This window comes from Gastrolobium bilobum, unplaced genomic scaffold (assembly GCF_033153095.1).
Source record: "Gastrolobium bilobum isolate Gb01-03AN ecotype WA unplaced genomic scaffold, APGP_CSIRO_Gbil_v1 utg1425, whole genome shotgun sequence".
NCBI classification, from domain to species: domain Eukaryota; kingdom Viridiplantae; phylum Streptophyta; class Magnoliopsida; order Fabales; family Fabaceae; genus Gastrolobium; species Gastrolobium bilobum.
Genome location: NW_026898713.1, coordinates 41,460 through 113,548, shown reverse-complemented (window position 1 = coordinate 113,548; position 72,089 = coordinate 41,460). Strand labels below are relative to the sequence as shown.

At 33.3% G+C, this 72,089-nt stretch overlaps 6 protein-coding genes across 9 annotated transcripts; 2 read left to right on the top strand and 4 right to left on the bottom strand.

Moving 5' to 3' along the window:
• Positions 1–3,464: 3,464 nt before the first annotated feature.
• Positions 3,465–5,583, bottom strand: LOC133318653 (F-box/kelch-repeat protein At5g60570). Of its 4 annotated transcripts, none has more exons than XM_061520691.1 (3): positions 5,453–5,583; positions 5,151–5,232; positions 3,465–5,048 (listed from the first exon to the last, which is right to left on the bottom strand). In XM_061520691.1, exon 3 carries the CDS (start codon positions 4,923–4,925, stop codon positions 3,762–3,764), a length of 1,164 nt encoding a protein of 387 aa, XP_061376675.1. In that variant the 5' UTR covers positions 4,926–5,048; positions 5,151–5,232; positions 5,453–5,583; the 3' UTR covers positions 3,465–3,761. The 4 variants fall into 4 exon arrangements, with proteins under 4 accessions (XP_061376675.1, XP_061376676.1, XP_061376677.1 ...); XM_061520692.1 differs by having other exon boundaries at positions 3,465–4,978; XM_061520693.1 differs by having other exon boundaries at positions 3,465–4,889.
• A 15,285-nt stretch (positions 5,584–20,868) lies between these two features.
• On the bottom strand, positions 20,869–26,607 carry LOC133318650 (serine/threonine-protein kinase GRIK1-like). The gene is made up of 13 exons (XM_061520688.1): positions 26,276–26,607; positions 25,875–26,070; positions 25,359–25,752; positions 24,737–24,811; positions 24,609–24,653; positions 24,250–24,324; positions 23,435–23,522; positions 23,166–23,290; positions 22,612–22,707; positions 21,870–21,936; positions 21,657–21,772; positions 21,472–21,550; positions 20,869–21,342 (listed from the first exon to the last, which is right to left on the bottom strand). Exons 3-13 carry the CDS (start codon positions 25,680–25,682, stop codon positions 21,197–21,199), a joined length of 1,236 nt encoding a protein of 411 aa, XP_061376672.1. The 5' UTR covers positions 25,683–25,752; positions 25,875–26,070; positions 26,276–26,607; the 3' UTR covers positions 20,869–21,196.
• Positions 26,608–28,683: 2,076 nt separating this feature from the next.
• LOC133318645 (beta-galactosidase 8-like) lies at positions 28,684–35,743 on the bottom strand. Its single transcript, XM_061520679.1, has 19 exons — positions 35,456–35,743; positions 35,267–35,362; positions 34,931–35,043; positions 34,789–34,855; positions 34,623–34,715; positions 34,297–34,440; positions 34,067–34,155; positions 33,819–33,924; positions 33,474–33,561; positions 33,107–33,225; positions 32,583–32,744; positions 31,848–32,050; positions 31,668–31,762; positions 30,668–30,777; positions 30,394–30,507; positions 29,832–29,933; positions 29,353–29,564; positions 28,928–29,264; positions 28,684–28,845 (listed from the first exon to the last, which is right to left on the bottom strand). The coding sequence occupies exons 1-19, from the start codon at positions 35,618–35,620 to the stop codon at positions 28,738–28,740; spliced, it is 2,523 nt and encodes an 840-aa protein (XP_061376663.1). The 5' UTR covers positions 35,621–35,743; the 3' UTR covers positions 28,684–28,737.
• Positions 35,744–46,198: 10,455 nt separating this feature from the next.
• LOC133318671 (fasciclin-like arabinogalactan protein 12) lies at positions 46,199–46,939 on the top strand. Its single transcript, XM_061520721.1, has one exon. The coding sequence runs from the start codon at positions 46,199–46,201 to the stop codon at positions 46,937–46,939; it is 741 nt and encodes a 246-aa protein (XP_061376705.1).
• Positions 46,940–52,427: 5,488 nt separating this feature from the next.
• LOC133318679 (fasciclin-like arabinogalactan protein 12) lies at positions 52,428–53,243 on the top strand. Its single transcript, XM_061520735.1, has one exon. It carries the CDS (start codon positions 52,428–52,430, stop codon positions 53,241–53,243), a length of 816 nt encoding a protein of 271 aa, XP_061376719.1.
• Positions 53,244–59,848: 6,605 nt separating this feature from the next.
• On the bottom strand, positions 59,849–62,094 carry LOC133318670 (zinc finger protein BALDIBIS-like). Its single transcript, XM_061520720.1, has 3 exons — positions 61,875–62,094; positions 61,311–61,707; positions 59,849–61,026 (listed from the first exon to the last, which is right to left on the bottom strand). Exons 1-3 carry the CDS (start codon positions 62,011–62,013, stop codon positions 60,108–60,110), a joined length of 1,455 nt encoding a protein of 484 aa, XP_061376704.1. The 5' UTR covers positions 62,014–62,094; the 3' UTR covers positions 59,849–60,107.
• Between the last annotated feature and the right edge of the window lie 9,995 nt (positions 62,095–72,089).

Here is a 72,089-nt window from a genome sequence, read left to right as displayed (position 1 = left end):
AAAATATAAATTGTGTCGTTTAAAAGGACAAACGTTGTTTCCTATTTTAATCTTTCACTTTCATTGTTCAGCCACTTCACATTTGGAAGAATATAAATTGTGTCGTTTAAAAGGACAAACGTTATTTCCTATTTTAATCTTTCGCTTTCATTGTTCAGCCACTTCACATTACTCCAAACAAATGAAAGAGTTGTGCATGGTTGCGTGCAAGATTAGATACACATCCTCTTCCTTTTGGTTTTATCATATTTTATTATCATGGTTATTGAAACAGGACATTAAATGGATAAAGTCACATAAACATGCTTCATGAAAAATATCATAACACAAGGGGTGTTCTCATTCATAATAAATAAAATGGTATTAAAGTAAGGGATTTGTATTTGTCATTTAACATGACACAACAAACTTTCTCACATACAAAACATTTTGTGGGGCCCCACTTTTTGAAGAAAAAAGAAAAAGAAAAAATTACAGCAAGCAAAACGAATCTCTATAACATTACACAATCATTTTTCCTACAATATAACTCTTATAAAACCTTTAAAGTAAAAAGCCTACATGCATTTCATATATGAGTTTTATAAGAGTTATGTTGTAGGAAAAATGATTTTATAATGTTATAAAGATTCGTTTTGTGTGCAGTAATTTTTATTTTTTTTTCTCAAAAAATATGAACCTCACAAAATGTTATGTGTAAAAAAGTTTGTTATGTTATGTTAAATGACAAATATAAACCCCTTCGTATATACACACATAAGAAAATGTGAATAACGAAACATAGGAGGAAAGAAAGAAATAAATAAAGCTTTCGAGACAGTGACATATATCCCCAAACCAAAACCTGAAAGATACATAAAAACAACCCAAACATACAAGCATGTATGATAGCATCATACACCCTATAGGCTATAAATCATGCACATAGGACAACAAAAATGCAGAATATGAGTCGGTGCTTGCTTCAGACCAGATAGGGCTTACATTACAAAGAGAAGAAAAAAAAAAAAAAACTTCTCCATGACATGACAAATACCTTTGACAGCCACAGTAAAGAATCTTGAGGTCATCACTTCAAAAATTAATTCAAAGGGTGGGAGTGTTAAAGCTTTATAAACTCCACATTAATTGCACATACAATTAATATGAGACTATATATTTCAACATGTCCCTTTATACCAGAGCCCATTGGGCTTGAAGAATGGACAATGCAACAGGCCCAGCCTACTTGTGCTAAGAAACGCCACGAGAGAAGGCGGGGGGCGGCGAGGCTCTGATACCATATAAAGAATCTTGAGGTCACTACCCAAAAACTAGTTCAAAGAGTGAAAGTGCCCAATACCTTATAAACTCCACATTAATTACACATACAACTAATGCGGGACTATATATCTCAACCGCCACAACAAACATAATAGATGGAATATCTTTTATTGAAATAGAAAGAAGTAGAAACTGACAAACCCCATTACCACATACATACCGGAGGATTCATAAGAATGCATTCGGTATTTAAGGACAAGAAAAATAAATATTATAAAATTTCTATCAGTGCCCTTTAACCAGAAAATAGGTACCCATTCATCTTTACTTTACGGCATGTGCATTTACAAAACAATAAGAAAATATCAAAGCTGGAAAAGTCTTACTTTTCCAATATGATCTTGGATGAACTAGAGGGGTCATTTGCACCAAGAACCCAGCGCAACTACTGAAGATTTGGCATCTCACAGAAATTCTTCATGACATGGAGCTTCACATAGAGCATTAGGATGACTGATTAGGGATCTCTTTGTTTTTGGGCAAAAGATATCACTCTCCAGGATCCTTATGTATTGCGTCCTTCATCTTTTTATTCTTTCTTTTTTCTTTTTTTTTCTTTTTTTGATGTTTTGAAAGAAAAATGGTTGAAGTGGTTTGATCCCCGAACCCGTGGCGGACCCAGAGAAATTTGTTTATGTCCGCATATTTAGTGGCGGGTGTTTGGGGGTTGCGCCTCTGAATTTTTTGTAAAAATCGATGACCCGATCGGTTCAACCGGTGACCCGGCCCGGTCTATAAAAAAGCAACTAATTTATTTTCATAAATTAATATATATAGTTTTTTACTCTCAAACACAAATGGTTTGTTTTCTTTTGGAATATTTAAGTGATTCGTAACTTATTAACTTACGTAGATTATGTACCTACAACACTAATTTATCTTGATTATGCAATATGCAGAGAATTTTGATTTGATTTACAGTTAGAGATGTCTTTTACTGAATCTGAAACACTAGTATCACAAATATTATATGTTTGATTGATCTTTTGTTAACAATGATGTGTAATTAATTATTTTCATATTAAAATATTTGAAATTGGTATATTTTTTTACAAGTATTTAAGTATATTTATAATTTTTTAATATAAATTGTAGATTTACATATACTTATCGAGTCATGCGATTGAATCAGTGACCCACCGGTTAAACCGGTGATCCAGTACTTTGACCGGGTCAATAACCGAGTCGGATTTAACATTATTTAAAATGGTAGTTACTCCTAATATATATATATAAAACTAAGAGACAAACAAAAATATGCAATCAAGAAAAAGAAAGAAAAAATCGAAATTATAAATTTTATGACCGCACTTGGGGTCCGCCAGTACCCCGAACAATAGGAGAAAAGTGTTAGGACTATGAGGGTGAGAAATCTGTGTGCCCTTCTCATTTTTCCTGCTCATTTTCTAGACAAAAATCGCTCAGCTTGCAATTTTAGATCAGTTTTGTGGGTCAACTCTTTGATGCTCTGCCCTTTCTTTCACCTTTCCTTGGGCCATGTTTGGTATAAAGAATAGGATAAGGTCTGATAGTATAAGACCTGATTGTATAAGACCTAATTAAATTTTAATATTATCCAGTATGGTGTTGTATAAGATAATATCCTCCAATATTTTAAAAATTAATATATTAAAAAAATTTATTTTAATATATAAATATTGAAATGATACATTAGTTCTTGGAAATTGTACTTGTAAGCAATATTAATACATCACCCCTAATCCACCACTCTTATGCCGAATTAAGTTATACATCATTTTGATGGTAAAGGAATCCTGCTGTATAAACTTATACTATACGATGGTCACACCAAATAACTGAAAATGTCATAACGTATAGTATAAACTTATACTATCAGACCTTATACATCACACCAAACAAGTCCAAATTCTTATTAATCTTGTGTAACTTTCTGTCTTATTCACTTGACTACCCGAGGCTTCCTCTTTTTTTATTTTGTAAATTTTTGAATACGCAGGACTGCTTGGACTGTGCACTTATCAGAGACATGTATGGCTCATCAGTTGTCGTTATCTCCTTCTTCTTCTTTTTTTCAATTCATTTCTTTTTCTCTTTCTTTTTTTTCTTTTTTATGGAACAAGAAAAAAAATATAAAAAAATAAGAATAGTGAATAGGTAGGACAAAATATGGTGTTTACATATTGGTTTACATAATTGGCTATGAAAAAGATAACAGAACATATCTGTGTAAGCCTACTCAGTATTCTTAAAAGCAATTTAAAATTATGGACCATGAGGGTGAGGAGTACATCCAAGTAAACCATGTTAAAAGAAAGAAACCAACCAAATTCTCAGCTTGGGAAAGCTATCCCAGCAACAATTAGAATTAACTCAGTAAATGATGAGGTGACTGAACACAGAAGCATACTTCAAGGCTAAGTCAGATTGTCTTCTCTTTGAGTCAATCTAAAATTATCTCAACAAGCCATTACAGCACAATTGTACACAAACACCCCCACATGCTCCCTCACACCAAGTACCTGCCAATCTATGGTGCCATTCGTGATCCCTGACTTAGGACACCATGAATTCAGCACAATAGCTTCACCTTCTGGACCCCTTTGTCCACCCACAACCAAAAGTTGATCTCCACAAGCCTTGAAAGCCAGACCCCATCCATTAGAAGAATCAGCCCGGACCGGAAGCCTTCCCAAATCATTCCAGCTGTTCTTTTCCTTGTCATATTTCTTTACCATGTTAGTTAGATGCTCAACTGCGTATAACTGATTATCCACAACTGCCACAAGTGGAGGTGCCTGAGCACCTATGCTAACAAATGGATACATACCCTCTATTTTCCGCCAATTTCTTGTCTTAAGATCATATTCCTCCCCACAAGTTAATGAAACAGTTGGACTTGACATTCCACCAATCACGTAGAATTTGTCATCCATAAAAAAACCAGAGCATAACCTACGTGGTGTGTGCATGTTTGGTAAAAGTTCCCATGTACCTGATGAAGAGTCATACAACTCGGCCGATTTTAGAACATTTCCATACTTATCACTTCCACCAGCTACAATAGCAATTGAACCAAGACAACTAGATCCAAACAAACAGCGAGATTGGTTCATCTCCTTACACTTCACCCAACCACCACAAATCAAGCTATACTTCCAAATAGCAAACTCCATCAATTCTCGACCAAAAACCAACATTTCACAGCCCACGGCCAAGGACTCCTTGTCTGCATGGTTAAAACACTCGTCACAAGGTATCTTAGGTAATGCCATCCATCTATTAATCTTGGGGTCAAATGCCACCCATCCTCTTGGATCACAAACCAAATAGACCAAATGCTCCACAGCTCTCAACTGTTTCCTCAACCCATATAGATACCCACTATTAATCAACTTTTTGTACTTTTTATTAATACAAGATAGCGAAGCATAATTGGATCCACCAACCCAAGAAAGACAATACAGCGCAACATCATCAATAAGACCAGGGAGCAGCGAATCATTTGGTCCAGTTCTAGAAAAACCATCATTCACTCCTTCCATCTTATCCATTTTCAGAAAATTACTCACTTCCTTTTCATCATCCTGCAATGAACAATCCAAACGTAATTTCTTTGTCATGCCCAGGAATCTTCAGTGCACCCCAACAAAACCATAACAGAGGGAGAAGCAACCTTAAAAGGAAGAAGCAAAATCTTTATCTATTTATTCTTTCCATCAATTAGTTAGAATCCTGTAAATTGCCTAATACATAAAAATCACCCCTTTAATGGACTTATCCCAAATTCTACATAAACTGGATAACCATAATCTCTGATGAAAAAGAGAGAGAGATAAGTACAATACCAAATTAATCACGGGCAAGATTTGAAACTCTCCCAGCAAACTTGCTTGTCTGATTTTCAGCTATCAAGACTCACAGAACCATCTGAAAACTCGCGAGAATGAGAAATGAAACAAGTTTGCTTGAAACGGTAAAAGTATAAAACAAAAATCAAATTTTGAGCAAAAGGGGTTTGCTGTGATCCAATTCAAGGAGCAGTAACCGGATTTGGATCAAAATCAAACAATTTTTAACAAAAAAAAAAAAAAAAAAGAGTGGTTGATTTAAGAAGAAGGGTGAGTGGAAAAATAAATGTGGAGGGTACCTGAAAGTGGAGAGAAGGAACAGATCTCAGAAATGAAGCGGCGGCATGATTGAACGGAAATGATGTAGCATATTGCCGGAAACAGGCAAAGAGTGAAAGACAAAGCAGGCTTGCATAACTTGCAATTTTGGACATTGAGGTACTATGTAACTCAAGAGTTGCAACTTACTTATAAACAAAAACTCCTACAATTTTCTTACTTTGCTCTTATACCCCTACTTTTTGCTGTAATTTCATTTTATACTTCTGCTTCTTTCTTTAACTTTTTTTTCTCAATTGTTTTTCCTGCTTTTTCTTGTGTCGTTGAGAAAGACACAAATTTAAAAAAAAAAAAACTGAACTCCTGCATATATTATAAGGAGTCTCTCCACAGTCAAATTATGTCTTTCTCCCATGACACTTCATATTTTAAAGAAAATTTAAAAATATATATATAAACCCATTTTTATAGAGTAAATTTTTTTTTTATTTTTTTATTTTGGCTGCTTCTAATGTGCAAAAATTATTGTTTTACAATAGACAAAAATATGCTTAATATTTGAATACTTTTATCCTTTTTCAATTTATCAAATGAACATGCAAAATGAAAAATATTAAATTAAAATTGCACAATATTCTATTTGAAATTGTTTAGAATATATAATGTAAAATTTTTCACATGCATAACTATTATTACAGTTTCATGTAAGCGAAATTTAACAGCTAAAGAAATATACATTATGCAAATGTCATTATGTTAGGACTTCACAAGGTTTTCTCACATCTTTTAGGTGTAAAATTAATTTTTTGCACTTGACGTATATAAGCTACACTTGTCACTAAAGTACTTTCTTGCTGGTTCAGACCTTAAAATTAATTTTAAATAATTTTCAACCGTCGAGTTCAAATTTACTTATTATTTGAGTTACTCATTATAAATCAAGCAAATGTCATGTAAAAATTTTCTACCAAAAAAATGTCATGTAAACATTAGCATTCGCTATCAATGTCTAATATATAAAATTAAAGGAGCCTTTGACAAAAATTAAAATCTACTCACATTTAGTTAAGTTAAGGAGATGCGTTGTACCAAAAAAGGAAAAAAAAAAAAAGTTATGGAGATGTATAACGAATTTAAAAAAATCACATTATTATTTCCAAAAAAAATCTATTTCCAAAAAAAAAAAAGTATTGCATTATGTAAAATAGAATTTGTTTTATCAATATATACAATTATATAAGTACGTAGTGTATCACATTGAGTCATTTAAATATGATCTTTCTTTAGCAAAAAGATAGTGTATAAAGATTTTACTTTCGAATTGATTTTTTTTTTCAATAAGGATATGTTCACATCCGGTTTCGTGTTACCTAAGATTAAATCAAATGTAAGTTTACGTTCATAAAGTGCAATTAATTTTATTAACGACTTTGATTGATTCTTCTTGTTTATCAATTTTGTATATTTTTTATGTTAAAATAAATAAATAATATTGAAGAGTATTTAAAGTGAACTATGATTATATAGTGATGCGTTTAAAAAATTAAAAAAGATTATAATTGTAGAGTAATAATTTTTAATAATTTCCACTTTTTTAATATTTATCTTTAAAGTATTTAGATTAATAATTAAAAAAAACTCAATACCAAAATAGAAAAGTTTTTCTATATATAACAGTAAAGAAGTGGTTTGAAATTAAGTAATTGGGATTGAGTTAAAGATGTGATATATATGTAATTTACAATATTTAGTGTACTTAAACCTACGTTATATTATATATGTAGTCAAATTCACTTTATAAATTAAAATTGAAGTGGACGGTTTTTAAAAACCGAATATGGTTGACGAATTTTGCCGATTTGACTGATATTGTCTAATTTTGACCCGGTTAACTTTGTAAAGTAGCTAGAAAAGTTGACCGGTTCAATAGTTGAAGTTAACTTTGAGGGTTTGAACTTTGAATCAATTTTCAAAAACATGTGTTTGATGAATAACATCTGGGTGGTTACATGTACCAAAGTTGGTAGGACAGCGTACAAGTAAACCAACGCACTAATAATGTAACTCAATATTGTTAGGTCAGTTATCATATTAATATTACGGCAATTAATGATACGCAGTATTTGGTACGGGAGAAATTTTTTATTACCGGTAACAAAAAATTATCTGAAATGTGATGGAAATAATTTTTGATTGGATAAGTTGCAAAAAAGTGTTTCGTAGGCATCAATTTTGTCAGAAAAGTTAGGTTCTTTTTAGTAATACTATGTTTTGTTGGTGATAAAATATTGATAGAAATGCGTCATGAAATTATATTTTTACCCATTATGTTAAAATACATGGGCAGAAAACAAAAAAGAGATAAATATACTTTGAACATAGCACTACCACGTCTGGAACAGTGGCCAAAGTGCCACTCTTGCTAAAAAAAATACCAAAATGCTACGTTAACAATAATTTTTGTCAAAATATCACGTGGCATATTTCGCTACATTATGTAGCGAAATATGTGTGCAAATAATTCGCTATAGCGAAATATGCCACGTCAGAACCAAAAATGGCACGTGTCAAACAAGAAGAATTTCGCTACACAGTGTAGCGAAATTCTCCCTGTCTAACACGTGACATTTTTGGTTCTGTGCATTCTGATGCGACATATTTCGTTACACCTTGAAGCAAATTATTTGCACATTTATTTTACTATACAGTGTAGTAAAATATACCACGTGGCATTTTGACAAATTTACTATTAACGTGTTACTTTGACCACTCTTCCACGACGTCTAAATGGAGGAGTCCAATATTTAAGACTATAAGAACAGTAGTACACCACAAGTAATCGTGTCCGACAAACACAAATAACAGAAGTTGTATTAGAAAGTTGCTTTTTCGTCTTAAAATTTGCAAAACGGTATCTCAATGCACGGCTAAAGCACCATTTTAAATTTTTTGAGCAAAAGAATTACTCAGTTAAAGTTGATTGGATAAGTTTTTTCAAAGTAATGTAGTTAAACATGTCACATATGCTGACGGGACTAGTCCCGTCACTGACACTGACGGGACTCGTGCCACGTCAGCGTCATGTAGCAGTCTCATTATCGTAAAACTTCAGAAGGTCATAACTTGTGACTCGGGTATCCAAATCAGATGATTTTTTTTTGATTTCACATAAATTTTCGAGATCTACGCAATGACATCTAATTTGACATATTTTATCTCCCACAAACATAGTTTGAAGATCTTCTGAATTTAAACGCGTGATTGTGGTACAATTGTTACCAATTCAAATTATGTTTGTGAGAGATAAAATATGTTAAATGAGATGTCATTGCGTAGATCTCGAAAAGTTATGTGAAATCAAAAAAAAAATCATCTGATTTGGATACCCGAGTCACAAGTTATGGTCTTCTAAAGTTTTGTGGTAACATAACTGCCTACGTGGCGCTGACGTGGCAGGAGTCCCGTCAGTGTCAGTGACGAGACTAGTCCCGTCAGCATATGTGACATGTTTGACTGCATTACTTTGGAAAAACTTATCCAATCAACTTTAACTGGGTAATTCTTTTGCTCAAAAATTTTAAAATGGTGTTTTTTCCCTCAATGCATGGATAAAATTAATACCACGAATCAGATTGCATTTATTTGTGCCATCCTTTAGTGCAAAAATATTTTGTCGGTCAATTTATTATACCAGTTATTTTGATCTTCACCACTTATCAAACATGTAAAAATTCTTTACTTATATCACTTTTCCATGATTTCCAACGGAAGCTACATAGCAAACAGTAGGAGTGTTCATCAACTGATCAAAACCGATTCAAATCGCAGTGACCGAACCGAAAAATCGATAACCGAACAAACGGAAAATCGAAAAATTGCAAACCGAAAAAAAACCGCAACTTTTAATTGGATTGGATCAGTTTTCGGATTGCTTAATGAAAACCGATTCAATCCAAACCGATCCAATATATTAATTTTCCTCTTCTTACTTTGGTCTTTCTCCAATCACAATTCAAAAATTTATAAACTCGAAACCCATTAACCCATCAACTAAACCTAAGAAAAAATCTAGTCACATCTCATCAACAAAGTTTCATCTGCATAGAGCTTCATATCTCATTGTCCCCCAAAAAAAAGAAACTATATTATGTTTACTAATGCTTTTGTATTTCAAATTTTTTTTTACAAAGCCAATATATATACAAAAGATGTTATCTGCATGAAATAAATTTTAGGATTTTCAAAAAACCGAAAATCGATCCAATCCAAACCGAAAAAAATTGGATTGGATTGGATCGGATCGGATTTGAATAAAATTCCAAACCGAATGGATGATTACATGGTCAAACCGAAAGGATTGGATCTGATGATTTTTGTTTTCAAAACCGATGCAACCCAGACTGCGAACACCTCTACCAAACAGCCTTAGGAAAATATAAATATCATATCACATGACATAATTTTTTATTTTACATATTTAAAAAAATGTGGAATACACTTTAATTTTTTAGATCTCTTTTTTTTTAATGAAATTCATAATATTTATGTGTCTATGACCTAACAGAAGAAATGTTATCAACATTATATTGATAAAACCCTTAATATTAACATTGTGTACATTAAGAATTGTGAACGGACCAATTTTGGTCTCACCTACTAAGAAGATTTATCATTTTCTTAACTTAATTGGTGTTGGATTCAAATTGATTTCTACTCAAGTGTCAATGCTACGTGTTGAGTTCCCTAGTGCGCGGATTGTGGGTGATGTAAAATATACTAGAATACTTAAATCAAAAAGTGTACGAGATAAAAAGAAATATATGAGATACCAGTTGGTTCATTTTCCTTCTGAATTGTGCTAACATAGCAAAATTAATCTCAATATAGTTGAATCAAGCAATAAAAAAGCATTGGTTCGAATTTTATTATTTCTACTTATATGGCATGCTGCCAAAAGTATAATCAGATACCTTTCAACTTGTGGTAATTTTTTTACTTAACTATATTAAAAGGCATAAAAAATTACCAAATTATGTGATTTTTTTTAAAATAAGATAAATTAGCTCCGGTTTTGCATAATATTTGGAAGTACCAAACTAGCAATAGAATTTACTTAACTAGGGTATAACATACGGGATTCACGTTAAAAAAAGGACCTCTTTGATAAGTAAGGAAAAGAAGCTAGCTAGGATTGGATCGTATTAATGTTAAGAAAATGATTAAGAATGAAAATTGACAAATTCAATCCAATCTAATCGGCACAATAGTTTTGACTAGTCGACGCCTATCACTTGCCACCCCAAATCTGTATCCAAAGAGTCTTTTTCCAAATCTCATTTCCTTTTCGAGAAGTGGAAAACCTAATATGTTTAGATCTTCTTGAAATCAGCCCCAAGTTGCCACGTTTTTCAATAAAATCAATAAACTTTAGTAAGTAGGAATTGGCTAATGGAGGCGACTACATATATAATTTGATGTATTGCAATAAATTTGAAATATAATTTTGTTAACTTATTAGTTTAGATTATCAGAAAGTTTTTTTATTTTTTTATCAACAATTTTTTTGTTAAACTAGGGGTTTGAACTTAAACTAGGCAAAAAGAATATTAACTTATTTCAAATAGTTTAGCACTAAACAAAAAGATCTATAGCCATGAACATAAAGATGAATTAATTAAGGGAAATTGAAAAGTTATGTCACAGGAATATAATTTTTTTTCCTACCGATAGATAAATAACAACGCCAACCCTTTTCTTTTTCTTTTTTTCAAAAAAGTTACTGTGGACCCCACAGGCATTGTGTCCGCAGGAAATTAGAGGTTTTGTTTTGTTACATTACATGCATAAACCCCATTAATTAATATGTCTGCAAACTAATCTAAACACTGCCGAAATGCAAAACTATCGTAAAAATCAATTCAATCCAAAAATGTAAGTTGGTGGGTGAGGGTGCTTTTTTAATGATTTATAATATTTTCTAACACACTCTCTCACACAAGAGCTCACTGAGCTTGAAAGATAGACAATGTACAATCCCACTTACCTGTACTAAGAAAATTCCACAAGAGAAAGTGGGGGCAGTGAAAATCGAACCCGGACACCGATGCTCTAAAATCATGTAAAGAACCAATTTAACTCAAAAACTTAAGCTAGTATGTGAGGACTTTTTTAACGATTTATAGTATTCTCTAACGAAATGAATAAAAAAAATACATACAAATAGTTGCTCACCTTATACTAAAAAAACTCCATGATATTTATTTTTAATCAAATTAACAAGTAAAACATTAATAAATATTTTTCGATATTAAATACACTCCATTTTCTTTTTCTAAGAATCCCATTTTATAAGAAAATACAATTTAACAGCATATTGATAGAATAGATTCAAAATATATACTTCATGGAAACCCTTTATGATTTAGTAACTTTTAATTTTTAAAGATGTCTTTGTTTTAATGAGGGTTAGTATTTCACACTTAAATCGATAATAATGGTGATCGCATAAACTTTATCGTAAGAATAAAAATATTGTTTAACTTAAAAAAAACGTCATCCACTCAATACTAAAAAAAAACGTCATCCACTCATCCAATCAAGTAAGAGGAAGCGTGAAATGTTAGATTTTCCGTTGGGCGCCTTCGATCGTTAATATAAATTGCGATTGTATTTGAAATATTGTGGGTAATTTGAAGATGGGTTTTATAATTCTCAATTAACATTGAGAATTACAATGTTCCTACACATTCTTTGATTTTTGTGCTGACATGAGTCTTATATATAATTTTTTTTAACACATGAGTTTCACATGTTTTTTATCTCTACAATATGAGATTTAATTCTCCTTCAACATGAGAATTATAAAATCCTTTGAAGATAGATTCTGACCGCTAGAGAAAACGAGTATGAAATGAAAGTTGAAAATAATTAAGCTTAAAAAATAAATGACAGTTATTAAGTTGAAATTGAAGAAAATAATATGAGTTTAATGTTTCTATGGTAAATGTAAATAAATTATTTCTCAAAATGATCTCATTTTAGGTTAAAAAATTATAAGGTGAAAATTATTATAACTCTGAAATAAATTATAATTATAAAAATACCTTGATTTTAGCTCAAAACGACATCGTTTTAGACTCAATGTAGATAACTTATCTATATTGACTGCAGAAAAAATAAACCCAAAAAATATTTATCATTTTAAAGACACAATTTTTTTTTATTTAAAATAAAATGACTAATCACATTAGATAAATATTTTCTATCTCTTCAAAAACGTTAATTAAATACGTAGTGTATGAGTCAGTAATAAATTTTTTTGATAGTAAAAATATCCTGCTTCTATATTTATTCACCTTTTAAATTCTTTTTCCTCCACAAAATAAGGAGAAGTGAGAGAGAAAGTAGTGTGATTGAACTATATAATATAATTTTTAAAAGATTTTAATAAATATCTCAAAAAGGTGAGATTTATAATATCAAGTTATGAACAATCATTTTCGAGGTTTATTTTTTTATAAATTTTTTTTATTTGGTGCAATCACAACACAAATATCTAAATTTATGGTTTTAATTTATTTGATATTATCGCACCCTCGTTAGTTTATAATGTTATAAATCTAAGCAAAACTAAGGAGACGTTTGGTATAAGAAAAATTTTTTATTCAGGAAATAATTATTATCAGAATGTAATGAGAAATATATTTTACTGAAATGTTAATAAAAAGCTGTTTGATAGACCCATATTTTCCAGAAAAAATAAAGTTAATTTTATTGAATTTATGTTTGGTTGGTTATGAAATATTAGTGAAAATATGAGGTTATTTTACCAAAATATTCCCACTTTTACATTTTTTTTATTCAAACATGTGTTTGTATATCCCGAGACTCCATTGGCAGATCAGAAACATATGTCTAATCAAATAGTATTGGATAACAATCACACGGCAATGACACAATACAATTATTAGGGTTATTTTGGATAAATTTTTCTCAATTTTTGTGCGTCTTACACTGAAAAGGAAGAAATCCAACTAATCTGTAGTATTATGTGTTGGTTGTTTGTCTTTTATTTTACACAACAAGTCGAATTCTAGGAGTGAAAATTTTTCAAGAAAAACTTTATTACCAAACATTGCATTCTTTTTTATCCAACCTCACTTTCTCAAGTTTTTACAAATAAATCTTCTATCAAACAGCACATAAAAGGATAAGAAAAAGTTTTCAAATATTTTGAGCCAATGATATTGAAAAAGTTGACCAACACAACTTATATTTGAGTGAATAAATCACAAAATTTAACTTTCTTTAAAAAGTAAACCTTTTCAATAATCTTTACCCCTGCCAAAAGAAATATATTTTCAACAATGTACTCTTAGTTAGCCGCTTTTACTATTTTTGAGCAGTTCAACAGTTAAATTAGTTTTTTTTTTTTAAAAAAAACTGAATATGTTTAAAGGGAAAAATATTTTTGCAGTTAATGCAGATAAGTTATCTGTATTTATTCTCAAAATGACGTCGTTTTGGTATTGAAATTTTAAAAAATTATAAATATAAAGACTATTATAACTCTGAAATAAAGTAAAATTACAAAAACATCATAATTTTCGCTCAAAATGACATCGTATTAGACTTACTGCAGATAATTTATCTACAGCAAGAAAAAGTGAATCCATGTTTAAATGGATGCGGTTAACAGTATAACTTTTTGAATGGTAATATGTTCCTATGTAATTAGAATATAAAATCCGTAAAAGACTAGAAGAAAGGTCCAGAACCATATAACCAATAATTATGCGTAGCAAGCATATATACGAAACTTTCTGATTGGAGAATCAATTGTATCTCTATCTCTCCCCCTAAAGTTGAATTCATCAACATGTCTTCATACAACAACTAACCACTTACTTTTTCCATCTTATCTACTGTATAATTCTTTGCTTTCATCATAAATAAATGAGTCCACGTGTCGATCAGGTGTAACCTCATCTGCTAGTATATAAACTAATAAACTAAGCATAAACGGCAGAAATTCTCTATTTGATGTTGTGATGATAATGCATAAATATAAAGAGAGGAATTGATAATACTAACAGCAACATGAGAAGGTGGAAGAGAATCTAATACCTTTTCTTTATTCGAATAGAGAGACAGGTGAATCTGAAAATCCCCACCCAATAAATTAAATAAAATTAGGAAACAGGATTCATCATGCCACTTGTCGACCCTCAAAATCCTTGTAGCTTTTTTGTAGTACCACTACCCGAGGCGGAAAATGCAGGTGAGACAATCAAATCACGCTATAAACCTCTTTATAAATATACAAATACAAGTATTTATGGCCCCTCTCCATTTTTAAAGGACAATAGAACATTTCATTTCACTCGCGCGCATATATATATATATATATATATATATATATATATATATATTCTCTTCGGTCATTTCAATTGATATGGAGACAGAAAAAAAATAACTTTTTCATATTATAACTATATACTTCCAATAGTACATATTACATAGTATAAAAAAAAAAAAAGACACAACTTGTGTCCTTAAAAGGACACACACTTAACTCATGTGTGTACCCGTAGTATATAGTTAAAAGAGGTAACACACACTTAACTCATGTGTGTACCCGTAGTATATAGTTAAAAGAGCTAACTGGAGATAAGTTTATCTTAAGTAGCTGGAGAACTACATATATATAGAGATAAGATCCTTTGACACCTCATCTGATAGTCATTAGATCAAAAAATATCAACGACTCTAATTTGTAAGCATATGACATCATTGATCTTTTTTTATCTAATGACTATCAGATGAGGTGTCAAAGGATACTACCTCATATATATATAGGTAAAATCATTTCTGCAGCCACTTTACATACAACAACGACAGATGTATGGTTATGATTGTCCGCAATTAATGCTTTCATCTTTTGTATGGTTATGATTTCCCGCATTTAATGCTTTCACGTATATATATATGGCAAGTATTTGATTGCTGCACGTACAACAGCTGCAGAAATGTAAACTCTATATATATTACGGGTACTAAATCATAACCGTACAAAGATTGATCAATGGTGACAAAGGAAGAGAGATAAAGAGGGAATCATAACCATTCAAAGGTGAATAAATTAATATAAGAAAATAAATAAATAAAACGACGTAATTTTGGGGTGGCCGGAGATAAACTTATCTTAAGCTGCTTGAGAAATATTTTTCCATATATATATATATATATATATATATATATATATATATATATATAAAGGTTTGTCCTTTTAAAGAACACAAGTTGTATTACAAAAGTTATATACAAAAAAAAAAAGAACTCAAGTTGTATCCTTTTAATTAATAACACTATGTATTACGGTAATACATAATTATAATATGAAAAATTAGTTTTTCTCTCTCCTCAGACACTTTAGCTGACGTGGAGAGAGAAAAAAAATAATTTTTTCATATTATAACTATGTATTATCAATAATACATACTACGTAGTATAAAAAAAATAAAAAAAACACAACTTATACCCTTTAAAAGGACACACACTTAACTCATGTGTGTGTGTTATCTTTCCTCTTGTTGTAGGATGAAAGTTTTGTTTTCGTACAAAGACACCAACACTATGGGTCCAATTATTCAGGAGAGAGAGAATTTTTTTTTTGAAGTTGGCTCCATATTTTTCTGAGTCTGGTAGGAAGACACAACTGTCCTGCAACATAACACTTATATTTTTCTCTCTCTTTATATATATATATATATATGAGGTAGGATCCTTTGACATCTCATTTGAGAGACGTTAGATCAAAAAAGATCAACGACTATGATTTGTAAGCATGTGACACCATTGATCTTTTTTGATCTAATGGCTATCAGATGAGGTGTCAAATTTCAAATTTGACACTGGTGTCAAAGTATCATATATATATATATATATATAGAGGTAGGATCCTTTGACACCGGTGTCAAATTTGAAATTTGACACCTTATCTGACAGCAGTTAGATCAAAACAGATCAACGACTCTGATTTGTAAGCATGTGACACCATTGATCTTTTTTGGTATAATGCTCTCAGTTAAGGTGTCAAATTTTAAATTTGACATCGGTGTCAAAGAATCCTACCTCATATATATATATATATATATATATATATATATATATATATATATATATATATAGGCAAGATCACTCCAGCCTCTAACACCTTTATTCTTTCTAAGAAACAAATCAATAAAACTTCCAGAACCTCCTCTGCTGCACCGAATGTTGAGTCGTTACGTCAGTCCATGGTAGAACTACAACAGCTGTTACATGCAATGGTAGCCCTTGTTTACTAATATTCAAGGTGTTTTCGGGTTTAGTTAGAGTTAAAATCTTCGATAAAATAAATTTTTGGAATTTTTTTTTGAGGTCAGAAAGAATTCGCTTCCCTTTTAAAAGGGGATTAGTTTAACCTTTTCTCTTATAACAGTAATTCAGTACATCATCTGTTTCAACGAGAAGTTAATCTTAGGAGCTGTATTCGAAAAATAAAGTGGCCAAAAAATTATGTGAGAATACTTTCAAATTATTTAAAAAAAAAGCACAAAAAAGAAGAAGGAAAAACACTTGTGTGTTGGGATTCAAATTCCCTGCTGGATCACAAGTGAGGCGCCACCAATTGAAATCAGCAAGTTCAATACTTAAATTTGATTAAAATTGAAACCGTTACTTTAATTTGTAATAACCTGTGTTCGATTCAGCTCACAGGATTGGTATTTGGTGGAAAGTATGAATATATATAGAATAGACTTCATACAAAAAAAAAATATAGAATAGACTTATACTTTGCCTAAATAAGTTAGGTTTTGAGTTTAACGCGATCTAATTTTTTAGCACATTTAAATTTAGGGGATGGTTATATTGTCTATTTATTTAATATTTTTATCTTTATTACTTTTATTATTATCATTAGATTAAATTTAAATTAAATTTAAATCAATGATATCAAATAAAATAAATTTTTTGATTTTGTTTCTCTTTCCCTTATTTTTCTCAACTAATTACGTATTATGTTTCTTTCTATTTCAACGGTTGATTTAACTATGATCTAACGATGACAAAAAGATAATAAGATTAAATAGGTAGACAATATAATCAAACTATAATATTTTATTATTTATATAATTATTTTATTTTAAATAAACGTATAATATAGGCCAACTTATAAATTTACAGATTAAACCTTTTAAAAGTAGGCATATGACTTATTTTTTAAATAGATTTTTATTAAGTTAAAACTTATTTTATTTTAGTAAATATATAGATTATATTAGGCCTAACATAGCTCAAGTCATAGGTCCCTAATGAGCCACATGGTTTATTTATCTCCTTAGTATAAAGTATTACATAGGAATGGACTAACCGAGGAATATATAAGTGTAATGATCCATAAATTCTTTGTCTTAAAATTTTTGATTGAGATTTCATGTCAAATTCATTCATTATGGTTAATTTTTTGTGTATGTCTTGAACTTATTCTTTATTTTTTATTTTATTTACACAATTTACATGCAAGTACGAAATTATGTATATAAATTTAAATCTAAAGTGTAAACAAATATAAATAAATAATAAATAAAATCAATTCATGTGATTATTAAATTTCAAATTTAACATACATTATAATATTATGAACATTTTTATGTTTATTTATTTTTCACTTAATATTTTCTCTATCAAAATATTTTTTTAGAATATATTATTAATTTTTAAGATGAAAGTAACTAATTCAAACATAATATGTAAAAGTGAGGTAAAATAACTTGTGAAATTCTATTCTTAAACGGGAAATAAAACTTTCCGACTCTAATTTTTTTAATCCATTTTTTTTCTTTTATCATAACTTTAATAGAATCCGGTTATAAACTCGAAAGAACAAAATTTCCAATTATAATTCTCCTGTTTCTTCCCGGCATTTGAACCTGGACTATCAATTATCATGGAATTGTTATTCAACAATTACCGTATAGATCAGGGATGCAAGTTCCAAGTATAATTCTTGTTATTTATGGACATGTTAACAAATTTTATTTCCTACACGTATAAAAATGTATGGGATTAATGTGAAGAGAACTGTAAAGAATCTTGAGATACACCACCAAAAGCTAGCTCAATGTGAGATTATATATCTCAACAAGAAGAGAGAAAGAGAAAATATGAATCCTATATATTTTTATGTATGTACAGGAAATAAAATTATCTCCTAGAATATAAGATATATGAAAGCCATGTTAATTCTCAAAAGAGAAAGAAAAAAATGGAAAGAAGTTAACCAAGACGCAAGGCAATGACTATTTACTAAATGACAAATGAGACATTCATTTGACACAGAATTTCAATTTAGAGAATATTACTATGCATCCTTCCATCTCCAGTAGTGATATCAGCATCAACTAATGGTCATATGAGGTAAAACTTTCCCTCAAATGGTGTACCAATTTCCTCCCTGCTCTACTGGCTAGAGAGAGAGAGAGAGACGTGGAGAATAAGACTTGTTAGACATGGTTGAAGAATTTGAAATTGCACGTCAAAATGGAAAACCCAAACATAAAAACAAATGCTTGGGCAGGGTGGTGACGATAACACAGCCAAAAACTGCCTCTACTTTTGTCTGTTTCCGTGATTGAACAAGGCTTTTCTTCAAGAGTACAACGCGTTTACGACAAGGAGGAGAACTAAACTGATGCAACGAATATGAACTTTATCACAATATATTATATAATAGGGAAATATTAATCGCATATGTGAAGTGAGATCAGTGGCGGACTCAGGAAAATTGTTTTATGTCCGCACATTTAACGACGGAGGTTCGGAGGCAACGTCGCCGAATTTTTTTTATAAAGAAAGTTTAAATTAACGCTCGAACACGCTCATAATCTAGTTGCTTTCATAACAAAGGATGAAGAAATCATCGGAATGGGTACGTGACAAAGGAGAGGAAGAATAAATTTTCTCTCTAATCAATTTACGTTGCTACGTTATTTTAATCATCTGCGTACGTTGCTAACTAATATAAGAATAAATATCTTTTTTGATCCCTAACAAAAAATTCGATTCCCACTTTAGTTCATTATAAAAAAAATAGTCACCTAGTCCCTATGAAATTTAAAGTGGAGATCTATTTTAGTCTTTTTGAGGGACTAATGTAGGTCTTTTTTGAATTTGTGAGGAACCACAATTTTAACTAAATTGATCCACTTTGAATTTCTTAGGGACCTCCTCGAGACTAATTTTTGGTAAGGGACTACAGTAGGGACCTTTTTTTGTTAGGGACTTAAAAGATATTTACTCTTAATATAAATATTGAACGAAGAGATAAATAAAGATCTACATGGCTACAAAAAAAAAAACTAAAATTCAAAATTTCATGTCCGCACTTGCGGACATATGCGCTCACCTGTGTCCCCACTGCATGAGACAACAACTCTCTCCTACACACTCAAAAAGATATGGGTCCCACTTTAATTTTTTCCCTTCTTTTCCAGTGAAATGGGACCCACATAAAATTGTGAGTGCAACATGAGATAAATATCTCCTGTTGCATAAGAAAATATAATCCCTATATAATAAGGGTTTTACTAATCTCATTTAACATAAGATAATTATCTTATGTTGTAGAGAGAAAATTGATGGGTCCACCATTACAAGAAAAAAGAAAAAAGTGAAATACAAAAATCGAAATGAAAAAAAATAAAAGATGATATCTTATGTAAAAGTAGTTACTAATATTTTCCGTATAATAATGGTTGCAAATAGCTTTTTGAGTTGGAACTTCTCGGTTCTCTTCTCGCCTTTTCTTAGCCAAAGCATTTTAAAAGTAAGTACAATGCTAGCTTCTCTGCCCTTGAATTGAAAAAGCAGCTTCTTCTCTTTGCCAGGTGTAGTCATTATTAATAGAAAGCAAAAGAATAAGAAGGAAGAAGTTGGTGAAACAGCACTTGGGTCCCGGGGTTGGCAAGAATGCACTGTAGGAAAAAGACCTTGGAAGCTTTATAAATTGGAATAAATAAGAATTATGTTACATGAAAAAAATTGACATCATACGATCACTATCGACAACACAAAGTCTTTGAATTCAATGCATTTTTCACTTTCTTTATTATCATCAAGTTTGTCGTTTTCTTTGTAGGAAAAAAAAAATATTTATGTAACAGGACAAAAGCAAAACCTTATAAATTTGATAATAAAAAACCGATGTTCAAGCTTCGTGTGGATTGTAGGATCAATAATCACAATTCAGCATATGCTTGAGCAAAAATTAATCCGGAGCCAATATTTCTATAAATTTCGACTCTTCAAATTAACTATAAAATTAATTTGAAGTATAAGATGAATCAAAGATGAAGAAGATATTTAAATTTTTTCCAAAGGTGATATATAAAAATCGAACCAAGACCTTTTCTTTTTCACTTATTCAGCTCTTTTGCTACCAACTAAACTACCACCGTTTGGTTGAGCAAAAAACTCATTATATGCGAATAAGTATACAAGACCTCTCTATCAAATGCATCACCATACAAAAATAAACACGACTTGTTAACTTATCATTGGCAACAGGAGCTGTATGTACTTAAATTCCAAGGATTCTTTCAAGACTTCCTCTATAATCATAACATACGTCCATAAGGTCAAAAGGGGGGGCGGGGGGGGATCAATGGGGCTTTTCACTGTACGTAAAGAAATCCAACTTAAAATCATTTAGTCAGTATGGGTCAAGCAAGCATATTGCTGCCATCAGAGTCTTCCCTCTCCAGGCTATTGCGTTTGCACCAACACGAGTACTCAGCAATTGGCCCATCATTCCCAATAAACCAGACATGCTCCGCAACATCGTCCAATGTCATCCTTAGTCTTGGGTCTGCAGAACACAAAATGCAATTGAGAACCATAAAATGAAGAGCAGGACATGCAAAATAACAAGGAATATTTAGTTATGTGACAATGTCCCTTTTAACAGGAACTGACAGAAAGGTTGGATGTCATGTACCTTTGCAAAGTAGTCCTTCTATTAAGTTCTTTAACTGCGGGTCAATGTCATCTGGGAGTTCTAGAGGATTATTGACTATCTGGATAAGCAAAAAAACAGTATGCTCAGATTTCTGTTGTATACGCTGAAAACATGCAACAAAGTCTGTTTAATACAAGAGGGCAAGAAATTAATATATTTCTTACTCGGTCATAGGTATCTTGAAGTGTGTCTCCGAGAAATGGGTATTCACCCAAGATCATACAGTACAAAGTAACTCCTACTGCCCATGTGTCTGAAGCTTTACCGTGATAAGTAAGGCCTGAATAATATCAGCAAGCAAAACTTCAGTGATAATATGTACTTTAATAGATTCCTAAGAGCAAAGTATCTTACAAGCTTGAAAACAAAACTGCAACCTAAACAACATTCTGGTGCAGTGAAAACAGGAGTTCCAGGTGATCGCCGAAGTTCATCATTACCATCCTGCAAAATGAAACCAAGTATAGGTTCCATGTTAGTTGCTAGATAGATCCTATTAGCCATGTAAAGTCACCAATATATCTAAGGAAGAAGCGTGGAAGCGGTGCGTGAATGTGCATGGGGATATAGAAAACATTAAATAAATCAAAATATTCTAAATGATTGATTACTCATTTCGAGGAAAAATCACAACTTCCTAGGTCCTGACCCCCACCCTAAGATTAGCAAAATTCTTTTATTACAACTTCTTACGTCATTGATAGAAGGAAGATTAGGCATCAAAAGTATTACTATGGACCTGCCAAAATCACACATTTATTTGCAAAAACTAGGGAAGAAGGGAAGAGAGAGAGGGGTTTAGAAACAATCAAGATGTGGGTGGTCAGGGTGGCCTAACCAGAAGATTTCCCTCTGCCATTGGATATTTGGAGGGATAATATGGATAAGATCCCATGTTAGCATTTTGGATGACTTTCAAGTTTCAAGTATTGACAGAGTGCATTCATCAGCATTCATATCTTTCAACTAATCATATTTCAATTTTCACACAGAAAAAAATTTATGTTGGTCCCATGTTGTACATTTCAATTTTCACACATAATATAATGTCAGACACTCAGCGTAAACTCATCAGCTTCCATATCTTTCAAGTATCATTGAGTTCAGTAATTAAATTACCTCAAAAGCCTGGCTGACACTGAAATCTCCTATCTTCACTGTGCCATGACGAGTAATCAACAGATTATCAGGCTTTATATCCCCATGCACTATATTCTGCTTTTCAAACAAACCAATAAAGAATCACCATAGTAACATAGTGAAACTATTCCACAGCATTTATCATGAACGAGCCTAATCATCTACAATAAATAATATGTCCGTTAAGAAGTTTATTAGCATGCATACCTAATATCATGTATTTCCATTGCTATGCAAAAGAAGTACTTGCAGACAACTTTAGACTTAAACTTTAATGTTAAATGTTTCACACAGACAAACAAAAAACTAGTTTTAAGAGCATGAAGGATAATGTGCATCAACCTATAAGCTATCCAACTAAATTGCAATAGCGTCTACTTTTGTTATTCAATTTATAAAAATGTAAAATACATAACTAAAACAACTAGACTAAGAAAACTAAAGGCATAAGATGGAAGGGGAGTGAGTGTGTGTGTGAGAGAGAGAACTTTGAGTCAACATTAAGCACAAAAAGATTGATCGAGAGATAATACATGAGCATGAAGATATGCTAATCCCGAGACTATATCACGCAAGTATTTCCTAGCAGTTTCTTCACCTAAAGCACAAGGACGACCAGAACCCTCACAAACCCATTTGCCTTCCACATATTCAAGTACTGTACAAGAAAAGATTAGCGGTTAAGCATAAGATTTAAAAAAGATTCTTATTCAAACTTGAGGCTCAAATACAGATTTAAAAATTTCAGGAGAAGCAGTCAATCACTTAATAACAAAGTCAAGAAGAAACTAGTGATGAGTACCCATGTATAAATCATCCGACTCTGGGTCATCAATCACCTCAATGAGATTGACTATATTAGGATGTTCTATCATTTTCATAATAAGTACCTGAAAATAAAGTACGTGTGTTTTAAACTACTGCAGGAACAGTAAAGAATATCTAAAATAATTGAGTTAACAATTGTAATAAATCATAAAATGCACAAACTAGGAAGTAAAATAAAACACAAAATCTTGTCAAAAGAAAAATTGTTAAAATGGAATGTAAAACATTGGCAAGGGCAAACCCTGGTGCACAAAGCTCCCCGACTTTGTGTGGGTAGGGGTGAGGTTCAATTGTATGCAGCTTTACCCTTGTATTTTTACAAATAGGCTATTTCCCAGACTCGAACTCATGACCTTTTTGTCACAAAGGAACAACCTTGCTGCTACTCCAAGGCTCGCCAGCAATGTAAAACATTGGCAAAAGAAAAAGATATTTCTATTTTCTAACACTGACCTATATGCTAACTACTGTATAAAAAGAATCACAGATGACAATAGATTCCATAAGAACAGTAAGAGACATCTAGGAACAGCAAATTAAGTAATATTTACACATACTGTCAGTGGATATAAACTGCCAAATGAAGCAGTAGCCGCTAGGTAATAAGCAAAGCAATGACCAAATTTGATGTATTCCCGTGAGAATAACATTTATAGCATACGTTATGGTTGAAGATATTAAAAAGAAGAAACCAATGCCCTGACCATGGAATGAGGTAACCTCCCCCCCCCCCTTTCCGACCCAAAAGATTAAAAATAAGATAAAATGAAACAGTAAAAAGAAATATACCTCACGTAAAACATCAGTCATGGCAGTTTCAGATGGTGCGACTCGAAGCTTCAGTAAATGAGACTTATGAAAGGCCTGTGGTTCAAAAGATTTAAACTCAATAAATCACAAGCTGTACCCTTATATTGTCTTTAGTAACATTGTACACATGCATGTGGCAGTGAGCCTTTGATTGGTTCATATGTATTTATTAAGTCTCCTAATAAAATAGAATCTGCAATTTATCAGTCATAATAGCTAGTCCAACTATCTATCTATGTGACACTACCCTATTATCAGGAACAGTGACAAATGTGCTGTTACAAAAGCCCTGCTATCAAGAAGCGATCTGCCTGCCTGCTGTTACAAAGGTGTCCTACCTTAAGTGCATAATGCTTTCCATCAACAGAACTTCGATAAAGAGCCTGCAATGCATATTAGGAAGGGGCTCAGGAAAGCGTACTCATTGAGAACAGGGAGAGCATAATTCCACAAACGCTACACTTACCACTTTGCCATAGCTTCCAGAACCAATCTTATACTCTCGAACGTACTCATTTATCATCTTGCACCCATTTTCATCCTGAAATGATGAAAAAAATTTAAATAAAGGTTCTCACAGAAAAGATATCCGATATAATAGAGAAGTTTTGCTTAAATACAAATAACCATTTAGATAGGTTTAGACACGCATTGAACTTAATGCAATTAAACACCAAGACTAGCATACATGATATACACACTGGAAATTTATGATTACAGGTGGAGAAACATAGAAGAAAGCAGCAACTAAGAATAAAGCAATCACCCCAATACATTTCAAAGTTCTGCCTTAACTTGATTAAGTCACCAAAAATGGTAAAAATAGTGTCTAAGAACTAAAACCAAATTTGACATGTAGCACTCCATCAAAATTAAGAGTTATTTTATAATTGTATTAGAAAAATTTCACAAAATTCTGTTAAGGTTCTGAAAATCATGAAGTAATAAAAATACAATGAGTGCAGTTTTCACCAATAATTAACTCATGATCATTCGCATATCAAAAATTAGCCAACCTAGTCTTGATGTTTAACTATACATTGAAAGTAACTTTACAGCAAACACAAAAAAGCTACTCCCACAGTTACCTCTGAGCGAACAAGTTTGTGAGTCTCCTTAACAGGAAACCGCCTACAAACCATGCCATTCTGTGCTCTAAAGTTCAAAATATCCTCCGAACGATTGGGAAGAGTAGTTTGCAGCTCACTATCATCTCCACTGGTGGCGTTACTAGTAACATCGCCACTGTAGGAGAACTCATCACCATCAGTTTCTCCATCTGACAATAGCTGGCGGGAGAGAAAATTGTTGATGCCACGCTTAGCCCGGTGACGTCTGGGTTTTTTGATGAAACCGAAGCAACTACAGCAGCCCATCATTTTGGCAAATGAAAAACTCCTATAATCTTCCATCACAGCATCAATCTGACTCACGTATTTTGGCCCAAATCAAATATCCTAATAACTAAGTTCTCGGATGACCCTGTAAATAGTTTTCACAGCAAGAAGCTTATCAGAAGGGTGAAAGCCAAATTGGATTACCAGAATCGCATGGATAAAGCACAAAATAAGAGTGTACTTTCTACTTAACATGAAGATGCTTACCTGGTATATATGAGAGGAAGGGAAGGGCTTCAAGCCCTGGTTAACATTGCTATTCTAAGGGATGCCATTCAGCTAGGTGGAGAAAACCGCTCGAGAAATTAAACCCACTACGATTCACACCCAACATTGTGATAACTCCAGTTTATAACAATGGTTACAGGCTCAGCCCACAATTCACCAACAACAATTCGTTGACCTTTTGCATGATGAGCAACATGGAAAAACAAAAAATAAAAAAAATAAAAGAAAAAAAAGCCACCCATTAATAAAATAACATTAAATATTGGGAGTAAAGAAAAAAAGAGACAAAATTTCGAATAGAACAGAAGCTTCAGACGCAATCAAAGAGACACGTCAATGACAGAAGCTATTATATTATAATAAAAGGTTCAGCGATTCACCTCTTTTTTAATTTTCTGGGGGGGAAATACCAAAATTGAAGAACCCTATCTCTGCAGCTCCAAAAGCCTTAAATTCCAGCACGAACGGACGGCCTTTGGAGTAAAATTCGGAACCCTAACTCCAAAATTCAATCGAGAAAGCTGAAATTCCCTCTCGAAGGAAGCGAAAATCCTATTGCAATTGCGAATGAGGAGGAGAAAGCGATAGAAGGAGGAATCTAAATGCAGAAAAAACCCTAAGTGGAAGACATCAATCGGGTAGAAGAGAGAGGAGGATGGAAAGTTGGGGGTGTAACTGAAGAAAAAAATATGGTTAAATGAGCGAAATGTGAAATTAAAGAGGGGCAGCATAGCAATTTAAAATTTCGATTCTATATTAGTTCAGTTTTAGGAGAAAAATAGAAATCCAACAGCGGGATAACAGGTTGGCCACGTTGGGATCACTCATCACCATACTATATAAATACAGTTATAACTGTTTTTAGTGGGGTTAATAAGCAATTTACAATATCATGTTTTAGTTGAAATTGATCATAATAAAAAATATTTACAGTTGGCTAAGGGTTTGGTCCATACCCTTCAAGGACGTGGGTTCAAACTTCGCTGGCTGATGTGAAGACTTTGTTGGTGAGTGACATATAATTCTTCCGAGGTTTTCCCTGACCTAGTGGGATACCGGTATCTAACTCCACTTAAACTTTTTTATATACAAAAAAAAATATTTATATCTAATAATACTAAAGTTCGGTACAAATGAATGTGATCAGATTTAGTTAAATATATGAATCTATTCTCCTCCCAGTCTTAAAAAATACGTCATTTAGCAATTGTTATGCATTAGTCATAAACAAAACTTCTAAATTTGTTAAAGCGGTGATGTCTCAAAAGTTGACCATTTGGAGAAGGTTTCTCTTTTTCCTTGTTCCGTTTTTTCAACTACTTGCTAAGTACTGATATCATCAATCTTTTGAACAAATTGATTTTTCTTTTAATATTCCAATCGATTTATCGTTTCGCGACTAGTTCAATTTGAGACGGATTCTAGGATTAAGAATTTAAACCCCTACTAAAGATGATATTGAAAAAAATCGAACACATGCTCTTACCACACTCAATTCTATGGCGTAACTGAGCTAACATCATTTGATTCATTTGAACAAATTGTTGATAAGCTTCTATTTTGGTTTGTGCTTTGTATCATATTCGTAACCAAGACAAATAAGGGCCTACTATAATGTTTCCCACGATACTCTTTTTCTTAAATCTTATAGTGGTCACATGTACTAATTAAAGTTTTTTTTTTTTTTGAACTTCCATAACTTGCACTTATTCCTCAATAATGGAAGGTTCAATTTGTCAGAAAAGGCCCACAATTTCTTGATGACAATAGAACGCATCAAGGATTGAAACCACGACTCCTGATTGCTTTGCTATTAGTTAGAACTTAGAAGCGTTGGGTTGAATCCTATTGATTAAACTTAATGTATTGTATTTTAAATAATTCATACACCCTTTTTCAATACAATAAAAACTTCCCATATAATTACGTCAATACAACTTTTCTCATGAGGAGGAAAAGTCCAAAGTTTCAGCTTGCCTTGCAGGTTTGGAACCATCAAGTAAAATAAACGTATCTTGCATCAGCCCAAGACTTTTCTTTCTTTACTTGCAAGTGGGTCTAAAATTTTTTTTTATAGTAAACGATCAATTCAACTTAAAAGTGAAGTTTATATCTTTCTAAGGAACAGTGGCGCCAAAGTGCCACTGTTGGAAAAAAAAAACACTAAAATACCACGCCAACAGTAAATTTTGTCAAAATGTCACGTGGCATATTTCGCTATACTGTGTAGTGAAATATGTGTGCAAATAATTTGCTACACGATATAGCAAAATATGCCGCGTCAGAATGCACAGAACCAAAAATGTCACGTGTCAGACAGGGAGAATTTCGCTACACTGTATAGCGAAATTCTCCCTGTTTGACACGTGACATTTTTTGTTCTGACGTGGCATATTTCACTACACCGTATAGCGAAATATTACAGTATAGTGAAATATACCACGTGACATTTTGATAAAATTTACTGTTGGCTTGACATTTTGGTGTTTTTTTTTTTGCCAACAGTGCCACTGTCCCTCTTTCTAACATACTCTGAGTCTTTTAAACTTAAAACATGGATGTCCCTCTTTCTAACATACTCTGAGTCTTTTAAACTTAAAACATGGATATTACATATGTTCATTTTATTTTGTTCTACTTTATGTTGACTTAATTTCATTAAAAAGAGGAGGTGGTGAAGCAATCGTTTCAACTCAAGAGTTTAAGCTTGTAACTGAAAGATCGATCAATATTTTTATATTAGATCTCTTTTAACATTTATTTTTTGAAATAGTTTTCCTTTCTAGCGTACAATTTCACTTTGGCATAGCACGAAGGGTCTTGAACCAACAAGAGTTTCTGTCTATGCACAAGTAGCTTCAACAGCTAAACTCTTTGTCACTCCTCTACAAGGGTCTCCGAATGTATCAACTGATACTCCAAAACTACAACTGCTTGAACCAATGCAGGCCTGTTAAAGATCATTTGAGTCAGTCCAAAAACCAAAGTGAAATATACCAAAGTAAATAGGGAAAGAGGAAGCTACATAACACCTTCTGAACAATGGACATAGCCTTATTGCTGCTGCAGCGTCCATGGTATAAGTTCCCACAGGTCCCAAGGGGTGTTCCATAGCTTGCAAATTTAATGGAAGAGATTACTTGATTCTGATAAGTGCACTTGAGTGACAGTACAGGCCCTACTTTTCTTCTTGATTCTGTATCTGAGTTCCACAAGTCTACTGATGGCGGGTGAGATTCAGATACATGTGCACACAAACTTTCTATCTGTTTTGTTGCAAAAGATATTTGTGTTGGATCTCCTCCACTTTCCTCAAACAATACAAGAGTATTGCCATTTGGTTTCAACCATGATCGTGGTACATGGTATCTGCAGGATAAGAGTGTCTCGGTGACATTAGAAATTCAATATTATTTTCATTTTTCAACTTTTGTCATTTAGAATATCCAATACTTACAATGTCTGCGATGGTTTTCCACAATTCTTGCGACATTTGGATGAATTATAAGGTCCTCTATAATTGCATGAGTCCGTGCAACCAGCATTTGAAGAGACATATGTAGGCCAGTATCTCCCAATGCTTTGTCCATTCACCCAAGCCTCACCTTTTCCCATCCCCGTGAAGTCAATTGCAACTGGATTACTTCCGGATGGAGCAACAAAGGTTGTCTAATCCAACATATACTACATTAGTTAGTGGTTAAAATACTTTTCCTATAGTAGCATTCCCTTAAATTTTAATTGCAGTTTTCCATTGCAAGTTGAAGTTAACAGCTGTAGACACTGCTGAGCAAAAACTATATAGAAGAATTGGAGTCATAGAAAAATGGGCCATGAATCAGGGAAGCGTTTAGTTGTCTGTTAAGCATGGGAAATGTATAATTCCAAATTCCCTAACGTATAAGTAGTGAAACAAGAAAACGAATATAAGATTACCTTGTACCAAGTCAGTGGTTGGTTCTTAGGGAAGGTAGATTGTGAATTCCACTTTCCAGAACTTCCACTAGACAGACCTAATTCATCACCTTTGAGGCCAACCTGTATCAAGAATATTAAGAGTGCATTCTATGACTTTAACCAAAAAGGAAAAATGGAATCCATATGACTTCAGTTCCATCTCTCCAGGCTCTTGGAATAAATAATTACACTTGGTTTTTCTTGCATATAAATTGATTTGATCTACAAAATTCACAGGTGGGAAACCAAAAAACCAATGTTGTTACAAAGTAAACTTGGATAGATTTTACTATTTCCTGAGACAAGGGAGTTAGACATAAATCTCTGCTAAAAGACCGGTTAAGCGATAGTTTCAAGCACAAGCCTTCCAAAGAGTTTAATTTGAGAATATTTAAAAGTAATAAGTTGAGAATAATCTCGCGAAGTAAGAGGCTCATCTAGGTCTTCAGCCTTTCATTTTGCATGAATCTCACTCATGTTTATTTGAAGTCAAAGAAAGGAGAAAGAAATGAATAGGCTTCAACCAAAAGCTAAGACTGACCTGATATGTCCACTTCTTGGAGGAGAGATCAAGAGTGTTGCCATTCTTCAAACCTTTCATTATCACTGGACCAGTGATCCCCGCTCCCCATGATTCAAGAAAAGCTCCATAGTTCTGATGTGTTAAGGTTCACGTTAGCTGATGTAGTAATGAGAAATCACAAGCCAAATCATGTGGGATGGAATGTAACAAGCCAATGTACAAATTGCATACTAAAAATCATAATTTTCTATCTTGTAAATGCTTATATACATTATAATCAGAAAAGATGAACCTGAAGTCCCACGGTTAAACTCAGCAGATCAATTGTGTTCTTTCCAGCCACTAGAGTGACGGGGATGTCCACATTGAGCTTAGATTTGTCACTGTTGCCTGCTTGACTCCCTGACAAATTTTCAATAGTATCACGGATAATTACTATTAAACAATTCAAGAAAAACTAAAGTGAAAGAATGAACTCTGAACATTTTAGGAAGGAACACCCATCAGCAACTGATCTTACATTCTTATTTGATTTCAAATCAACCTTGATTTGATTTTCCCTACATCTATAAAGGGACCAAGGTCTCACTTCATTTGGCAGCATTTTAAAGAGGTGTGTAAAGAAGATGTGAGGGGAAGAACTTAGTGTCTCCTCTTCTATACATTTAATTCAACTGCTTATGATAAAATAGGCGAGTACTAAGTGTTCAATGTAATTTGATTTTGAAATAGGAAATATACATTAGAATGTTTAAGGTCATATAATTGGGTGAAAATTGAAGTCTTGTATTTTGTTCTGTAGCCATGAATTTTAATTATGTTTTCAGGTTTCTGATCTATGGCCAGACCTAGCAGGAAGATAGAGACGCCAAACACCTTTGTTATTACACTTGTAACTAATAATGTTTGCCCACCAGAGCTCAGAGCTGCTTAAGGGTGCAAACCCCGTTTAGAGATACCACAATGCAACTCAAAACTCCTCCTTAAAACTTGCCTCATTAAAATCTAAGCAAGAGTAGACCAGGGTTACTTTGCACCTCTCTAAAAGTATCACTTCATTTGGCAGCATTTTAAAGAGGTGTGTAAAGAAGATGGGTGGGGAAGAACTCTTATATTTTTTGCCTAGGTACCAAGGTCTACATGACCAGCAATCAAAGAGAAATCTCAAAATATATAGGGACAACCAAAATATATTAATCATAAAAACCTAAATGAATGTTTAGGAAGAACATGTGCAGATGCAGGGTTATCCATACATATCATCAGTTTTCATAGCTTTAATTTTTATTTACCTGCAAGCTTCCCATTGATGAAAGCATGAAGGGCGTGACCAAGTGATTCAATGTGAAGGACAGTTTTTGCACCAGCATCATCTTTGAGATCAATGCTTTAAAAAAAAAAGGAAAATGTTATCAACAAGCAGATAATTATAGGTCAGAGGAAATACTTTTCAAAGTTGGAGGCCTATATACCTCGATGAGTACCACAAGTAGTCACTTCTATCAGCTGTTGTATTTATTTGCTCCAGTAATCCAGTTTTTGAGAATGAATCAGCCTTTGAAATACCCACTGGTTCACTTACCCAACTCCATCTTGAACTAGAAGCTTCTAAAGAACCAATATCATTTTTTGAAGATTCAGTTGTAAAGCTTGAGATCGCAGATGCAGAATTAATCTGTCGCAAAAAATGTTATTTTTCCTACATGCTACTTGCTTTTTGGACTAGCAAATAACAGAAAAGATCTTGACTACAGATAGATTAATCACAAAATGAATATTAACTACACTTTTCAAAGTAACTCCAGTCATTGAACTATCTATATTGATTGGGAAATATAGAGAACCAATTCAACCCAAAAGCTTAAGCTGTTGGGTGAGGCTACATTAATGGTTTTATATATCTCAATACGCCTCCTCACACGAGAGCCCACTAGGCTTGAAGAGTGGACAATACACGAGCCCACCTACCTGTGCGAAGAAAGAAATTCCACTAGAAAAAAAGTGGGGGCGATGAGAATCAAACCCGGGACATGAGGCTCTGATACCATGTAAAGAAATAATTCAACCCAAAAGCTTAAGCTGTTGGGTGAGGCTACATTAATAGTTTTATATATCTTAACAGGAAATTCAACCAACATCACATTTATTTTTAGAATCATCCATTAGTGAAGCCATATAAACATGAAAATGAAGTTGATGAGGCAAACCTTAGCAGTATTAAGCACTACATTCTTGCAGTCTGGTAAGATGCTCACAGACCATGCAGGCAAGTGATATGAATTGCCACTGAAATTTACAGTTACATCTGATGTGGTGCCCACGTTGGCAAGGAAGGCAGCACATACAGCTCCTGTCTTGTAAACTGCAGCCTGGGGTTTAAATAGTAAAAGACATACATATTGGAGAGACTAGTTGTTCATAAAGCATATAAAACAAATGGAAATGCAGGAAGAAAGACAGGCATCAGCATACAGTAGCATTTTGCTGCAATCAGGAAAATGCAACACTCAGGAACTTGTGAAGGAGGAGGTAACCAGAGAAACCTATGACGGTAATTATAGCAAAATTCCACTCTATGAAGGGCATTTCCAAGGAAAGAAACATACAAATTGACAAACTAGGAGAATTTTAGGCCCAGAGTAAGGTTATCCAGAAATTATATCCTAATAGGCTAATACATGGAGTAAGATGTTTAAAATAGACCAAAATTTTTAATACAAACCACTTATACCTCTAGGTTTGGACCAAGAGATTTAATTGTTGGATCAGTAGCTACCAATGCTTCTTCACAAAGCTTTATGGCCTTATGCACATCTTTAAGGTGACCCCACTTAGGCTGTCTAATAATTCCTGCAGTACACAGTAAAGATGTTTTTCAAAACCAAACAAAATTGTCCAGTGTAATTTTTGTCTTCTGAAATAAACTGTACACACAATTCTGTTATTCTTTTTTTGGTACAAGCAATACTGTTTATTTATCCTCTTGAATGCATATGGAAGCTAGGCAGCATTCAACTAACAATTGGTAGCACATTTGAAATGTTTACAACGTCAAGTCAACAACAGATATGCAACATGAAGATTGAAAGAGTGCATACCATACTCATCAATTGGTGCATCATAATCATAACTTGTAGCAATGAAAGGTCCTCCAGAAGTTCGGCCAAAGTTGGTCCCTCCATGGTACTGTTTCGGAGCAAGTAATTAAAATAGTTGTGATATCAGCTCATTTCCTCTTAGGGATGATTTTTTTTTTTTCTTGAACTATCATATAAATTAGAGGGTGTGTCTTGGAGCAGTGGTAAGGTTGCTCACGAGTTCGAGTACGGAAAACAGTATCTTTGAAAAAATGCACAAGGATAAGCCTTGTGCATTGGGATTTGCCCCCTTTTTTTTGAACTATCACATAAATTGAACTTAAACCGCATTTAAGTCTGCGTTACCATATAGTAATTTTGAAATGTTCCACCTCGCTGGAAAAAACGTGCCACAGCAAATGCAAGATCTTCCACAGGTCTGTGAGGAGCAGGACCACCAAATGAAAGAAACCTACCATTCCATAGAATTCAAAAGATTGAAAGATAATAAACAAAAGGTTTAAGGAGAAAGGATATACACAACGGATGAGATCACATTTGGGGGGATATATTTCATCCAAATAATTAAATGATTTATTATAAAGGACGCTAACCATCCACTCCAATTCTCAGTCCACATTTTTGGTTTTGTGTTTGAGTTTGGTGTGAATTGATCGCAGTAAAATCCATTGCAAGTATTAATCTGCGAGTGGTTAAAGTAACAATCAAATAAGATGAATATAGACAGCATACTACAATTCCTCTTTTCAGGAAGACAGACAATCTAGTAAAACATTAAACAGCAAAAACACTTGATGTTGACATATAAACGGGGAAAACTTACAATTGGATCAGGAGCATCTGCCTGCTGACACATGACCCAGGGAACCCCAGTTTCAAGAGATGTAGCCATTGTTGCTGCCCACTTGATGTAGGATTTACCAGCACCACCATAGTGTACATCAATGTTTCCATACTCATTTTCAATCTGGCATTACAAATTACAAATATTCTCATATTAACAAATATAAGCTTTAACCCAAAAAAGAGAAACAACTACAAGAACAGGCTATAAAGATTATCTATAGAATACTATACACACAAAATTGATAGTGTATCTAATAAAAGAACATGTATTTAATAAATTTAAAAAAAAAAAAAAAAAAAAACCTGAGATAAAATAACAGGTCCACCCTGTGAGGCATAGAGTTTCTCTTGCTTTATCATATCCACAATCTTAGCAGTGAATCTTTTCATTTCTGCCTGAAGACAAAGTTTTTAGGCGAGTGAACTCAGATTCAAGGACAATAGCATGAAGCAGCAATATGAGTGTTACCTTGAACGGTTCATTGTCAGTTCTGAACTTAATTCCAGGAATGAAGTGTAGCCAAAGAGGGAAACCACTGTTGAGAAGTTAAAGCCCTCGATTAGACATGAAAAACTCTGGAAAAGAATACAGGGAAAGAACAAAACTTTACCCATAGTTCCATTCAGCACACACGTATGGACCAATCCGGAGATGCACGTAGAGACCCGCTGCAGCTACTGTCTTTACAAATTTCACCAAATCGTTCCTTCCTTCAAAATTATACTGCAAATTCCCATTACCAATTATGGTCTTTCTGAGGTTAATCTATGTCTTTTTATTCATGCTTTCAACTATCATGGGAAATACAAGTAGCAATTCAGCTTAGTAGCATGAGCACTTGTTCTTTTTTCTACTTCTAATTAAAGCTACAATATTTTCTTTCACATATGCAATGCAATGCTGAATGCCAGAGGAATATGAAAAATGGTAACAGATAAAAGAGAACCTGGCCTCGAACTGGTTCGTGTAAGTTCCAGAAAACATAGGTCTCAATCACATCCAGTCCTCCATCTTTGGATTTCTGAATAAGGTCTGGCCACATCTAAAACAACAAATTCTACACTGTTTAAGTTCAAAAAACAAACACACACACGTATATATATATATAAATATATATAGAGAGAGAGAGAGAGACCTGTGGAGTACTACGAGGATAATGAATAGAACCAGAGATCAAGACCCTGCGCTTGCCGTCGATGACCAATGCTCTATGATCATACTGCACATTGGCGCAAAACAACGTGGGGGCATAAATGCCAAGGAACCAAAGCAAAACCAACACAGTATGGTTCCCTCTCATCTCCTTTTTTGGGTTTTCAAGAACAGAGGGAATGGATCAAAACCCACAAGGGAATGAAGACGCTTGTTTCTGAACAAAAAATGATGAGGTTGCCTTGTTAAGACAATACAAAATAAATCTTGCTTTGCTTTATCAGTTAGTTGCGTCTTTGTATTTTGCAAGCCCGTGCTGCTATATATGTTTGTGTCAGTATGTTGATAATGGAAAAGGTTGTCGGTGGCATTGTCGTATTCCTCTGCTTCTTATGTTGTCTTCTTACATCATACTTGACTCTGTGAAGTGTGAACTCACTCAGTCTATGTTGTGTTTTTTTTATTGATTTTATTTGAAGTGTTTTGCTTTGGAGCCCACAGAAAAATGGGGTCTTTTCAATTTTTTTAAGCCATGCCATTCAAAGGGTAGTAAAAAATGGAAACTGTGAAAGTGAAAAATATGACCCTAGATATGGACCAAGCTCCACTGAAGCTAAGGTTATGTACGGGAAACACTCCCAATGCAGCAGATGTAACCTGTTTCATCCAACAGAAAGAGGATATTCGATTTTACAAATATATATAATATATATATAAAGGGCTTTATTAATCTCATGTGACATGAGAAACTCTCTTATGTCAAAGAGATAGTTATGAGTAAGACTTACTCACTTAAAGAAAAAGAAAAAGAAAACAACACAGAAATCGATGTATATATAAGAGAGAAAAATACTTTCCTACAGTATAAGATAATATTTTCCCATATAAAAAATTCAACTTCTTCAAACACATTTAGCATCGAAGAAAAAAAAAAGGATCTACTTTATTTATTAACAGCCAAGTGTCAGTGTAGTGTAGTGAGCCAGCCAACCAGCCAACTACTTCACCGGTATCATTGCAGTCTGCAGACAATTAATGTTATTCGAAAACTAATAGGACCGTGACATTTCGTTGGAGTAAATAAATAGCACAATTCAACGGTTGATTACTTACTTTGATTCCATTGATCTGCTCTTAGATCTTCCCCACCTAAATGACAAAGGAGTGCTTCCTTTTCTTTATTTTTTATGAAACTTTAAATAGGTTCATTGCTTTTCTTTTTATACTTTGTTTAGCTTGCTTCTTTCTTCTCTTTTACGGAAAATAGGACGACAATGATTGATATCAAGTGTACTAGAATAGCATCTCATGCAATCGCTTTTTTTCAAAAAAAAGAAAGAAAGAGTTGGAAACCATGAAAGCAACACAAACCCGAACACTTGGTGGCCATATCAATAGAAGGTGGTGGGGTTGGCCATTGAGTCATTGACAATCGCGTCTCATGTCGTATTCGGCACTAATAAAGATCATTCTTTGGTGAATTCAGCACTGTAGTTTGAACGTAAGAAACCTAAGGACAGTCAAAATATTATTTTCATCTTTAGAGTTTATATTTTTTACAAAAATATATATTTATAATTTATTTTTCCTTACAATCACTTTCTTTATTATTGGATTAATATTAAATTAATGACTCTTACTTAATATTATTTTGCAATCATTAATTTGATTAATCTAATAATAAATAAATAAAATTATAAAAGATTGTCACAGAAAATAAGTTATAAGTATAAACTTGATCTTCTTATTTTTTATAGTTTATTTTTCTCAATTAAAACATTGAATATTTTAATGTATTTTATACTATAGGGATATAAGTTATATATAACATTTATGAGGTTTAATTTTCTCATGTTGGATGAGAATTGAATTCTCATGTTGTGACATAACTATTTGTGGACTCCACATTTATTAAAAAGAGAAAAAGAAAAGAAAAGCTCTGCACGCAAATCGAAGAGTCACAACATGAGAATTCAATTCTCATGCAACATGAGAAAATGTTTTTCCAACATTTATAAAGTAAATGATTAAAACATGTAACAAATCTAATTTATAAAATATTTAAAAATTAAATAAAGGTGTATTTATCGAAAGTACGTACATAAGCATCTTGACATTGGTGATCTCAACTCCTAGTCTTCTTGAGAATGGATTTTGGGCGGTGCATGAAAAGTTTAATTTGTTCTGGACAAAGAAAAAATCGATGATGTCATGATACACTGACAAGAAAATTTGTTTAGTAATTCGCATGCACCGTGTATCTTTCACTTATAACATGATATATGTCTTAATTTTTTATCAAATCATTTTTTTAGCTGATTTTAAAATAAATTATTTATTAAAACTTTGTCAAAAATAAAACATGTATCACATTATAAATGAAAGATACACCAAACTCGATATATTCGTAGCGGTAAAGATATTCTCCACTTACAAAGAGAAAATAGGTTGCAATAGCAGAGGTTAAAAATGTAAATTAACATCGGTAAAAAATCTAACCATGTAAATTTTATCTATTGTTACTAGAGGTGACAAAATGAATCTGCTCCCCTATCTCACTTTTAAGAGTGGGTTAAAAAACTCGGCTCGTCCCGCCCCACTGGCCCGAAGTTGTTTTACACTAACCCGCCTCGCCATCAACTCAACAAAAAATAAGCTAGCTCACCTCATCCCATTTGACGGGCGGGCCGGGTCGGGCCGGCGAGCTGAGCTCATTTTGTCGGCCCTAATTGTCACGTTGTGGAATATATATAACCGTTGTATCAACATAATCGATCTAACAGTGAAATTGATTGGTAGTAACATTGGTAGTAACAATTAGTTGTTACAATATCCTACCCCCATATATATATATAAAATATGGAAAATCATAAACATACAAAGGTGAAAATAAATATAAAATATTAAATATGGAAAATCATAACCATACAAAGATAGAAATAAATATAACTGTTGATCAACATAATCGATCTAACGGTGAAATTGATTGGTAGTAACACTAATTGGTTGTTACAATATCCTTTCCCATATATGTATATATATATATATATATATGGGGAGGGATCTTTTGACTCTACAGTAAGACTTATAACTCTTACTCTTTATCTCAACCGTTGATTTCTGTCCATCTAACAGTTATTATTTATTTGAAATAATTAATTAATTAATTGTTATAGATAACCGTTGGATGGACGGAAATTAACGGTTGAGATGAGGAGTAAAAATTGTAAGTCTTACTTTAGAGTCAAAAGATCCCTCCCCTATATATATATATATATATATATATATATATATATATATATATATATATATATATAGTAAAATATTTCTTTAGTCACTAGAGATAATATCTCCAGTAATCACCAAAATTATGTCATTTTGAATTAATGAAGGATATTTTTATAATTTTAAGGGAATTAATGAAGAGTGTTTCGGTAAAATTCATATGATAAGAAAATAAAATTACAGGAACACCCTTCAGTAATTCAAAAAAACCGTCGTTTTGAGTTCAATAGAGTAGTTTTATCTCGAGTGACTGGAAATAAAGTATATATATAGGATAAAGTATTTCTCCAGTCACTGGAGATAAAGTTATCTCCATTGAGCTCAAAACGACGTCGTTTTTTGATTATAAGATTAAAATAATTATAATGATAAATGCTAATATAACCTTGCAATATATTAGAATTACAAAAAATACATTGATTTTCTTCTCAAACTGACGTCGTTTTGGGCTCATCAGAAGTAACTTATCTCCATTGGCTAAAGAAATTCTTTACCCGTATATATATATATATATATATATATATATATATATATATATATATATATATATATATATATATATTTTGTCTGGACAATGTAGGAAAAATATTTATAAATATCTTGATAAATTTTACTTATTTAACATCTCTGTGTTTATATTATTATTTTTTTAGTAAAAATCTTACGTTAAAATATCCTTTCTCTACTTATCCACTGCTCAAAAAAAAATTTGGGCCATTCATTTTGTTTTGTGTAGAGATGTCACGGTTCTGCCTGTATTCACCATTTCCATTTTCTTTAGAAGTCTGACATGCCAAAATGTCATTTTCCTGACTCAAATGCGTATTCTAAATTTCCGTTAAAGATATGTACTTAAAAAAAAAATCCATTATAGATGAAACCGATATACTCAATGGCCATCCAATTGCAGCAAGTCATTTTCCTTCTTTAATTCTGCTTTTTCTTTGCAAATATTAATGATTTTTCAAATATGTTGATAAAAAGCATCTTTATTTTAGCTGACTTGTGTATTTCTACGGTCTGATTTTAATTAACAACTAACCACTTATATTTTTTACAGCATTACAAGATGATTCCTCTTGGAATAATAAAAGCCTTTTTAATGTGTATATAGTGAATGTAGATAAGTTATTTACATTCGTTCCTAAAACAACATCGTTTTAGGTTGAAAAATTAAAAAATTATAATGAAAAAGACTATTATAATCCTGAAATAAATTATAATTACAAAAATAACGTAATTTTCGTTTCAAAACGACATTGTTTTGAGCTCAATATATATAAGTTATCTACATAACCGTAGAAAAAGCAAATCCATAATAAAATGTGATTTTATTAGAGAAATAAAAACAAACATTTGAAGATAATTAGTGCAATCTTAGATCTAATCATAATAGGTCCTTATATCATAAAAACATCTTTTTTATTCTCCAACACGATCAGAGATAATTGTTGGGCTTCCTCCTTCAATGCTAAGCCCAAACCCATTTGAGGGGTTTCCTAAAAACCCTAACCCTAATTTTCACCTCCTTTATATATACTCATTAGTTGTGGGTGGAGGCTAGGTCAGATTTTGAGAGAACAAAATTTGAGAGAAAAATTATTTGATTGTTTGAGTAAAGCTTTATGCTTTGCATTTGAGAGATCTCTAGAGAGAGTTTGAGTGAAACATCTCTAGGGTAGTTTGATTATCACCATTGTTGGAGAGGTTGAGTTAACCATCACATTGGTGTATTTGATTCTTTGTAACCATTATTTTCATAGTGGATTTTTGATCTGGACTAGGTCCCGTGGTGGATTTTTACTTCTTCATTAGAGAAGGTTTTCTCACGTTAAATCTGGTTGTGTTCTTCTTCTTTCTCTCTCTCTCTCTCTCTCTCTCTCTCTCTCTCTTTCCTATTTTGTGATTTTTCGTTTTTGATTTTTCCGCTGCGCTGCCTGACCTGGTGAAATTCAGGCCGAGGTCTTGCTGAGATCCGAGAGCAGGATCTTGTTGATTGACTTTCGCACAAAGGCTACTTAGCCGAGTTTGAGGGAACCGAGTTTTCCCAACAGTGGTATCAGAGCCCGAGTTCGACGGGTTCTGAGGGAGACGAGATGGAGACCAGTGGCATAACTCATGATGGAGATATGTTCAAGTTGACCGCAGACAACTTCACTTATTGGAGACCGATGATGGAAGATCATCTCTACTGCAAAGATTTACATGAGCCCATTATCCTTGATGAGAGACCGGCAGACAAAACTGATAAGGAGTGGGAGATCCTGAGTCGGAAGGCGGTAGCCACGATCAGGAAATATATTGATAAAAGCCTCTTTGAGCACGTGTCCGAATTCACGAACGCGTATGAGTTGTGGACGAAGCTGGAGTCCATGATTCAGAAGAAGACTCCCAGGAACAAAGCACACCTGGTTCGTCGACTTGTTAAGCTTGAATACAAGGACGACATGAGCATGATGGAACACCTGAACACCTACAAAGGTATTGTGAATCAGCTGTCAAAGGCTGATATGAAAATTGATGAAGAATTGCAGGCATTGCTGCTGTTGAGCTCGCTGCCAGAAAGATGGGATACTCTGGTGGTGACCCAGAATAACTCGACTCCAGATGGAAAATTGAAGATGGATGTCGTGACAGACAGCCTCCTGGGCGAAAAATCCAGGAGAAGAGAACGAGGTACTTCGAGTACGTCTGAGGCCAATGTTGCTGAGAACAAAGGGAAATCTGACTCATGTGGTAGAAGTAAGAGCCGCGGTAAAGGTCGTGATAGACGAGATAAGTCCAGAGGTCGGTCAAAGCCGAAATATGAGTTGAAGTGCTTTTACTGTGGAAAGACAGGCCACAAGAAGCCAGACTGCTGGACCCTGCAGAATGATGAGAAGAACGGATCTGTGAAGCCGGATCAAATTACTCCCAAGAAGAGGGAAGACAAGAGCACCACTGCGGTGGCTGCCAACCCGGATGCCGAGATATTCCTCCTTGGTGAGGATAATTATTTGAATGTTGCATATGATGGCTGCACCTGGATTGTTGACTCTGGTGCCTCCTTCCACGTTACTCCACACAAAGGTTTTTTCTCCTCTTATCGAGGTGGTGATTTTGGAGTCGTGAAGATGGGAAATCAAGTGACCAGCAAGATTGTTGGTGTCAGTGATGTAACTCTGACCACAGATGTCGGATGCCGACTTGTGTTGAAAGATGTAAGACATGTTCTTGACATGCGTTTGAACCTAATCTCGGTAGGCAAGCTTGACGATGCCGGGTTAGTGAACTACTTCGGTAGTGTGAGATGGAAGCTGGCCAAGGGAAACTTGGTCGTGGCCTGAGGTAAGAAAGAAGGCTCCTTGTACGTGATGCAAGGAAAGATCAATGGCGGAGAAGCCAATTCTGTTCGAGATGAACCTAGCTTGGAGCTATGACACAAGCGCCTCGACCACATGAGCGAGAAAGGGCAATAGATCCTGAACAAGAAAGGATTACTGACCGGGTTGAAAGGCCAAGCGTTGGAGAGTTGCACGCATTGCCTAGCTGGAAAGCAGCACCGAGTTTCTTTTGTGAGACCGGATCAACCAAGACGACACAGGTATATTCTTGACCTCGTCCATACTGATGTCTGCTCCATGTCGGAAAGATCCCTTGGAGGAGCTAAGTACTTTGTTTCATTTATTGATGACCACTCCCGCAAAGTGTGGGTATATTTGTTAAAGTCTAAAGACCAGGTACTCCAATCCTTTAAAGAATTCCATGCTATGGTTGAAAGGGAGACTGGCAAGAAATTGAAGGTGGTCCGATCTGATAATGGTGGTGAGTATTGCGGCCCATTTGATGCATACTGCAGAGCGGCCGGGATCCGACTTGAGAAGACGCCCCCCAAGACTGCACAGTTGAATGGACTGGCTGAGCGGATGAACAGAACTATTGAAGAGAAGGTTCGAAGTATGTTATCCAATGCCGGATTGCCGAAATCATTCTGGGGAGAAGCCGTCAAAACAGCTGTTGACTTGATCAACCTCTCACCATCAAGGCCACTTGAAGGAGAAATTCCAGAAGAAGTCTGGACAGGTCGGAAAGCGGCCTATAATTAATTGAAAGTGTTTGGATGTCGAGCTTTCGTGCATATCCCTAAAGATGAAAGGGAAAAACTCGATGCGAAGACAAAAGAATGCATCTATCTTGGTTCGCCGAGATGTGAGTTCGGGTTCCGACTTTGGGATCCAATCAATAAAAAGATCGTGAGAAGCCGAGATGTGATCTTTCATGAGCATGAGAACATTCATGACATCTCGAAGCCCAAAGTCCGGGTTACTGTCAGACGTGAAGAACCCATCCCTCCTGTCCGAGCTGAAGCAGGGGGAGAAAATCAAGAGAATGAAGAAATTGATGACCAACAACAAGCTGAAGATGACCAAGACATTGAGGTCCGAGTTGATGATGAGATCCGGGATGAAAATGATGAACCGGGTTCTCAAGCTGAAGAACAGCCGAGATATCCAACTCGAGAAATAAGACCCTCTACAAGATACCCATCTGATGAATACACCGTTGTTGCTGAAGACGGTGAGCCTCAGAGTTATGATGAGGCTGTGACGAGCTCAGAGAAAGAAGAACGGGAAAAGGCAATGCAAGACGAGATGAAGTCTCTGCACGAGAATCAGACTTATGAGCTGACTGAGTTGCCTAAAGGAAGACGAGCTTTGAAAAATAAATGGGTTTACAAGATTAAGAATGAAGAGAACGAGCTGAAGCCGAGATACAAAGCCCAGATTATAGTGAAAGGTTGCAATCAGAAGAAAGGAGTTGATTTTGAGGAGATTTTTTCTCCTGTGGTGAAAATGACCTCGGTCTGAATCGTGTTAGCCATAGCGGCTTCGATGGACCTCGAGGTAGAACAAATGGACGTGAAGACGACATTTCTTCATGGTGATTTAGAAGAAAAAATATATATGGAGCAACCTGAAGGGTTCCGAGCTCCAGACCAAGAAGACTTGGTATGTCGGTTGAGGAAGAGTCTCTATGGCTTGAAGCAAGCACCTCGGCAGTGGTACAAGAAGTTTGAATCATTCATGACTGATCATAAGTTTGAGAAGACAGAGGCCGACCACTGCGTATTTGTGAAGAGGTATGAGGCTGGAGATTTTCTGATTTTGTTGTTATATGTTGATGACATGCTTATTGTAGGGAAAGATAAATCGAGGATAGCCGCCCTGAAAAAGGCATTGAGCTCGTCCTTCGCAATGAAGGACCTCGGCCCTGCAAAGCAGATTCTCGGAATCAAGATCATCCGAGATAGACAGAAGAAGCTACTGTGGCTAAGTCAAGAGAAATATATTGAGAAGATTCTGAAGAGATTTAGCATGGACAAAGCCAAAACAGTGAGCACCCCCCTTGCCGGACACATAAAGCTGAACCAGAAGCAATGTCCGAGATCTGATGAAGACAAAGATGAAATGGTGAAGGTCTTTTACCAATCCGCCGTCGGAAGCTTGATGTATGCAATGGTTTGCACTAGACCCGACTTGGCGTATGCTGTTGGAATGGTAAGCCGGTATTTGTCAAACCCCGGCAAAGAGCACTGGGAAGCGGTGAAGTGGATCTTCAAGTACCTTCGAGGTACGACCGACTTATGTCTCCGATTTGGAGAAGGAAAAGCCGAGTTGCAAGGCTACTCAGATTCTGATATAGGGGGAGACGCCGACTCGAGGAAATCGACGACGGGATATATGATGAGATTTGCCGGAGGAGCTCTCTCTTGGCAATCAAGACTTCAGAAATGTGTTGCACTATCTACAACTGAGGCTGAGTACATTGCCGCTACTGAGGCAAGCAAAGAAATGTTGTGGATGAAGAAGTTCCTCATGGAACTCGGCCATGATCAAGACAAGTACGAGCTGGGGTGTGACAATCAAAGCGCAATCCATCTTGCGAAGAATTCAACCTATCACTCCCGCACTAAGCATATTGATGTGAGGTATCACTGGATCCGGGATGTGGTGGAAGGTTGTGAGCTCGAACTCGTCAAGGTGCACACTGACCAAAATTGGTCCGACATGATGACAAAGCCAGTTCCAGCAAGAAAATTTGAAGACTGTCGTGAAGGAGCCGGGTTGATGCTGAAGCCGACGCATTGAAGTTGGAGGGGGAGATTTGTTGGGCTTCCTCCTTCAATGCTAAGCCCAAGCCCATTTGAGGGGTTTCCTAAAAACCCTAACCCTAATTTCCACCTCCTCTATATATACTCATTAGTTGTGGGTGGAGGCTAGGTCAGATTTTGAGAGAACAAAATTTGAGAAAAAAATTATTTGATTGTTTGAGTAAAGCTTTATGCTTTGCATTTGAGAGAGTTTGAGTGAAACATCTCTAGGGTAGGTTGATTATCACCATTGTTAGAGAGGTTGAGTTAACCACCACATTGGTATATTTGATTCTTTGTAACCATTATTTTCATAGTGGATTTTTGATCTGGACTAGGTCCCGTGGGTTTTTACTTCTTCATTGGAGAAGGTTTTCCCACGTTAAATCTGGTTGTGTTTTTCTTCTCTCTCCCCTGTTTTGTGATTTTTCGTTTTTGATTTTTCCGCTGCGTTGCCTGACCTGGTGAAATTCAGGCCGAGGTATTGCCGAGATCCGAGATCAGTATCTTGTTGATTGACTTTCGCACAAAAGCTACTTAGCCGAGTTTGAAGGAACCGAGTTTTCCCAAGAATAATTTTAATAAGGTTGCTCAAGCTTTCAACCCTCGTTTGCCAAAATATCTATACCTGGTCATACGATGCTAAAAAAGGAAAACTTCATAGTCAGATTTCAACTTCCGAAGAAAAGGGATTTAAAAAGCATTTGACATTTACTGTTAGCACTTTCTTCTTTGTAGATACAGGACAATGAAGAAAATTTTCTCAACTAAAGCAAAGGACACAACCATATTCTAAACCTTTGTTCTTCTCCCAACGAAACGAATATTAAGAGATCATAATCAATAGAGGTCAGAGGCTAGCATCAACCAACCCAAATTATCATTAAACTTATCAAAACTAGCAAAATAAAAAAAATAAAAAAAAATATGGGACTTGTTCCTTAAGATAGCAGCAAGCACTCGATACTTTTACCTATTTTCAGAACAATTTCAAGTTATAAGTGAATGCTACGCAATCATGCTCACCTTTTTTTGCCCATACAACCACTTGAGATCCCACTCTTTTTCCTGCATTCCCAAGCAAAATCCAACTTGCTACTACATTAATATGTCTCCGTTGACACACCACCTTTTCAATAATGTCTGTGCAGATATGCTAACAGCCAATGTTTGCTAGCAAATCATTCCACCTAACTTTTAAGATAAACCCTTTCAATCCTCAATAAATTTCACTCCTTCCTATTCACTCCCACAATATCAAGGACCACTCCTCCATTCTCCTCTCCCTTCTTGAACAAACAAAAACAAAAGATGTTGATGATGAAGCATTCTCTCTTATCTCTCTCACTTCTTCTAATAGTCCTCTTCTATTCCACAACCTCTTCAGCCCAAACCCCTGCCCCTGCACCTTCATCAGCCCCTACAGACATCATCAGAATCCTCAAAAAAGCTGGAGGATTCACAACTCTAATTCGTCTTCTGACAACAACCCAAGTGGCTACACAGATCAATGCACAACTCCTAAACTCAAACAATGGATTAACATTGTTTGCACCAAATGACAATGCCTTTCAAAGCCTAAAACCTGGCTTCCTCAATTCCCTTAATGATCAACAGAAGAACGAGCTCATCCAATTCCACGAACTACCCACATTTATTTCGATCTCAAACTTTGATACTTTGAGCAACCCAGTGAGAACACAAGCTGGTGATGATCCTGATAGGTTAGCATTGAACATTACAAGTTCGGGAAACCAAGTGAACATGACAACCGGTGTTGTTAACACCACAGTTGGTGGTAGTGTATACTCTGATCATCAACTTGCGATTTATCAAGTGGACAAGGTGCTTCTTCCTCGGGATTTCTTCATTCCTAAGCCTCCACCACCAGCTCCGGCACCATCAAAGCCTAAGGATTCTAAGAAGAAATCTGCAGATGGTCCTGAATCTTCAGCGCATAATGACTCTGCTGCTATGAGTTTGAAACACAAGAGTGGAATGTGGGTGTCCGTTGTAGTTGCTGCTGTTGCAGTAGCAGTGTTCTCATTGTGACAATGAGAGATTAAACATGTTACCAACTTGGTACATGAACTTTGGTACCATGGGTCCAATGTTGTTGTGTTTTTTTATTTCTACATGATGCGTTGGTTTTGGTTGGATTGAAGGGGAATCATGAACGCTTCGTAGTACTTTCCAAAGATTGTCTTCTTTTCATTTAATTTTTTCTCTTTTTAATGAATCAAGTCAGTTTGTATTCGATTTTGAGAATTTTGTGTACTCTTGCAAGTTGCAACCAAAGAATTTTCAATAGAAAATGGGAAAGATGTTTGTTTATTTATATTCCACCATTTTAGGTACACCCTTAACTAGGGGTGAAAATGAGCTGGGTGGGTTAGGTTAAGCTTTGTCTCGAAAAGCTCAAGTATATGTTAAAAAATTTCAATTTGGCCTGGCTCAATCCTAGTACGAGTCTAATTGTTAGCCTGACTTGGCCCGTTTATGAAAGAACGAATGGCCTGGCTCATCCCGTTAGCCTGTTAATTTTTAACTCCCAAGCAGAATCATGAATCAACTTTACAAAATACTCAACTTCAGTTGCTAAACCAAAAATCATAATTTCAACTTTCAAACAGAATCATGAATCACAACAAAACTCATACAACATGCATTTAAGTCACTTTGAAAAACAAAATGCTCAAACTAAATAACATATATTTCATCAGATCCAATAAACAAATCCATACTATATAAATTAAAATAACTACATGAATCCAACAAACACATCATGATGCTTGTAGTAAGTATAACATCTCCCAAAAATCTTTTAATATATTTAATATTTATATACACAATCTAATACTGCTGAGATGTTAATTCCCTTTACGTAAGAAATAAAGTCAGATTTCTATTAAGATGTAATCAAATATAATTAAGTTATAAATAATTGCAATTGATTAAATTTATATATTTTATTTTTTCTTCAAGGCATACTTATTCTATTTTATTTTATTTAAAATAAATAGTATAATATAGGCCGGCCTGTAGGTTTATAGGCCGGGTCTTGTGAAAGTGGGCCTACGGCCTTTTTATTAAACAAGCTTTTTCAAGGCCCAAGTTCAACCTATTTTACGAAATATACTAGGTCAGGTCTGACCTGATGTAGGCCGAGTTGTAAGCCCCTGTAGGCCGGCTCGGCTTTCACCCCTACACCCTACCAATTAAAATGAGGCAATTTTCTATAATCGTGCGTATGGAAAAGAAAGATTTTTTTTTTAATCCAAGTGTAAATTTTTTAATAGAAGTAGTAGATATATACTGAAAATGCTCTCCCGATCAAGCGTCAATGTTTCCATTTTAGGTTTGGGGGAGGGGAGAGATTCATTTCATTTGACACACTCACTTTTTGTCCAAAGGTAGTAGTCATAACAAGTTTTTTCAGACGAGAAAGCTTGGTTAGTAATAATTGATAAAATATTAACGATCTAATTTTTTACGAGGATATAAATATTAGAGTAAATATCATTTTTGGTCTTTAACAAATTTTATGATGCCCGCTTTAGTCCCTAGCAAATAAAAAGGCTCATTCATCGTGGTTCCTAAAAAATTTAAAATGGATCTATTTTAATCCTTTTAAGGACTAATATGTGTCTTTTTTGAATTTGTAAGGGATAACGATTTCAACTAAATAGGTTTATTTTGAATTTCTTAGGGACCACGATAAGCCTTTTTATTTGCTGAGGATTAAAGCAGGTATCATGTGAAATTTGCTAAGGACCAAAAATGATATTTACTCTAAATATTATTGAAGATGTTAAATATAAAATATTATAAACAGGAAATTTATCAAAATTCGAACTTTTTTTAATTTTTTTTTCAGATTTTCCCTTGAATTTTTTCTCTGAGGTATAATACTACCTAATTCAAAAAGGTGTCGACGTAACTTTCAACATTAAATTTTATAGGAGATAAAGGTACCTTTATTTTAGATGATAAAGGGTAGTTTAATGTTGAGTACTTCCAAGGCTCCATAATAATCGTAAATATTTATAGGAAAATGATGTGTTTATAATTTTTTTTTTAAATTATATTAAATATGATCGGTTATATACTCTTAATCGAAGTATGATCGGTCATACTTAGTATAATTTATAAATAAAAAAATTTATAAATATAATCAATCATACACTTTAATTGGAGTATGACCGGTTATATTTTATTTATGCATACTTTCGGTGTGTGTAATCGTGTTTTATTTTTAGTACATGGGATACATTTAACAAAGGGATAGGATATTGTGCCTACTCCCATCTTGCCTACCTTTACCTACTTCTCTCAACATCGTTGGATTACAATCTCATCTAACGGTTCAGATTCTAAAAATAAATAAAACCCTTTTACTCTTTTTCTCTCTCTCTAACTCTGCTCTTTCTCTTTCTCTAACTCCACCCTTTCTCTCTCCTCGCTTGTGTGCGATGAAGAAGACGCCCAAGTCTACATTTTACGATTAGGAAAATATTCTTCATCCTTTGTCCATGCACTTGTATTCTGAGAAGGGTTGAATTGGAAAAGAACAAGTTAATTGGAGTATATAAATTAAAGTGATAGAATTTGCCAGAGCATGTTAGGGTTCCGTCTCAGAATGAAATTGATAACTTTGTCTTTTTCCCATCTTAGGGTGGTTTCTGTATATTTGGATTTTTGATTTTGTTGCCTTTTTACGGCGGTGTTGCTTGTCGACGACTGATGATTGATCCCATCTTTGTGCAGAATCTGGGCCTCGCTGAAACCTAAACCAACAGAGATGGGAAAGGGCTTTTTGTTTCCATTAAATAGACTCTCCCTCTCTCATTCCAAATGTGATCTAACAAACGTAGTGTTAAACGATTCGATATGGTTTTATTTACCTTTGTTTCAACCCAAACAACCCTAATTATTCAACGCCCTAAATTATGGCTTATTTTCTTCTAAGGGTAACAAAGCAGAGTACTGTAGAAATTTGTATTTTCTTCTTCTTTTCTTCCAGGATGATAATATTGGATACTCAATTTTGAGTTTATGCACAAATACTTTGGTGTTTGCAGCTTTCGAATCTTTAATAATATTTGTCATTCCTGTTTTTTTAACAAAGAAAAAGATGATGTCGTATTATTTGTTCTTCCTTGCATCGTAGTTCTTTTTAATATTTTGGTTTTTTTTTTTTTTTAATCTGTGGATGTTAAGGCATGAATTCTACCATCGATTTTGTTTCTTAGCAACGTATCTGGTTTTCAGTGGGAGAGATATTTGCAAGTACGTCTTCTTTATCGCAAGCAAGGGAGGAGAGAATAAGGGTGGAGTCAGAGAGATAGGGGGAAGAAGAGTGGAGTTAGAGAGAGAGAAAAAAAGAGTAAAAGAGTTTTATTTAACTTTTGAATCTGAACCGTTAGATGAGATTGTAATCCAACGATGTTGAGAGGGGTAGGTAAAAGTAGGCAAAATGGGAGTAGGCACAATAACCTATCCCTTTAACAAAATATTAACTAACTTTCCAAGGATTGAAAACTCATTTTTTTATATAATTTGTGGGTTTAATTATAGGAAATAAAATTATCTCATACACACACATAAAGTGTGTAGCCCATATTTTCTCCTATTCTTTCTTTTCCTTACATGGCTCGACACAGATTTCACATACTTTTATGTGTGTATAGGAGATAAAATTAACTCCTATAACATAAGAAATATTAAACCCATAATTTGTATTATTTCAATTCTTTCACAAGGAAAAATAAGTTTACGGTTAGTTTTATTTTATTTTTTATAAAATAATGTAAATTATTAAAAAATTTAGAGTAAAGCCCATTCTGGATCCCTAATAAAAAATACAGTTTCCACTTTCGTCCTTATAAAATAAAACTCATATTAGTTCTTTTTTAGGGACTAAATTGGATCTTCATTGAATTTTTAAGAGATCATATTTTTAAAGAATTGAAATTATAAAAGGACTAAAAGTTGACTTTTTTTTTGCAAGGGACGAAAGTGGAGGCGATATTTTTTTTTGTTAGAGCCCATTTTGGACCTTTACTAAGAGTTAGATTATGTTAGTTTGTAAAAGTAAATTACAAATTATTCACTTTTATTTTAGTTTACAAGACTTAGTCATAAAACCAAAACATTTAGAAAATAATTTTCTCCAACACCCACATAGGGTTCTATTATAGAATAAATCTTTGGTACTACTGCTGTACCAAAGATTCAGTGTATCCCACCAGTAAAAATATTACATGTTAGCTAAAAAAAAAATTGTCAAATTTTTTTTCTCTCCTCTAATGTGTACTGCTCTCATTGATGTGATGCACTGAATCTATGTACAACAGTAGTACCAAAGATTTATTCCGATTATAGCGAGAACAGAAAAAAAATTAGTGGAATATAATGAGATACATTTAATTTTATGAATGTGACATATAAAATTTTTCTATAACAAAAACAAAAATATTAAATCCATATTATAATGGGTTAATATACAACCTGATTTAAAAAACTCCCCAATTTTTCTAAGCTAAGATGCTACATTATTTTCTCTCTAAAAAATTCCTAGAACTACAACAAAAGTTTACATGAACCTAGCCCTCCCTCTTCGACCACTGATATTAGGGTAATTCCTTATTACCTCTGAGCGCTGCTCTGTAACCTCCATTATAGTTTTCCTTTTGCAGTTAGGGATGTGCATGGGTCGAACTGAATCGATTTTTTTAAAAAAATTGAATCGAATTAGTTTAAATGGTTCGATTCGGAAATGGTTCGATTCAGTTCAAAACTGGTTCGGTTCGAAAATAGTTCGGTTCGGTGAGAAACGGTTCGGTTCGAAACCGGTTCGTAATCGGTTCGGTTCGAAACCGGTTCGTAATCGGTTCGGTTCGAAACCGGTTCGTAACCGGTTCGAGTCGACCCTCTTTTAAAAAGAAAAAAAGAAATTAAAAAATTAAAAAATAAAATTATAAAAATCAATTTAGTTTGAAAATGGTTCGGTTCGGTTCAAAATGGTTCGGTTCTTAAATTGATTCTAAAATCCTGTTCAGTTCTTAAACTGGTTCTAAAAACCGGTTCGGTTCATGAACTGGTTTTTAAAAACCGATTATTTTAAGGGACGGTTTGGTTTGGTTCATGGTTCGATTCAATTTTTTGGTTATTTTGCACACCCATATCCCAGCCACATTCTTTGGACGAAAATTTCAGAAACAATAATGTTATTCTGTCCATTCGCAGCTGATCACCACATCAAAACCGAATATTTATCCATAGTTATGCAATCTAAAGCATTGGGTTAAGGTTTCACATAGATGCCTAAAAGATCCTTAATTTCCGCGACAGATGAAATATACACTCACAAACCACAACTTCTAACATTCTACCTACAAATCATTTCCATTGCCTCTATATAATCCCTCTCCTCTTATCCTCCCACACATCCAACACACACATTGTAAGCATTCTTCCAATAAGCATCAAATTAAAGCCAATTTTTTTTTTTTCACAGACACCAATTACCAACTACAAAATGAAGCAATGCATCTTCTCCTTCTCACTCCTCCTACTTATTATGTTTTCTTTTTTGTATTCTTCCACCACTGAAGCACTAGCACCAAAAGCTTCAGCACCATCTTCAAAACCATTAGTCCCCACAACATTACCTCAATCACCAGATTCCTCTGACTCTTCTACCCCTGACGACATCACCAGAATCCTCAAGAAGGCGAAAACATTCACCGTCCTAACTCGCCTCCTGAAAACCACAGAAATCATGAACAACATAAACTCACAACTCATAACAGCCAAGAGTGGTGGCTTAACCATCCTTGCACCAGACGATGCTGCATTCTCACAACTGAAAGCAGGGTTCCTCAACTCCTTAAACGAAGGCAAAAAAATCGAACTCTTGCAATTCCACATTCTACCCGAGTATGTTTCGAGCTCAAATTTCGATTCTCTGAGCAACCCTGTTCAGACGGTGGCCGGTAAAGACCCCACAAGGCTTCCATTGAACGTGGAGTCATATGGTAACAGTGTCAACATTTCAACGGGTGTGGTCAATGCCACTGTCACAGGTGTAGTGTATTCGGATAACAAGCTCGCTATATACCGTTTGGACAAGGTGCTGCTTCCTCTGGATTTCTTTGTAACCAAGGCTCCAGCTTTAGCTCCTGTTGAAGCAAAAGCGCCTAAAGCTGATAAAGAGAACTCTTCTGCAGAAGATCAGAATGAGACAAAACAGGATCAGAGTAACTCTGGAGCAGTGAGTTTGATTCGAATTCATGGAACAACATTGATGTCCCTTGGGGTAGCTTTTGTTGCAGTAGCAACGTTGTGGAGTTGAAGATCATCATCTATTTGGCAGCTTCATATATGAATTCCTGAACCAGCACTTCTCTTGTTTTTTTCTTTTTTCTCTCTCTATTTCTTAAGTATTGGTGTTATGAAAATTTACTCTTAAATTTACCACTTCAATAATAGTTGGGGATTTGTGTAATTAATCTATATGGATTTCTTTTTTTCAATGAAAAATTATAAAATCACTGATTAGGTCAACCGGCATTAATTTTAACCTAAGAGTGAACTGAAACAACAAAATAAAATAAAAGTTCCCGGGAAAGCCTTCATTTTATATTGGCATTTGGTTTCCTCTTTGCAAATGGATTCTGTTATTTGTAAGGTGCCTCACACACACATATATATATATGGTAGGATTCTTTGACACCAAATTTGACACCTCATCTGAGAGCCGTTAGATAAAAAAAGATCAACCACTCTGATTTGCAAGCATGTGACACCATTGATCTTTTTTGATCTAATAGCTATCAGATGAAGTGCCTATATATATATATATATATATATATATATATATATATATATATATATTGTTTTTAAATTTTAATTGCATGGTTTTACACTGACTTGTTGGCTCAAATCATTGATATCTCGAATTTGATGTGAAATTAAATTTACTTTTTTTTAATTATGTATAGAGAAATGTAGGTTGAATAAAAACGATTATATTGATAATAAATTAATTATTTCAACAAAATAGCTTGATTCTTACTTGCTTTATTCTATAAACGCCATTTTTGATTCTGTCTAAAAATATTTATGTACAGACAAAAAATTTGTACATGATTCTGTGATTAAAAAAAAAAGGCTTCTGAAGAGTTGAAGACTAAGGGAAATTTTTGGTAATCATGTGGCTAGTAAGCTAAGATGTTCTATACCACTTGTCGCAAATGCAGCCTTGGTAACTTCGGGCATATGAGTTTTACTACAGAGCCCAAAAAAGTAACCGCACCAAACAATATCGTGAATCGATCATGCCCCTTATAACATGTTCTAGGAAATACTTATGTCATGTTGTAGTGTAGGAAAATGTCATGTTATAGATATAATTATTGTGGATCTCATCATTTTTTTATTTTTTTTTTAAATAGTGAGATTCACATTGATTGTATAGTACTTAAGCATTTTCTTACAACATGACACAAATATTTCTCATTGATTAATTAGTGCAACGTGAATACGTGATACAAGAACAAAAGTTATTTTTACCCATTATTATTTCGTGTGTCTATATTTTCACCCATTATTTTCTTACAACATTGATTGTTTATCAACCGATCCAAACCGATTCAAACCGATTTAAATCGCGAAAACCGAACCGAAAAACCGATAACCGACTAAACCGAAAACCGAAAAATCAGAAACCGAAAGAAAACCGCAAATTTTAATTGGATTGGATCGGTTTTCGGATGGGTTGATGAAAACCAATCCAATATATTAATTATTCTCTACCTACTTGTCCTTTCTCCAATCATAGCCCAAAAATTTCTAAACTCAAGACCCATTAACTCATCAACTAAACCCAAAAAAAAACTTAGTCACGTCTCATCAACTATAGTATTGTTTACTGATATTTTTGTATTTCAATTTTTTTTTTTTACAAAGCCAATATATACAAAAGATGTTATTTGCACAATAATCATGAAAGTAATTTTAGGATATTTAAAAAACCGAAAACCGATCCAATCCAAACCGAAAAAAATTGGATTGGATCGGATCGGATCGGATTTGAAAAAAAATCTAAACTGAATGGATGATTACATGATCAAACCGAATGGATTGGATCGGATGAGTTTTGCTTCCAAAACCGATCCAATCCAGACCGTGAACACCCCTACTATATACGTGATACAAGAACAAAAGTTATTTTTACCCATTATTATTTCGTGTGTCTATATATATATATATATATATATATATATATATATATAACACCATGATAAACTTTGGAAAATACTTTATGTTAAAGAAAGTATTTCTCATGTCACTCATATATCGATCTGTGTGTTTTAATTTTAATTTTAATTTTTTAATGATTTGACTCACTTTAAATATACGTGCGTAGGAATATTTCTTCTCTCGTATGGAAGAGAAGAAAAACAAAGCACAACAAATATTTCATAACAAAGAAGAAACTGAGAAAGCTTGAGAAATGGGATAAAAAAAGGAATTGAATATTCTTACAAAATGGCCTGAAGCTGTCGCCAAACTTTTTCAGAGCAGCCCACAACTATGCTTATTTCTCTTATGAAACTACAAGGTGATATCAAAAACAAAAATAGCAAATTAAATTCTGGGAGTTCTTTTTAATTTTAGGGATAAGAAAGGGGTGGAGTTTAGAATGATTTCTAAATAAAAGCAACACATGCATGCATCTAATTTCTATGTAATTTTACGCCTACATCAAATTGTGCTCTCACTCTGTTTTCCCTGCCATCTCAAGCAAAAATAAACAACTAAAAAAAACTGCTCAATGGTTTAAATCTTCACAGACGCACCACCTTAATCTCTTTGCCAGATAATGAGATACACGCTCACATCACACAACACAACTCATGTATTCACGCATCCCAATTCAGCTCACATCTTATTGAGCTCATCACCAAAACTTTTCTCAATCATAAATCCATCTTAAATATTGATGCAACACCTTAATTAATCTCCCAACCATATAACAAAATGCACGTTCACAAATCACAATTAACCAAACCCTTTACCTGCAAGTCATTGTCTACAATCCTCAATAAAAAAACCCCTCTGCTCCATTTCTCCAATGCATCAATCAAACACTCATTGCAAACTTCGATACATTGACCAACCCGGTTCGAACACTGGCCCGAGCTAAACCTGGCAAGTTGGAACTAAACGTGATAAGCATCTCCACGGGAGAGGTTAACACTACCATCACTGGCATCATATATACGGATAAGCATCTTGCTATTTATAAGGTTGGTAAGGTGCTTCTTCCTTTGGATTTCTTCGCTACCAAATCAATAGCAGCGGGACCCACTCTAGCACCAGCACCAGCAACAACAGCAAATGCGCCTAAACCTGATAAGGAGAAGCCATCATCCTCGGATGATTCATCGGAATCGTCGCAGGTTGTTCCCACTGAAACCTCTGGGGCTATGATGAGAATTGGCCCATGTGGAACCTCGGTGTCCCTTGTTCTTAGTGTTGTCTTTATGGCAGTATTCACATCATGAACTACAATAGGATCTAAGTAAATATAATCAATGATGTAGCTACTAAGCTATATATTAATATTCAATTGTTATGATGGGGGCGTGGAAAGTGAGAAAGGAGGGAATATTTATCAGAGTGGATTGATTTATTACGGCATTATGCATTATTGTATCCGAGATCTTTGTATCTCTCTATGAATTTATTCTAATAAACGAGTATTATGTTTGCTATGTTATCTTAACCCTTACATAATTATTAATATGAATTAATATAACATTAATTTTATGAAAAAATATTTTCTTATGTTGTAGGAAAATTGTTTTCTCTTGCGAGCGTGTTTGGTACCCGAAAAATTTTAGCCTCCCCGGAAAACCATACTTGGAGAACTAAGAACCCCATGTTTGGTATCCAAAAATGAAAAAGTTTCCGGGATGAGTATATTTCCCGACAACGCTTTTTGTGTGCAAAACTCTGTACGGACAAGAGGTCAATAATTTCATGGATTAATTGGAATTTTTTGGTATCCGGAGAAGTGGAAAATAAGCGAGAAAATATCGACGAAAGTAACCTTACTTTCGCACGATCTGTCTGAAAACAAGGGCTACCTCTGGTTTTAGAAACACCCAGAACTTGAATTTCATGGTCGAGCTCAAACTATACCTTGAGGATTTGAATGAAAGTGATAAACTTGAAAAGGGGAATTTTTGAACATCTCTTTATATAACTTAGTCTCTCCTCCTCGGAGTGAGATCAAAGAGGGGAGATTACAGCTGTGAAAGGAAAAAAGGTTGAAACTTTAATTTGAATTCGAGGTTAGTTAGTGTTCGGGTGGTGCTGAGTCCTGACGGGAACAAAACAAAGTTTGTGAATTTAATGATTCTGTTTGAGACTTAACCTTAGACTGTTTGTTTTAGTTTGTCCGGAATTGAAAGTGGTAGAGATGAGAGGAGTGAAGAGTGACGAGGAAGAACATATCATGTATGCTCCAGATCCATTGCTTCTTTGTGTTCGATAACGTTAAAAAATACAATATTTGAAAAAAAAAAGATAAAGTTAGGGTTATTTCCGTAAAATAACTTCATATTTCCACTAATATTTTCTAACCAATCAAACACATGTTCAGTAATTTAACCATAAGAGGCGTCTAGATTTTTGGTTGACTGCAAAAGCAATCCAACTACCCGCTCGGATCGGGAAATCCACTGGGTCACCGAGTCCCGGGTCGACCCGGCCAGTCCGAGCCGGGTTTTAAAACATTGGTTTTTAGCAGTGTTAATAAAACCGGATCGATCCGGGAACCGGTTAATCGATCATATAATCGGTCTGGTTGAAGCAACGGACCAGCCATGCATCAGAACCGGTGCGACCCGACCGATTTTCATGAAAACAGGTGACCCGGTGACTCGGCCAGGTCCCAAAAAAAAATTAATTTTTTTTTAAAAAAATAATCATAATGGACATATTTGAATATTTTTTTGCTTATTGACTTACATAAGTTATGTACTTACAACACTAATATTATCTCAATTATGCACTATGCAGAAAATTTTGATTTGATTTATAGTTAGATATGTCATTTTCTGAACTTAAAGTCTCGTATCATGAACATTATATTTTTGTTTGATCCTTTATTGGATAATAATATGCGATTTATTATTTTTTATATTAAAATATTTGAAATTTTTATATTTTTTTAGATATTGAGTATGTTTATAATTTTTAATATAAATTATAAAATTGCATATAATTACCGGATCATGCGGTTGAACTAGTGACCCACGGGTTGAAACAGTGTTCCAGTAACCCAGTACCTCGACCGGGTCAATGACCGGGCCGGTTTTAATAATTAACATTGGTTTTTAGGGCAATGCTTTTCTCATGTTACATGAGATAAAATTGTCTTATGTAGAGACATAATTAAGTGGATCTCATAACTAAAAAAAGGAAGAAAAAAGAAAAAGAAATACTTGCTCGGATTTCGATGGATGTGTAATATGAGATCAGCTTTTTCCTAATTTTTATGGTATTAAATGACACTAATATTTTATATTTAATAAATTATGAACGGTCAATTTTATTTATAATACACATGTTTTATTAAGTGAAATTTCTTTTATTTTGTGGTATTAAAAATGGGTTATATTACTCTCATGTAATAGGAGATATATTATCTCATGTTGTAGATACAATCATATAGTGGACCCCATTATTTATTAAAAAAGAAAAAAAGATAAGCACGGAAATCGATGGGTCTGTAGGAAGTTATATTACCTCATACAACATGAGAGTAATATAACCCATTAAAAATATATATGAACAGATATAAAAATATATTTAGCCTATTTTGGGTCCTTAACAAAAAATACGGTCCCCACTTTAGTCTCTTACAAGAAAAATTAACTTTTGATTGCTCTACAATTCTATTTCTTTAAAAATGTGGTCCATCTGAAATTCAATGAAGACCCAATTTAATCCCTAAAAAAGAACTAATATGGGGTATTTTTTTGTAATAGAGGAAAGTGGGGACCGTATTTTTTTAGGAACCCAAAATGGGCTTTATTCTTTTTTTTGTAATAATAATTATTTTATGGCTTTAATGTTTCTACAATGAATTTAGATAAGTTATCTGCATTCGCTCTCAAAATGACGTCGTTTTGAGTTAAAAAATTAAAAAATTATAATAAAAAGACTATTGTAACCCTAAAATAAATTATAATTTCAAAAATACTTTGATTTTCACCTCAAAATGAAGTCGTTTTGGATTAAATATAAATAAATTATGTACAGTGACCGTAGAAAAAGCGACCCTTAGTTTATTTAATGTTAGTTTAAATCTATTTTAATGTTAAATACGGCTTATTAAATCAGTGCAGTTTACTTTAAATTTCGGAGGTTGTAGAAAGAGAGAAGGGGGAGACAAATATAAAAATTACGAATTCAAACATAAATTGGTTATTCTAAATTCAGAAAAGTACTGAATATATATCAATTCGTTTAATTAATTGTTGTATTTGCATTCAATCACTGATGAATCTTTTGTACATCCAACAAACGTTATTATCAACGATCTTACTACAGACAAGAACCGCTCAATTTTCTAGACATGAAATATAAAAATAGCTAGGAAGTAATTAAACATTTAGCTCTTTATATAGAAAGGAGTTCACGGCCTCCACAGCTGAATGACCACTACCAAATAAAAGTAGGTCATCATAGCCATCATAATGCAATAAAGTTCTATCAACATTAATTAGAGCATATATAGGCGAAGTTAAAAGAAGAAATTTATTAATAACAGTGCTCCTGAAAATTTATACGACATGCATGAAGGAAGGCTTTTTTTTTTTTTTTTGTGTTTCTAATTTCTACTTCTATGCCCTCTAATACATGATTATTAACTATTAGGAGAAGATATAATTTAAGAAAAAGTGGTTAATTTTTAACTTAACGATATATAACAGGCAGAGAAAGGAAAGAATATATATAGTCTCTTTCAAAATGCAATGGCCCCCACCTCCCTCACGAGACCTCTCTATGATATCAATAACACGTGATATCTTCCAGTTAATTTCACCGTGCAATCTGGCCCCTAATCTCTGATTATTATTATTATCATAGAACAATACTAGAGTTCAATCCTAAACTACTTCATTATATTGCAACTCAATCAATAATGTCCACCGAACTGGCTTTGCAGGTTCATGAATGATCCTATTGGAATATTGAACTTGGCGAGCTCTTGTTGTAAGAAGGGTCTGCTTAATGATTCATCTCTAACTCCCAAGAAGTCTCTTGTTAAGCCCAATTGGTCTTCATTCTTGGTGCCATTCTCAATCACAAACGAGCTCGAGTTTGAGTCATTTAATGAAAAGCCACCTCCATTATGTGTGCTTACATGGGGATTCTGATTCACCATATCGTTGAAAATTTCAGCCTGATTTGCTTGCTTGAAAATTTTCTGAATTTCAACAACGTTGTTCCGGTTGTTGCTGCAGGATGTGCTTGAGAGATTTGAGCCGAACAAGCCAAAGACATTGTTAGAGTTGTTGTTGAAGGCTATGTGATCAATATTATTGATCCTCGTAGATTCCACTTGGGATGCTTTGTGCAAAAATGGTGTGGCTGACATGTGAATTGGGCCTCCTTGTGGGTTCTGAATATTACTTGAGTACAAAGAGCTTACGCTATGTGACAAGTCTCCTTTGTTTTCTTCTTGTTCTAGCTTCAATCCTTGTGGCATAGATAGATTGCCACTAGTAAATGATGATGCTTCTTGGTATCGGTAATTCATGAGCCACTGTGCCTGTGGTGATGATCCAAACATGTTACTTGTTTGGACTAAATCAGGGAAGGTGCATGCACTCGTGTTGCTTGGAAAGCTAAGAGGATGATGAAGCTGAGGATTGGCTTGGTCTAGCCATAGAGGCAAATTCCCCATTAATGGTACTTCAGGGCCTAACCCAAGTAAACCGTGAGGGTTTCTTGGTGTTTGAGCGTTTATCAAAACTGATGGTAATGAAGTCATTCTCGCACTTTGTTCCACCAAGGCCTCACAAAATGCTCTATGCGTTACGAAGCTGTCCTTCCTGATTTGTCACACAAAAACATGCATATACGGATAACAATCAAACAATTAATTAATTAATTAACAACCCCTTATTTACTACTTCTCCTAAATTAACATTCTCATGCACCTTCAAATTATAACTTTAAATTGGGTCCATCTCCTGCATGCATTTAATTAATTCAATGAATTAGGGACATTTTCAGCCATATAATTAGATGAATCATTAATTTAATGTGACTCAAATTATAACTTCATATATGTGTATATATATATATATATATTAAAGGGTGCAGTAGTACCTACCTGGAGAATATTGTGCCACAGTGACATTTGTACTCTCTAGTGCCACAAATCTTGCTATGGGCCTTCCAATCAGATTGAACTGCATATTTCTTAGAGCACTTGTGGCACTTCCACTTCTTCTCACCATGTTTTCTACTATAGTGTTTCTTTATACCTGTGAGGTCTCCCAAGGCTCTGAAAGGGTCATGGTGCACGCAACTCTTCTCTGGACACACGTAAACCTTCTTCTTCACGTCTTGGTTCGTTCTTTGTCGTAGCTTCCATGGAAGATTGTGCCCTCGCCGATGCAGCTGCAGGTTCTGGTCTCTCTGAAAACCCTTGTTGCAAACTTCGCATAAGAAACGATTGGTTGCCATCAGTGAGTTTGGCGACAGAGCAATCACTTCTGCATCTGGATCTGCTTTATTCATATTCAAGCATGGACAATATTTGTAAATTGTAATTAACTAATAGTAGGGATTCGTTAGTGTATAACTTATGTGAATCAAAAAAGTATGAAAAAAAAAATATATATATATATATATATATATATACATATTGAAAGAGAAGAATTTCACAACTTGCCTGGTGTTCCGGGTAAACTTCTCTTTCTCTTAGCTGAACTTGAATTAGGGTTAGGATTAGGGTTTGAGTTTGGGTCATGAATTTCAACCATGGCAACTTTGAGGTTGGAAGGAACAGAAATGGTTTCTTCGGACATCATCTTTGGAATCGAAGAAAATTGGAGTGTCCAAAACTAGCTAGCTAAGCAAATTTTTAAAAGTACTAGCTCAAAAGCTTTGAAGCAGACAACGGAGGCACTACTAAAATTAACAAAATAACATCCAAGGAATGTATAAAAATAAATAAAAACTTTCGTGTATTTAATATTCCCATTCGAGACCAATATATTCATCTTAGAAGAAATTGAAATATTGGAGCAAATGGTAATAGCTCAGTTGGTAATAAGAAAATAAAGTAAGTGGAAAGGAAAAGACCTCAGTTTGATCCTCATATGCCACATTTAGGAAGGATTTAAATATCTTATGCCCTGCACTTTAGATTAGTCTCACAATTGGCTCAAATTAAAGAGTCAAAGTTTACCGAAATACCGAAAAAAGTTGTGTCAAAGAGGTAATTGGGTTGGGTTGACTAAAAAAAAATAAAAATTGAAATATTGGTTTTACATGTGAATCGCGGTGACACAGCACACAAGTCTTTGAGTTTGGGCGAATTGAATATTCGAGAATGGATGAAGAGAGAAGAGAATAATAAAATTTCTTAATTTCTAAGTAGAATTGTTATTTCTCTCCTTATCAACACGGCTGCTCTGGGTGCCAGTCAGTCATAGACTAAGATGGACCACTTTTTCTCTGTCTCTCGATCGCTTTCTATATAGCTCCATATATATATATATCAATAATAGTTGTAACTAGCCAATCAAGTAACAATGTAATTTGTACTAAGTCAATTAAAAGCTGCTAAGGAAGTTAGTACTGTTATTTGAGTTAGACCCAGCTAATGCAATGGTTTCAATTGGTAATGTGTCCTTTTTTTTTTTTTTTTTGTAGATTGATGGAGCATTGCTTCACCTTTGCTACTGCCTACTATTAATGTTTTTAGAAGGGATTCTGATAGAAATTTCATGTATTTAACCTAGTTAACAAAATATTAGTAATGATTGAATTTCTCTAAAATAATAAGCATTATGTTCATAAATATATGACTAAATCGCTAAATTAGTGCTCTAAACATTAGCGGGTCATTACATTAAGTCTTTCAAAGATTTTTGCACCAAATTAGTTTCTTAAAAACATAAAATAGATATTACATTCATAAATTTTTGTCTAATCACTTTAATTTTTTATTAAGAAAAAAAAATATGATCATGCATGACATTTTACATTTTTGAATAACTAATTTGGTAACAAAAATCTTTAAATAAATAATATAATGACACCGTATTGTCAAAATATTAATTTAGTTTTTCTCTCTAAATATATTAATTAATATATATTAAACTTATATATAAAAATATGTATTAATATTTATTAATTTAATATTCTTAAGTTGAGTATACGTCAAGTTTACATAAAAATTTAATCTTTACTCCAATTTTACCAATCAAATTTATTTTAAAAAAGTAAGATGGTGACCCAAGTGTGTGGCTCAGTTGGTAGCATGGGGACTGAGTGGTGGGAGAGGACCTCGGTTCGAATCCCACCAACACCATCTGGAGAGGGGCATAAGTACCGTAATCTTTGGACTCGCACCCGAACTCTGGATTAGTCCCATAGACAGCTCAAAGAGTCGAACCTATGGAGATACCAGGGATTCTGATTTGCTTAAAAAGGTAGGATCGGTTAAAAAAAAAAAAAAAGGTAAGATGGTGAGAAGTGAGAACTGACAAAGAAAGGAATTTAGTAGGCTTTTACAGCCAGCTATATATGAAAATGAATATGCCATAATTGTATTATTAACGGCGTATAATCTGACCAATAAGATGAATATGGAGAAAGTGGCGTTGGTGCAGTCCGTGAGTCATAACTGGTTTGGAGTGGGATCCCACAAAACGATTGTGAGAGAGAGAAAGTTCGATAATACAAAGACACGAGATGACTGGTTCCGCTTGATGTGTCGAGCAAGGAATAGTATCTCCACTTATTCTCGCTTTCCCACCTCACTCGATGCATCTTTGATTTCTTAAAAATGCATGCTACCTATCACTCTCTATCTATTGTGTAATTGCTTCACATTTCTCCATAAATTCGTCCCCGTGGCCCCCATCTTTGATCTCATCTCCCCCACCCACTTGTATGCTCCATACTCCCCTTAGAATAATATATATAACTCAAGTTCAAAATAAGTTTAGTCCTTTAATATATTGGTTTGCATTATTTCACAAAAAGAAAAAACAAAAGGTTTGCATTAATTTATAGGAGAGAGGAAATGATACTGTTATGGATCCGTATAAGGGGTCCATTGAATGACAGGTTCAGTTAGAGAGCAATCCAATATTTAAATCAAATATAATTATGGATTGATATCCATTAAGGATAATAATCCTAATACGACAAGGCACTCATCAGAGGTACTAAAGGTTCACATCATACTAGCTACAGGTAACTCCTATAGATAAAGAGGTAAGTACGTTACGCTCTATCTCTCTTACTGATCTGCTGTCACTATGCGCATACACACCTCCATTGACAAACCTGTTATTAGTTCGTTGTGTACAGTGATATGCTTGACTCAAGGATATTTCTTTCATAGATATTTTAAAGAGGACACTAGATCCAACATCAACGTACCAGTCTATTGAGCTAGAAATTTCTCTCAATCTCCTAAATAGAACAGATGCCATATGATATATGGTCATTACCAAATTAATAAAGATTAACAGATCTTTAAAAATTTACTTGCACCTAGGTCTGATTTGAAAGTGAACCATTCTATAAATCAAGGTTGATCGGTGGCTAAACTTGTATATTCCAATCTCTCACAAAGGACAACGTCAAAGCTAAAGAGTACTACTGATCTTCCCAATTAATTGGATTACTCTTGTAGTCATATGTTTAATTGAATGGAAATGTAGTACTCTCATTTAAATAAAATATGATATAAATGTATGGTCATATATGTAGAAATTATAATTATAAAAAGATAAATCAACGATAATGATTTTATAACCATATAATTTAATATATTTTTTCTCTTCTTTTAACAATATTGATACACATTTATATGATTATCATTTCATGTCATATTTTAGTAACATGTGCGAATATATTCCCTTAATTGAATATACATAACTTGGTAACCAATGAAAAGTTTCGAGAAAAGTATATATCATTTTAAAAGATATAAACTTAGGTTCTTTTGAGAGAGACAAGTATTAAAAAAAATAAAAAAAAATGTGTAAGTCTCACATTTATATATCTATCTCCCTTTTTTAAATGTGTATCTTTTAAAAGTAGTCAGTTTTCCCAAAAGTATAACTTCTTTTCACGATGATAAATCAAATCGTAGAGTCGTAGAGAATTGGAACTGAGCAAGCAAGCAATTTTGTTGAATTTTAATACTAAATTTCCAAATATCACTTTTCATTTACTTTTTTTGAGGACGCTTCTCTGCTTTTGTATACAGTACCTCGTTTTACTTTGCTTTTTCTCTTTAATTATACATAGCATCCTTGCATTTCCTTTTGTTTGTGATATTTCAAAAGGGTAATGTTTATTTCATTTTGCATGAGATAAACAATTCTTCTATATATAAAAAGAGATTGGGTTTCACCATTTTTTTTTCTCTTCTTACCTATGGGTTCTATTTATATTTTTATTTTTACAACATGAGGTAATTTTTTTCCTACAATATAAGAAAAATATATCTCATTTTAAAAATAAGATAATGGCGTCTGATTTCGGAAATATTCTATCTACATTTGCGTTCTTCAACTAATTCCACCTATGACCCACCTCGATAATTGATGCCTCTTTCTTTCTTTTTTCCATTTTACTTTTTTCTTATAAACTACATATATTTTTTATTGGAGACAATTCTATTTAGGATGGATTCAAAATTAAAATTTTAAATTTTTTTAAAAAAAAATAATACTGGGAAGTGCTTCTTCATTTCCTATACAGCGGAACGATAGTAGAAAAAAAAGTTAGCAAATGGCATGTACGAAGTTATACTAAGTTATATTTAAGGGTGTCAAAACAGGTTAACACGACACGCATTTGACACGACACAAATACATCAACACGAACACGACACGATTTTTTTGCGAGTTGACACAACACGATACGAATAACACGCAAAATAAGGGTCAAAACAGTAATTGACAAAAAAAATTAAAAAAATGGGTCAAAATTAAAAAAATTTAAAAAAATAATAATAAAATATATATATATATATATATAGATCAACACGAACACACGACACGATTTTTTTTGCAAGTCAATCCGAACACAAATTTTTGTGTCGTGTCGCGGGTTTACCTGCGTCTCATAACCTATATTGATACTCTAGTTATACTATGCTAATTAAGTCCGTACTAATCATTTTTAAAGAGTCATTTAGGTCCCCTCCCCTCACAGGCTCACACAAAAGTCCATGGGTGAAATTCGGAAATTTCATTTTAATTTGGGATCTCGGTTCTGTGTATCTGAAGGCGGGTGATAAATTGATGATAACTTTTGGCCATGTATTTTTATATAGCTTCTAAAACATATATAAACATGCAGTTTTATCGAATTTGTTTCAATTAATAAGCATAATATTTATGAACAAATTGACATTACTAAAAAAATATGAATTGGTGATAGATTTTAGAGATGAAAATATTTTGTCCTTAATTAAGAGGGAAATAGAGATAGAAAAACAATTCTTTTCTATTCGGATAAAATTAACGATAAAATAAAGTAGGTAGTTGCTAATTCTTGCTAACCCCACGTGATATAATAATTACATGCTTTCATATGAACAACTTTTAATATAACCATGGCCAGAACAATGCATTTAAATTAATTGATCTCTGTGGCTAATGTGACTTTTTTTACAAAAAAAATGCCTTTAACAATGCATTTAAACAATTAACTTTAGCAGCCCCAAAATCATCCATACATGTATGCATGTTTACTAACTGTTTTTTAAATAACTGTAATTTTTTTAAAAAAAAATCATTTTAAAAATTCATTCATTAAAAGTATTTTTTTTTAATTCCTAATAAGTAAATCCAGATATATAACAGAGATTAGCAACTTCGCATTTTATGTTAGAATTTTTTTTTTATCTCATAACTTACTTTTGAATATATTTTTGACTTATGATAATCAAATTTAACAAAGAAATAGAATGATGAAAATAAGTTTTAATAAAAAATAAAAAAACTTGAATCTAGTTTTAATTATTAATTTATTGATACCTTTTTTATTTATAAATTAATTTTTAATGAAGTTAACTATATTTATTAATTTTTAATTTAAAATATTGTACATATGAATTCATTAATGGAATAAAAATAAAAAGCAAAAACATATTTAAAAACTTATGAATTTTAAGAATTAAACATATTAAACGTAGGCTTTGGGTTGATATGTGAGATCTTCTTACATAGTTAGTCTAACTTAATCCATTAATAATGATCCCTCACCATTGACTCCGGTGGTTCTGCTAACACATTAACCATGTAAAAAAAATTAAAAATAAAACCACCGAGGGAGATACCCTGTTGAAGTACGTCAATCATAAGGGGTGCATGTTTCTTTTCTGTTTTATTTTTCTGTTGCTTTTCTCTTCCTATATATATATATATATATATATATATATATATATATATATATATATATATATAAACAAACAAACAAAATATATAAATAAAGGGTTTATCATCTATCATTTAACATGACCACAAAAATTTTCCTACACACACAACATTTTGTGGGGCCCGCAGCAAAAAAAAAAAAAAAAACTCTGGCAAGCAAAACGAATCTCTATAACATAACACAATCACTTTTCCTACAACATAACTCTTATAAAACCCATAAATAAAAGGGTTGCATGTGAGCATGATCAAGCAGTCCTTAACAATCATGGCTTGACAGCCAGTACTAGTCACAAGACAATATTTCACCTTAAAAAAAGGTCAGAAGACAACATGAAGATCTGACACACTGCCGAGATCAAATAGCGGAATAGCTTTTTTTTTTAATAAATAATGTATATTTTTCACAAGAGATAATTCTGTTTGAATCAAAAATATCTATATTATGATAAAACTAACTTTTCTAAAATAAATTTTTTACATTCACAAAACTTTGAACCCAAAAATGAATCAAACATACAAATATCATTTGAATCAATCCTTTTCATGGAATAACTTATTATATTAAACTGCTTTTTTGGATTAAGTGTTCAAAATCTTCTCCTCAAAAGGCATAGTCCTCGATCCTTTAATATACTATATATAAGTCTTCATCACTTCCCTGTACATCTCTGTAAAACATATTTGCAATTTTTTTTTTTAATCTAACTTATTTCATGTCATCATTCACCAAAGCCAACCTTCCAGCCACCTATAGCCCCATATAGTATTCCTCATCTATCCGTCTGTTGGTAATTAAACAATGGATTTTATTAGTCTCATTTAACATAAGATAGTTATCTTATGTTGTAGAGAGAAAATATATGAGTCCCATCATTACAAGAAAAAAAAAAAAAATAGGGCACGGAAATCAAAGTGAGAGAAAATGAGAGATGATATCTTATGTAAAAGGAGAATAATATTTCCCTTAATCAATTCATATAAAACTCTTTATTGTTTGTCACGAGTTTCAAATAAACTAACAAACGTAATAAGTCAAATTAAATTTAAGAAAACTATTTATTAATTAAAGATATTAATTAAGTCATATAAGCGGCAAAAGTAAATTTATTTAGGTTAAGTCAATATGTAAATTTATATATTATTTAGGAAATTTTAATTAATTTCTCATATTTTAAATGTTTATAGCTAAATTTTTATAATTTTAAATATTTTTACTCCCAATTTCAAAGAATAAAATAATTAAATCTATCAAATCCCTATATATGTGTGTGTATATATATATATATATATATATATATATATATATATATATATATAACTATCTATTTTAAAAGATTCAGACTCTCCATCTATGAAATTATACCTTTTGCTATACAGCTGTATGGGTGTCCCATTTAACTTAGCACCACAGCAACACGTCGTTTGCGCTGGTTGGGTTCATGTAGCAGCTCATCTAAGATTTCAAGCCAATGCTTCTTCTTTCTTTCTTTTTTTCAAAAATATTTGTTTTCTCTAGATTTTATACATTTTTCTTTTATTAATTAAATTCTTGAATATTTTAATTTGTTTGGGTCATTCTTCATACCTTTTATTTGTTGGGCTTAAAGTACTTTTTTAGTAGATTGGGCCTAATGTACTTGGGCTGTAAACAGGCAAAACCACATGAAAACAAATCAAACCATTTGAATATTCAATCGATAAAAATTAAAAATAGAAAACTGGGACACTAAATTGAAACTATTTATTTTTTTAGAGCGAAAATAACGACTAAAAATGAACCTATTGATTACGTGGATCCTGTGGGTCTCACAAAATTGAGCCTCGCATTGATTTTCTGGGCTATAATTTTTGAGTTTGTTTTTTCTACAAATAAATTATTTGCAGTAAGTTCAATACGACGTCATTTTGAGGCAGAAATCATAGTGTTTTTGTAATTTTAATTTATTTCAGGATTATTATAGTCTTTATAATTATACTTTTTTAATATTTCAATCCCAAAACGACATCGTTTTGGAAGTAAATGCAGATAACTTATCTGCAGTAACTACAGAAATATTTTTCTTATAATTTTTTTACAGTAACTTGGATTCTGCATTTGGGTTAGGTTGAGGTCAAAAAACTGAGGGCAGAGCATAAACAGAGCGCGCATTAGGAACGCGGTATCAATTTATTACATTGTTTGATTTTGTTAAAATTTTGATGATAAATTCCTTGAATCAATTTATTACATTGTTTGTTTTTTGTTAAAATTTTGATGATAAATTACTTGTAATTTTATGATTGGAATAAAAGAAGTTGTAATATAACAGAATTAATAATATCACAAAAAAAAATTATCAGTAAAATATAAAAAACGGCTCTTATAAAAATTATACAAATAAAATAAAAGTATAATGCATATACCAAAAGGTTACACAATTTTAATAAAATAACTTAATATCATTATTACTTCGAATGAACAAACTAGTAAATCAATAGCGATGTTTGAATAATTTTCAGAAGGCTATAGTTTTAAACCCTCATATATATTTTAAAATATATATCTTTATCATCTTATCCTAAATAAAATTTAATTTTTTATTTTATTTTAATGAGATTAAAAAAAGAGAAATTTTAAAAAAATTAAGATTAAGTTGAGAAAGCTATCAAATCTCTCCATTCTAATCTACTCAAAATAAGTAAATAACCATTCCTTCCTCTTAAAAAAGTAATGATTATAGGATTTAGTTGGCAATGAGTAGGGGAAACAAAGACATGGGTCCCTACGAAAAAAGGAGCTGCTAAAAAAGTTAGGAATCTTTTTTTTTTCTTTTGCCATATATGATAAATAATGAGTTCAGAGACAATTAATGGAAATTGGAAATAGAGAGATTTGGATGGAATCTCATATTCCGTCCAATTCTGAGTTGCGTTTGCTATAGAGCTCAAACTATAAGCATACCAAATTACAATCGCCCAACATACATACATATAATTCATGGACATGATCCGTTTACAAATTTTTTTTGCAATTACACTTAGTAGGACCGGTTATACACTGTGTGATTAATGTAGGATCGGTCCTACTTAGTGTAATTTGTAAGAGTTTGTAAACAAAAAAGTTTGTAAATATAACTTGTCCCATAATTCATATTTGATCATTGTCAATGTATTATAAAATATATACACAATATCACCATTTTCATACAATCATTTTTATGAAACATATATACAACATATAACTTAAGTGTTCTGTCCCGGAGATAGAGATATCCAGTCCAATGGATTGGTATGTTTATTTTGGATCTAGTGTCCTCTCCAAGGTATCTATAGAGGAGATACTCTTCAGTCAAGCGGATCACTGTGCACAATGAACAAATAACGACTTTGTCAATGGGGGGTGTGTGCGCACAGTGACAGCATAACAGTAAGAGAAAGAACGTAACGTACCTATAGATTTTATCTCTTATTTATAGGATTTACCTGTGGGTCGTGGATAATGGACCTTTAGTGCCTTTGATGAGAGCTCGTGCCCATTTGCCATGCTGTCATATCAGGAAAAATATATCTTTCCATTATTATGTTTGATTTAATCTTAGATTGCCCTTTACTGGATATGTTAGTCAATGGGCCTCTTATAAAGATCCATAACAATAAGTATTTTATTTATGGTTTTAGCTTTAGAAAGCACATCTATCAATGCTTTTTTTTTTAAAAAAAATTTCAATCAGTAAAATCGAATTATATCATTGAGAAGAAAAGGTTTCAAATTTAATATTTGCTAGTAATTCTTTATTAATAAATTACTCGTAAATACTACCTTAAATTCCCAATTAACCTTGAAATGTAACAAGTTCTTAAACTTTTATTTAACAGAAGAAATTCTATTTTATAATTAAGTATAATTTTAACTAAACAGAGGTTTAATTTTTTTTTCATGTCATAATTAACCAATTTATCATTTAAGGATCTTAAATATACGTTTAGAATATATAATATATTAAAATTTTCATATTTGTGTTTTATAAATTCATTAGCTCACAAGTATAATTCTTATGCCATTAGCATAGATACCTTTAATGAATTAAATTAAATTTATCAAACTTTTTACACTATTAAAATAATGTACTACATTTTGGATTATTTATGACATATAGTCAAAGTCCAGTTTAATTTTGTCACAGAACTCAACCTCATGAAAATTGAAAAGTCGGAGGACATTGCTGGAGAATAAACGCTTCACAACTAGATAAGCTTTGTGATGGACGCATGAAATCCCCCCAGGATTCCATGTCTTAATGGGCTAATTAAAAAAGACAACTTAAGTCGATTGGAACTAAGTTTTTCTTTCAACGTGAACCTCTCTGTAGTGGTTATTTACGACTTAATTATGCAAGGTAAGTTCCAAATCTAAAGCTGCTTTCGCTGCTCACCAACAAACTCAAAACCTGGGTTTCATCGGTTTGTTAGAAACCATAATGTTCGTGCAAAGG

Bases quoted from the DNA above. Each gene is read 5' to 3' on its own strand.
- LOC133318653 (XM_061520691.1), bottom strand. From the start codon at position 4,925: ATGACAAAGAAATTACGTTTGGATTGTTCATTGCAGGATGATGAAAAG.
- LOC133318650 (XM_061520688.1), bottom strand. From the start codon at position 25,682: ATGGAAGATTATAGGAGTTTTTCATTTGCCAAAATGATGGGCTGCTGT. The intron at 24,325-24,608 runs GTAGGACACCTT...TTTGAACCACAG, and splicing joins GAAAGCATTATGCACTTAAG to GCCTTTCATAAGTCTCATTT. The intron at 23,291-23,434 runs GTACTCATCACT...TTTCTTGTACAG, and splicing joins GTCGGATGATTTATACATGG to TACTTGAATATGTGGAAGGC.
- LOC133318645 (XM_061520679.1), bottom strand. From the start codon at position 35,620: ATGAGAGGGAACCATACTGTGTTGGTTTTGCTTTGGTTCCTTGGCATT. The intron at 33,925-34,066 runs GTTAGCGTCCTT...ATGGAATGGTAG, and splicing joins ACTGAGAATTGGAGTGGATG to GTTTCTTTCATTTGGTGGTC. The intron at 31,763-31,847 runs GTATATAGGCCT...TTTTTTTTAAAG, and splicing joins TACTTGTGGTACTCATCGAG to CATTGATCTCAAAGATGATG.
- LOC133318671 (XM_061520721.1), top strand. From the start codon at position 46,199: ATGTTGATGATGAAGCATTCTCTCTTATCTCTCTCACTTCTTCTAATA.
- LOC133318679 (XM_061520735.1), top strand. From the start codon at position 52,428: ATGAAGCAATGCATCTTCTCCTTCTCACTCCTCCTACTTATTATGTTT.
- LOC133318670 (XM_061520720.1), bottom strand. From the start codon at position 62,013: ATGATGTCCGAAGAAACCATTTCTGTTCCTTCCAACCTCAAAGTTGCC. The intron at 61,708-61,874 runs GCAAGTTGTGAA...TGAATAAAGCAG, and splicing joins AAGTTTACCCGGAACACCAG to ATCCAGATGCAGAAGTGATT. The intron at 61,027-61,310 runs GTAGGTACTACT...GTGACAAATCAG, and splicing joins TGTGGCACAATATTCTCCAG to GAAGGACAGCTTCGTAACGC.